The 72,089-nt window shown below is 43.8% G+C and overlaps 2 protein-coding genes across 2 annotated transcripts; both read left to right on the top strand.

Annotated features, from left to right (window-relative positions):
- The first annotated feature begins 13,688 nt into the window (after positions 1-13,688).
- On the top strand, positions 13,689-18,797 carry LOC121574328 (collagenase 3-like). Its single transcript, XM_041886944.2, has 10 exons — positions 13,689-13,802; positions 14,176-14,420; positions 14,797-14,945; positions 16,437-16,565; positions 16,837-16,998; positions 17,187-17,322; positions 17,486-17,619; positions 17,817-17,976; positions 18,103-18,206; positions 18,421-18,797. The coding sequence occupies exons 1-10, from the start codon at positions 13,701-13,703 to the stop codon at positions 18,519-18,521; spliced, it is 1,422 nt and encodes a 473-aa protein (XP_041742878.1). The 5' UTR covers positions 13,689-13,700; the 3' UTR covers positions 18,522-18,797.
- Positions 18,798-30,773: 11,976 nt separating this feature from the next.
- LOC121574329 (collagenase 3-like) lies at positions 30,774-35,920 on the top strand. The gene is made up of 10 exons (XM_041886945.2): positions 30,774-30,887; positions 31,273-31,517; positions 31,894-32,042; positions 33,560-33,688; positions 33,960-34,121; positions 34,310-34,445; positions 34,609-34,742; positions 34,940-35,099; positions 35,226-35,329; positions 35,544-35,920. Exons 1-10 carry the CDS (start codon positions 30,786-30,788, stop codon positions 35,642-35,644), a joined length of 1,422 nt encoding a protein of 473 aa, XP_041742879.2. The 5' UTR covers positions 30,774-30,785; the 3' UTR covers positions 35,645-35,920.
- The last annotated feature ends 36,169 nt before the right edge of the window (positions 35,921-72,089 follow it).

Below are 72,089 nucleotides of genomic sequence, written 5' to 3' on the forward strand. Positions count from 1 at the left end.
CATCCAGTATGTTAGAGGGTGTATGCAAATTTACTGTACTCCGCATCAGGACGTCAGAAGCTAGCCATACAGTATAATGGTAATGCATCCTTAGTCTTGCCTGTCTGGGCATGAGCAAACATTTGTAGGGAAACCTCTCTCCCCTCTGGCTATTCTTGTACTTTAGCCTGTCCTTCAAAGCATACTTAAACTACTTTAGATTGACACTCGTGCATATCACAGGGCTCTTGTTTAGGAGTGGGTGTCAGATTGAATACACGTCATTTGGGGATTCCAGATTTTCCCCACAGTTTTCCAATCCAGATCTAACAACTGACTCACGTATTTCCTGGCCAATGTTGTTGTCCAGCACCCCCTCTCTCACAGCACTACAGTACTTTCCTAATGGCAATAGCCAGCTAAAACACACCAACCTAACTTGTGTTTATTTGTTTGATCACAGAGTGAAGTAAAGTTCTTCATACTCGATTTGAGGTTTTTAACCCTAACCAAATTTGGTATGCATCTGACTTTGGTATACATCATTTACACTCGTCGTTTTGGTTTGTGTTGTAGGTAGGCGTTGATCAATGCTAATGTTAAATTCAAATCTTCTTACCATCACATCTTCTTAACATCACATCTAAGCCAATATGACACCATTTTTGATGAAACTGTGATGGAGATAGGGCCTTCCTCTGACACCGCCTGGTATAGAGGTCCTGGATGACAGGAAGCTTTGCCCCAGTGATGTACTGGGCCATATGCACTACCCTCTGTAGTGCCTTGCGGTCGGAGGCCGAGCAGTTGCCAAACTGGATCTGAAGCCAAATCTTTTCAGTCTCCTGAGGGGGAATAGGCATTGTCGTGCCCTCTTCACGACTGTCTTGGTGTGTTTGGACCATGATAGTTTGTTGGTGATACCGCACGCCTGAGGAGCCCTCGTGTTGAGGATCAGCGTGGCAGATGTGTTGTTGCCTACCCTTACCACCTGGGGGAGGCCTGTCAGGAAGTCCAGGATCCAGTTGCAGAGGGAGGTGTTTAGTCCCAGGGTCCTTAGCTTAGTGATGAGCTTTGAGGGCACTATGGTGTTGAACGCTGAGCTGTAGTCAATGAACAACATTCTCACATAGGTGTTCCTTTTGTCCAGCTGGGAAAGGGCAGTGTGGAGTGCAATAAAGATTGCGTCATCTGTGGATCTGTTGGGGCAGTATGCGAATTGGAGTGGGTCTAGTGTTTCTGGGATGATGGTGTTGATGTGAGCCATGACCAGCCTTAAAAAGCACTTCATGGCTACAGACGTGAGTGCTACAGGTCGGTAGTCATTTAGGCAGGTTACCTTGGCATTCTTGGGCACAGAGACTATGGTGGTCTGCTTGAAAAATGTAGGTATTACAGACATGCTGGTAGAAATGAGGTAAAACGGATTTAAGTTTTCCTGCATTAAAGTCCCCAGCCACTAGGAGCCCCGCCTCTGGATGAACATTTTCTTGTTTGCTTATGGCCTTATACAGCTCGTTGAGTGCGGTTTTGGTGCCAGCATCGGTTTGTGGTGGTAAATAGACAGCTACAAAAAATACAGATGAAAACTCTCTTAGTAATAGTGTGGTCTACAGCTTATCATGAGGTACTCTACCTCAGGCGAGCGAAACCTCAAGACTTCTTTAATATTAGATTTTGCGCACCAGCTGTTATTAACAAATATACACAGACCACCACCCCTCGTCTTACCGGAGGTAGCTGGTCTGTCTTCCGATGCACGGAAAACCCAGCCAACTGTATATTATCCATGTCGTCCATGACGACTCTGTGAAACATAAGATATTACAGTTTTTAATGTCCTGTTGGTAGGATAGTGTCGAACAGAACTCATCCAGTTTATTCTCCAATGATTGCACGTTGGCCAATAGGACAGATGGTAGAGGCGGGTTACCCACTCGCCGATGAATTCTCACAAGGCACCCGGATCGGCGTCTCTTTTTCATGCGAATGACGGGGATTTGTGCCTGGTCAGATAGCATTAGTAAATCCTACGCGTCCCACTCGTTAAAGAAAAACTCTTTGTCCAGTTCGAGGTGAGTAATCGCTGTTCTGATATCCAAAAGCTATTTTCGGTCATAAGAGACGGTGGCAGAAACATTATGTACAAACTAAGTTACAGACAAAGCAAAAAACACATAAAATAGCTCAATTGGTTAGGAGCCCATAAAAACGGCAGCCATCCCCTCCGGCGACATTCTTCCAGTTACCAGTTCCCAGCCTACATCAGACAACCAATAGGATTGTGTTCGTGACTTTCAGTTGGGGAAGGTTTAGTTTGTGACTGGATCATGTGGATCTGCCACTAACATGTCCTCTCGTCTGAGGAGGCAGCTATTGCTTTAAATCCTGGGATTTTGCAATCTTCTGGGAAAGGATCTGCAGAGGTGGGTGCGGCGTGACTCCAAGGATTGCAAGCCCAGTTCATTGTATGCAGATTTGTGGGACGTGTAGGTGGGGGCCATGATGATTTTGTTTGCATGCCTTTTTATCTTTTCAAGTAGGTTATGTTGGGGGGCTGTGAGACCAGGGTGCCACACCGGAGTGGCATAATCGAGCACTGGACGGACAAAGCAGACGTCGACTGTCAGAGGGTCGGGGGGTGGGTTGCATGTGAAGATGGTTGCATGTCCCATTTTAGATTGCCTTGGAATGTCACGTTGAACGCTTTGGCGCTGGATACTACCTCAAGTGGAGCGGTAGCCTCGAGGTTAGGAAGGTGGGCTGGTAATTGGAGAGTTGCTGGTTCGAATTCAAAAGCCGCCTGCAGGGAATTCTGCAGGGAGTGAGCGAAAGGGCTTCAATATCCTGTAACCTACATAATGCTTTTGTGCCCTTAAGCAAGGCACTTTACTCCTAAGTGCTCCAGGGGCGCTGCTCGGCAGCATAAAGAATATCTGGGCAAATCGACCAATAAAGCAAGTATTGTATTGTATAGACAGCATTTGGCTGCAATTTTGTTCTTTTCCATTTTGCTCTACTTGACTTCTACTTAAAGGGCAACTCCCCCATTCTGCCACTTTTCAAACACATGTTCATTATCTCCAGCACCAAACCAGTGTACATATGTGAAAACAGAGCGTTTCTATGATCTGTGGTTAAAAAGATAAGAAGAAAGGTACAACAAAAATGTTTTTCTGTGACATAGAATTAAAAGGAAGAAAAACTGTTATTTTCAAAACCAGCAACGAATAATGAGTTGAAAAGTGGGGGAGTTGCCCTTTAACTTTTATTTGAGCATAAAACAAGGTTATTTTTGCCTCAGTATGTTTTGCTTGGGTTGCAATGGGAAGCTGTGTACAGGTACTTACTGAGAACCACCACAACTTCAAACTTAAAGTCAAACTGCCATTCATAAATTACCATCTCCAAATGCTGTAGTAGAATTTAGTTTAATATGGTATAGAGATTGCACAAAAGTAAAGCACAAAACTAGCACACATAAGTGTTTCTGAATTTGCAAGACATGCATAAATTTACTACAAGGTACCTTCCCAAACCTTGTCTTCAGAAAAGGTCAGGTATGTTTATGAGTCTTGCAAGACAAAGGAGATTGTGTAGATTGACATAATATGTTGGTTGACATCCCAGAGATAAAATTAATTGGGTTGCTGATAGATACTGCTGTGCTGACAGACACCCCATAACAACTCAAAGCAATGTTTTGTCAGATTTATGTGGCATAGGTATCCTCACTTTGATGAGACAGGCATCACCCAGATCTCCAGCCTGTGGTCAGATATACAGTGCCTCCTTACATTGACGCTGCCTATGAAAACAATGAGATGAACAACATGCTGTTTTTCAAAGGTACTTTAGCACTGCACAGGAATAATTTAGCAACAAATTAACTGGTCCAGACAACAGGTGCTTTGATGGGTCAATAAATATCCTGCTGTTGCAACTCAATAATAGGAGAGTGACAGTAATTGACAAGAGCGTTGTGTGTATGTACTTTATAATGTGATGAATTAACACATGACATGTTTGTTTTATGTAGTGAATGGTAATTACTTTTGTATCTTTCATGCTCCCAGTACTGGGCAGTGAAGCAGCTAAATCTTCTAGAGGGCTACCCCAGAAACATCTCAGACTTTGGCTTCCCCTCCAGGATGAAGGCTATAGATGCTGCACTTCACTTTCACATTGCCTGCCTCACAGTGTTCTTCACTGGGCACGAGTACTGGAGGTACTCCTTAGACCTATCTAAGACTTGCCATAGACTGACTCCTTTAAGACTGGCTCCCTTTAGACTGACTTTACTTTGGCTCCCATGAGAGACATCCCCTTAGACTTCCTCTTTATCTGCCCACTAACAATGTCACATATACTGATTCAACATATGTGGGTAACGTGGTAATGTCCAATATAGTCACAACATATAATAACAATTCTATTGCATCATCTGGAACAATGGATCAAGAAACTCTTTACTCACAGAATACGTCAGTTTATTGTGTTCGACGAGGGAACCATTTTAGTTTCAACCAGAATGGATATTAGGCTACATGTACTATGTATCATAACCTGGGGGCAGTTCTGATTCTGAATGATATTCAGGTACGATGAGGAGCAGAGAAGGATAAAAGAGGGCTCTCCCTAACCTACTGCCCAACAGTGGCCAGGCATACATACACCCCTGGATGCAGCCATTGTATATGAAGGTAGCTATTGTATATAAATTGCATTCATGAAAATCAGATTCATTTCTAAGTCCTTCCCGAACCCATAAATACATACCATAGAACTTGAGTTCTGCCTGATTTTGAATGTCATCACACTCCACATACTGAACTACCTTTTCTATTTCCAACAGATTTCATCTACTTCTTCAAGGGGAACGTTCAGTATAAATATGACCCCAAATGCATACATGTCACTGCCACGGGGCCTGCCAATGAGTTGCTGGACTGTACAGGACAAGTTAATGACAACACACTAAAGAGGGGAGATGGCTGATCCATCTTCTGCTCAAAGCCTTACACTCTACCTGGCTTCACCCCAGAGACTGTTATCCAAATTAGGGAACACTCAATAGAGGAACGTAGTCATACGCATGAAATAGATGTGTCATTCTGTTCTGGTGAAAATCACAACAAGTTGGTTTACATCACAGGAAACTTATACCATTCACAGGGTTCTCATTAAATAGACTCGGCAATGTCTTTTTACAGATTCCCACAGCTGTCAGCGATTAAACACTTGATTTGAAATCCTGGGTTGAATTGACGGGGTGCTGTCTGATGAAAGGTGTTGCATGATTATGTGTCATACTGTAATGACGGGATTGCTTGTGTCTGTGTCACTGACCCACCCCCCCCAAACACTTTAGGGAACCATTTAACCATCGATATTGATTTGATCAATCTCAGTCAGTCACTCAAATACTGGAAGAGTTATGACTTGCATCATTATTGCATTGGAGCATACAATACAAATAATGTCTATAAGGTTGACTGATGCTATTGCCTGTCACCATCACCTGCTGAGACCATTGAGACATATGTGGGAAGGATAGTTCCTCTCGTTGCCCGAAGATTGCAGATGCTTACTGAAACATAAGTGTACTTTCCCACAGCTAGATTGTATACCAGCTAACAATGAATGAAAGCCAACAGCGTAAAAATGAAATGAGGTGTTGACAGCCTACTCAGAAAACTGGATGTCTTGAGGTCATTTGGGTGACGTTCCCATTAGGTCCCTTAAGGGTATTAGAGCGACGATTATCCCACTGATGTTCTGAGAACTTTCTAAGAACGTTGCATGATTTAACTGACTTATTTCAGCCATTTGAGTTTGGGTTTTCAGTATAGTTGTCTAATGTTAGTGGTGCATATTATTCTATTTTAATGTTACTCCTGAATCATTATCATAAATACAATCATTTGTCTTCAATGTATTTTTAACAGAGCTGAGATTTACTTTGAAGTGCAAAGTGTAGGAATAGGCCTACAGGTGAAATCAGTCATTGATACAGACATGGTGGCGTAGGAGGAAGACCGGAATGCCGTGAACCAAGAGGTTGTGAGTTAAAATCCCAGGTGAGGACATGTTAAATAATAATTACTGTATGAATAAATGATAGAAGCATTATGATTATGACTCAAATTGTTAACCCCATTACTGATGATGACTGTGTGAACTGTGTTAGAGTTATCATTATAAACCCACTAACAGAGGGGGTGAGTTAGAAACTGCTGAGACAAACATTCCAGGATGAAGGGGACTGAGAAACTGGTTAAAGGCCTCCTAAAGGTGGGCGGAGCAAAGTGCCTTTGTGTGTGAAGTGGTATAAAAGCTGTATATGTGTTTTTTGGCGGCAGAGCTCTCCATGATTAAACATACAGATCATTCTTGCCGGTTGTGGACCTTTGTTTAATTCATGATTAAACCAGAGCCTTACACCCTCTAGGAATTATTCAGAGCATTCAGTTTGATTAATTAGAGATAGACATTCTCGTGACAATAAACATACATAATGTAATCATGTATGTAAAAGTGTCAAAAATCTAAGTTGAAAACACTATGTTAAAAGCACTGTTTGTGTGGGTGTCTCTAGCATTGCCAAAAGACAAAGAAGATGGCGCCGACAGACAAGGCAGCTCTGCTTCTAGCTCCTAAGCAACTTTGCCGTATTTAGTTTTGTTGTGTTATTTCTTACATTATTAGTCCAGAACGTTTTTTTGTGTTATTACATACAGCCTCAAATAACTTTTGGATATGAGAGCGGCACCAGTGTTATGACCAGAAATACGACTTTCCCGAATTGGATCCTTTGTTCGTACCCCCCAGGGCAATTTAACTTATCCCAGAGGCTGCTTCAAGATGCCGCCGGCGGAGAAGAGGTATTCGGAGTGGACTTCTAGTCCGACTCAGAAGGCGTGCACACCATCCACCGCTTCCGAGTATTTTACTCACTAATGTTCAGTCCTTGGACAATAAAGTAGACAAGCTCAGGGCGAGGATCTCCTTCCAGAGAGACATCAGGGACTGTAACATACTCTGTTTCATGGAATCATGGCTCTCTCCGGATATACTGTCCCCATCCATACAGCCAGCTGGGTTCTCAGTACATCGCGCAGACAGGAATAAAAAACTCTCTGGGGAGAAGAAAGGCGTTGGTGTATGTTTCATGATTAACTACTCATGGTGTGATTGTGATAACGTACAGGAAGTCAAGTCCTTTTCTTCATACTGACATAGAATGTCTCACAATCAAATATCGACCGTATTACCTCCCAAGAGAATTCTCTTCGGTTATAGTAACAGCCGTGTATATCCCCCCTCAAGCCGATACCACGACGGCCGTAAAGGAACTACACTGGACTTTATGCAAACTGGAAACCACATATCCTGAGGCCACATTTATTGTAGCTGGGGATTTTAACAAAGCAAATTTGAGGAAAACGCTACCGAAGTTCTATCAACACATTGCCTGTAGTACTCACGATACAAAAACTCTCGAACATTGCTACTCCCCCTTCTGGGATGGCTACAAGGCCCTCCCCGGCTCTCCCTTCGGCAAATCAGATCACGACTCCATTTTGCTCCTCCCTTAATATAGGCAGAAACTCAAACAGGAAGTACCCGTGCTAAGGTCATTTCAACACTGGTCTGGCCAATCAGAATCCTTGCTTCAAGACTGTTTTGATCACACGGACTGGGATATTTTCCGGGTTGCCTATGAGAATAACATTGACATATACACGGCCACGGGGGATGTTGTTCCTACTGTGACTATTAAAAGCTACCCAAACCAGCAACCGTGGATAGATGGCAACATTCACGCAAAACTGAAAGCACAAACCACCGCATTTAACCACGGCAAGGTGACTGGGAATATGGTCAAATACAAACAGTGTAATTATTCCTTTCGTAAGGCAATCAAACAGGCAAAACATCAGTACAGAGACAAAGTGGAGTCGCAATTCAACGACACAAGACGTATGTGGCAGGGTCTACAGACAGTCACGGATTACAAAGGGAAAACAAGCCACGTCGCGGACACCGACGTCTTACTCCCAGACAAGCTAAATACCTTCTTCGTCCGCTTTGAGGATAACACAGTGCCACCGACGCGGCCCGCTCCCAAGGACTGTGGGCTCTTTCTTGTGGCTGACGTGAGTAAGACATTTAAGAGTGTTAACCCTAACAAGGCTGCCGGCCCAGACCGCATACCTAGACGCGTCCTCAGAGCATGCACAGACCAGCTGGCTGGAGTGTTTACGGACATATTCAATCTCTCCTTATCCAAGTCTGCTGTCCCCACTTGCTTCCATTGTTCCTGTACCCAGGAAAGCAAAGGTAACTGAACTAAATGACTATCGCCCCGTAGCACTCCCTTCTGTCATCATGAAGTGCTTTGAGAGGCTAGTTAAGGATCATATCACCTCAACCTTACCTGACACCCTAGACCAGGGGTGTCAAACGTACGGCCTGCGGGCCAAATCAGGCCCGCAAACGGGTTTAATCCGGCCCGCGAGATGATTAAAAAATAAATACAAATAATAATAATAACTTTTTTTTTTTTTAAGTATAAAAATGCGCTGCAATTTTTCAATAAAATAAACTGCTGTTCCAATTGCGTCCACTGGATGGCGAAATAGCAATTGTGTTAAGCAAGCAAACTGTTTATACCGGGGCAGAGCAAGTAGGTCAAGCACGTGCAGCCAATGAGCTACTTTGTTTTGCCCGCGATATTTATTACGGCTTCTACTTTTAACATTATGTGCTTTGGCACCCTCATTGCCCCAATATGTCTCTGTCAAAAAAGAGAAAAGTGGACGCAGAGTGCAGAGTGTTCCAAGAAAAATGGTCATCCTATTTAATCACGGAATTGAATGGGAAAGCTGTATGTTTGGTGTGTTCAGAGCATGTTGCAGTACTGAAAGAATATAACCTTCGCCGCCACTATGTGAGTCTTCATGCCGACAAATATGACAACTTTCAAGGACAGCGGAGATGAGAGAAGGTGAATGAACTGTTGGCGGGTCTGAAGAAACAGCAGTCTGTGTTTACTCACAGCCGAGACATCAGTGACGCTGCAGTGAAAGCTAGCTACCTCATTGCTAATGAAATCGCAGTGGCTTCAAAACCATTTAGTGAGGGTGAATTTGTAAAAACATGCATGATGAAGGCAGCGGAGATTGTGTGCCCTGAAAAGCGGCAGGCTTTTGCAAATATCACAGTTGCAGACAGGATTTCCGATCTTTCAGTGGATTTGGACAGCCAGTTGAAGCAAAAAGTAAAGTCATTTATTGCGTTTTCGGTTGCAATTGATGAAAGCACAGACATTACAGATGTTGCACAACTGGCCATTTTTTCATCCGCGGAGTTGATGACACATTGACCGTCACGAGGAGTTCGTGGAGTTGGTGCCGATGACAGATACAACGACAGCAGCTGATATTTTTACCGCACTTGTCGGCGCGCTGGACAGGGTCGGAGTGGACTGGTCCCGCGCTGTCAGCCTGGCTACAGATGGTGCGCCCTCAATGATCGGGAAAAAAGCAGGCGTTGTGACAAAGTTCAGAGAGAAAGTGCAATCTGCAAATGGAGGATGTGATTTTTTGACTTTTCACTGTATTTTGCACCAGGAGGCTTTGTGTTGCAAGTCATTAAAGATGGATAACGTCATGAAGGTGGTCATCCAAACTGTTAATTTCATCCGATCCAGAAGCCTGAATCACTGTCAGTTTGACAGCCTTCTCAGAGAGAAAGACCACATCTATGGCCTGCCATACCACACTGAGGTAAGATGGTTAAGCCGAGGTGCTGTGCTGAGGCGTTTCTTTGATTTACGAGAAGAAATTGAACAGTTCATGGAAGAAAAGGGCAAACCAGTGTTAGAATTTCATTCCGCAGAATGGATGCCGGACCTTGCATTTATGGTGGATGTTACATAGCACCTGAATAAATTGAACAAACAGCTGCAAGGGCGCAACAAAGTTGTCACGCAGTATTATGACAGCATACGTTCTTTCAAGTTGAAGCTGTCATTGTGGGAGATGCAACTTGCCGGTGGTGATGCAGCTCACTTCCCCTGTCTGAAAAATGTGTGCGCGACCCAACATGTGGCAGACAAGAGCGTTGTACCAGTAACCGAAAGGTCGCTGGTTCTAATCCCCGCCGACTAGGTGAAAAATCTGTCGATGTGCCCTTGAGCAAGGCACTTAACCCTAATTGCTCCTGTAAGTCGCTCTGGATAAGAGCGTCTGCTAAATGACCAATTTATGTATTTATTTATTTATAAAATAACTGGACTGTTACGGGAGTTTGAGCAACGCTTTCAGATTTATGTTTATATGTTTTTATGTTGATGTGCTTTGTGTGTTCTTTGTCCTCAGAACTTTCAAATAACTTGAGGTGTTTTATGATTAATAGTGATGTTGTGCTTTTGGACACTGTCCTCAGGCTCCAGCTTTATGTTTATATGTTTTTATGTTGATGTGCTATTGTTTTTAATTGATTTTATTTTATTTGTATATTTAACCTATTCTTGACTCTGTGGTTCTTGCACTTGTTTGGGGGAACAGGATTTCATTATTTTTATCTACATTTCTGCCTGAGAAATGACACCCTGATATAGTTCTGTGATCTGTGAAACAGTTCTGTTAATCACTGAGGCAATGTGTGTTTGTGTGTTCTTTTTCTTTCGAATTTTCAAATAAACTTGACGTGTTTTATGATTAATAGTGATGTTGTGCTTGTACTATTTTGGACACACTGTCCTCAGGCTCCAGCTTTATGTTGTATGTTGATCGTATTAAAACAAAGAAAACAATCTGAAGTTGTTGTTTTTAAGTTATATATACCATGATTTTTCCGGTCCGGCCCACTTGGGAATAGATTTTCCTCCATGTGGCCCCTGAGCTAAAATGAGTTTGACACCCCTGCCCTAGACCCACTTCAATTTGCATTCCGCCCCAATAGAGCCGGTCACACCCTGGCTCTGGGACTCATTATGTTGAGCCAGGGTGTGTTCATTTCTGTGTGTGTATTTCTGTGTTGGTGTTCATTCTAGTTTGTTGTATTCTATGTTTGCCTGAGTGACTCCCAATCAGAGGCAACGAGTGTCAGCTGTTGGCTGGTTGTCTCTGATTGGGAGCCATATTTAACTGTATGTTTTCCCTTTGTGGTTGTGGGTTTTTGTTCCGTGTTCGGTCATTGATACCGTGGACGTCACGAGTCGTGTTTTGTTTTGTATTTTGATGCTTTAACTAATTAAAGTATGTTTGTTCATCACGCTGCGCCTTGGTCTACTCCTTACCTCGACCTTGACAGAGCCACAGATGATGGAATCGCCATTGCACTGCACACTGCCCTATCCCATCTGGACAAGAGGAATATCCATGTAAGAATGCTGTTCATTGACTATAGCTCAGATTTCAACACCATAGTACCCTCCAAGCTCATCATTAAGCTCGGGGCCCTGACGGGCCACCCCCCGGTGGTGAAGGTAGGAAACAACACCTCCACTACGCTGATCCTCAACACAGGGGCCCCACAAGGGTACGTGCTCAGCCCCCTCCTGTAGTCCCTGTTCACCCATGACTGTGTGGCCACGCACGCCGCCAACTCAATCATCAAGTTTGCAGACGACACAACAGTGGTAGGCCTGATTAACAACAATGACGAGACAGCCTACAGGGAGAAGGTGAGGGCCCTGGCGGAGTGGTGCCAGGAAAATAACCTCTCCCTCAACAAAACGAAGGAGCTGATCGTGGACTTCAGGAGACAACAGTGAGAGCACGCACCAATTCACATCGACAGGTCGCAGTGGAGAAGATGAAAAGCTTCAAGTTCCTCGGCGTACACATCACTGACAATCTAAAATGGTCCACCCACACAGACAGTGTGGTGAAGAAGGCGCAACAGCGCCTCTACAACCTCAGGAGGCTGAAGAAATTTGTCTTGGCCCCCTAAGACCCTCACAAACTTTTACAGATGTACAATTGAGAGCATCCTGTCGGGATGAATCACTGCCTGGTACGGCAACTGCAGCCCGCAACCGCAGGGCTCTCCAGAGGGTGGTGCGGTCTGCCCAATGTATCACCAGGGGCACACTGCCTGCCCTCCAGGACACCTACAACACCTGATGTCACAGGAAGGCCAAAAAGATAATCAAGGACATCAACCACCAGAGCCATGGCCTGTTCACCCCGCTATCATCCAGAAGGTGAGGTCAGTGCAGGTGCATCAAAGCTGGGACCGAGAGACTGAAAAACAGCTTCTATCTCAAGGCCATCAGATTGTTAAATAGCCATCACCAGCCGGCTACCACCCGGTTGCTCAACCCAGCACCTTAGAGGCTGCTGCCCTATATACATAGACATGGAATCACTGGTCACTTTAAATGGAATACTAGTCACTTTAATAATGTTTACATACTGTTTTACTCATTTCCTATGTATATACTGTAGTCTACTGTATTTTAGTCAATACCACCCAGACATTATAATATATTATAATATATATTTCTTAATTCCATTATTTTACTTTTAAATTTGTGTGTATTGTTGTGAATTGTTAGATACTACTGCACTGTTGGAGCTAGGAACACAAGCATTTCGCTACACCCGCAACAACATCTGCTAAATATATGTGTGTGACCAATACAATTTGATTTGATATGATTTGAAGAGCTGTGACTGGATCAGTGGTTCACCAATCAGGGCCTTAATGGGCTTTGCAACAGTAACAAGGGGTAATGTGTTACTAAACTAGGATGGGGTTGGGGGGGGGGCATTTCTTTGCGACCATCAGGTGACGTCCTCCGGACAAACCGAGAACTAGACAAAAAACTCCAGGGAACTATGACACAAAGTCCCAAGAACTTCCTACAACGTCCCCGGGGACATCCCTGGGACCAACAGGGAACTAGACAAAACCTCCAGGGGACCATGACACAACGTCCTGATGACTTTAGGCGACCATTTCGTGACATCCTAACGACTCATTGTTGTTTGCAGGGGAGATACTACGAAGGAGCAGAGACCTTAACGCCAAGACTAATGTATTGCATGTATTGTAATCTTTTCTAATAAATGATTAAACAAATATGTGTCATTTCCTGTCTGAACTTTAGATGATCGAAATAATCCTTCTTTCTTATACATGCAATAACACACCTTTCTGAGGGAGTGATGCATTCCGGTACAACAACAAAAATTCACACACACTTGGTGATAATGTAGAATGTGAAATATCAAATACTGTAGATTGGTATGTCAGCATATTTAAAGCTTGTTAAAGCATTATTTAAAGCTTTTTTTGTGTCTGAATACATTTTTGGCAGTATTCTTTCTTCCAACTTATAGTACATAATGATCAGTTAGATCTAGATAAAAAAAAGTACATATTTCCATTGGGACATAAATGATTAACATAACGATCAATCAATGACTTGATTATGTGACAAATAACAAATATGACAATGTGTAAATACAGTAGATTAAGGCAGTGTTTTTGTCTTTGTCATAATTCCTTTGTTATGGAAAATGTGTTTGCTGATCTGTCATCACCTTTTACATTACCTTGATTTCCTTCCTCTTGTTTGATGATGAGGGTTTTGACAGTGATTACTCACTGAGACATTACCCAACTCCCCAGGCTTTAAGCCTATATAAGACAACCCCTGGCCACACACCACACAAACAAGACGCTCTCAAGGAAGAAGCATCATGAAGACTTTAAATCTGTGCTTACTACTAGTCAGCCTGGCAATAGTGGTTTACTCTTTGCCAGTATCGCCACCTACTGAAGAAGATGAAGCCCTAGCAGAGGTATGCTTTTTGTCAAATATTTTGGAAGGAGGGTCTTTATGGGTTTCACAACTGAAAATATTATGATGGAACAGATGTGTTCATGTTACTTCATATGGATCAGTCAGGTCGAATGTGTTCTCAATGACTTACCTGGTTAAATAAAGGAAAACAAAAAATATATATATTATAATTGGTTGTGTTGAAGAGCAAGAACTATTGAAATCCTTGCTTAGTTAGTTGCTATACTCATAACACAATAAAGTCATTCTGTAATTGAATTCTTGCTGTGTGAGCCTTGTACACATACCAGAGGAGATTATATTCATAACTGTAGTAAATGGCACTATAATGTACTATCATTATAACTTCATGCTTGCTGTGTTTTCTGTAGACGTACCTAAAGAGGTTCTTTAACCTGACGGAGGAGACAGGTCCGATGTTCAGACGGGGGCTCAGCCAGCGGAGCAGGAAAGTCAGCGAGATGCAGAGGTTCTTTGGCCTCAAGGTGACAGGAACCTTGGACGCTGAGACCGTGACGATGATGAAGAAGCCACGCTGCGGGGTACCTGACGTCCAACTCAGCCGATTCACCACCTTCGATAACCTTAAGTGGCAGACAAACCAGCTTACTTACAGGTGAGAAGAGTGAGAAAAACAAGTTGACCATGGTGAATTGATACTTAGCAAAAGTAGGGTTTGTAATGATAACATTTAGTTAGTTGCAATACCAATTAGGTGGTCTTTACATTTTGAGAAAAACACTCAACTACACCAAACTGTTTGTTGCACTCACCACTGTAAGTCGCTCTGGATAAGAGTGTCTGCTAAATGACTAAAATTAAAAAAAATTAAATGTGTCAATCAAAGGTTTTGTATTGGCAAACATCAAATTATACACAGAGACACTATGAGTGATAGGCCAAAGTCAGGGTTTGCTGAACAAACCAAAAAACATTTTCTACATTGAGAAATATTTTTCTAATGTTGACTGTTGGTCTATTGTCTTCTTCAGAATTGAGAACTACACTCCTGACATGTCTGTGGCTGAGGTGGACAACTCCATAGAGAGAGCAATACAGGTGTGGGCCAAGGTCTCCCCCCTGAGGTTCACCCGTATCTACAGCGGCACCGCTGACATCATGATCTCCTTCGGCAACAGAAGTAAGAAACTTGTATCTTACCTAACACAATGTTAATGTGACCTACTGAAACAGAATTCCTTAAATATTTAGAAAGTGTAACATGGAAGTACTTGGATGGGTTACTGAATATGTTTGTCAAAGCTACTAATAAGCTATTATAACAATAATATTGGTACAAGACCATAGGTCTGATGCACCAACATGTCATACTGTACATGTACACTAAGAATGCACACATTTAAAGATCCACTCCATGTACATATATATATATTAATTTCTCTGTTGGAAAAACATAATTCCAAGTATAAAAAGTACAGTAAAGTACACACACTTAAGGGTGAAAAAATATGTTTTGAGCAAAATAGTGTTTTTTTAGACAATTGCTAAATTCAACGAGTTGGCAATTAAATGAGCTGGTTTGATCGGTGCACTCTGATATCATCGGCCTCCCCCCTTGCCTGGATGGATGGGTTCAGTAACCCATCCATCCAGGCTCTGCTGTAGCCGGCCGCAACCGGGAGACCAATGGGGCGGCGCACAATTGGCCCAGCGTCGTCCAGGGTAGGGGAGGGAATGGCCGGCAGGGAGGTAGCTCAGTTGGTAGAGCATGGCGGAAAAAAATAAAAAAATAAATAAATAAAATATTCTAAAAATAATAATGCATGCACTAACTGTAAGTCGCTCTGGATAAGAGCGTCTGCTAAATGACGTAAATGTAAATGTAAAAGAGGAAAGGCCCACCCCCCAACTTGTGCCATTTCATTAGGAGCCCTGCACCAGCTACTAAAATGCACCTTTTGTGAGGTAAATCAGGTGATAAATGAGGTGCTAGGGAGGCTGGAGTTGGTCTTCAAAACTGAAAAATGAAAGACAGACAGACACTTAAAAGGCTCTCAGGATGTTTGAGTAGCAGGGTTAGAAAGGGAGGGAGGGAGATACCTGTGGAGGATCCACTTTACATTCCTCCTGTCAGAGCACAGTGCAGATATATTCAGACATTATGACAGTATTCCCTGGCTAAAAGCCATTGAACAGAGGGGCACCCTCCGCCCCATACCACTTACATAACCAACATCAACACCACTCATAAACAAACACATCCACAATGGCATCAGTATCATAACTCTGCTTGTCCCCCTCACTGTAATCTGTCTTTACACAGTTTGATGAGTTGAAAGGGTGTTATTAGAGTCATTTTGCTTTATGTCACCCTCTGGGGTGTTACATTGGGCCCATGTAAGTGCATCGGTTTGAGAAACAAACATAAATAATTCATTTTGTTATATACATTATGCATTTGTCCTCATAATAATAATAATAATATGCCATTTAGCAGACGCTTTTATCCAAAGCGACTTACAGTCATGCGTGCATAAATTTTTTGTGTATGGGTGGTCCCGGGGATCGAACCCACTACCTTGGCGTTACAAGCGCCGTGCTCTACCAGTTGAGCTACAGAGGACCACCTCATCTCTGATGGCTCATACTATTATTTCTCCTGTCTGTGTAGATCATGGTGATTTCTACCCCTTCGATGGCCCTGAAGGCACCCTGGCCCATGCCTTCGCCCCCGGCGCTGACATTGGAGGAGATGCTCATTTTGACGATGACGAGTACTTCACCTTCAGCTCAACCAGAGGTGAGACCCTCTATCACAACAATAAATGTGGAACATGACTTAATTTACTACATTTACCCTGTTTCAATTGTAGGACAATCTTGGGTGAAGTGTCAGGTAGCCTAGCGGTTAAGAGCGTTGGGCCAGTAACCGAAAGGTTGCTGATTTGAATCCACAAGCCGACTTGGTGAAAAATATATTGATGTGCCCTTGTTAAAAGCGTCTGCTAAAATGTAAATGTCATGAAAATTGCCACAAAATAGTAGAAGAATGATGTATTTTCATCATATAGGGTACAACCTGTTCTTGGTGGCTGCCCATGAGTTTGGCCATTCCCTGGGTCTCAGCCACTCCGACGACCCTGGAGCGCTGATGTTCCCAGTGTACAGCTACACAGAGCCCAGAACCTTCTCTCTGCCTCGTGATGACGTCAACGGCATCCAGTACATATACGGTCAGTATTGAATTATCTTTTCTCTTTCTGCCCTGTTTGGTTTAGCTTTATATTGCTGTATTCCACTTCTTTTGACTGACTAACAAAAAGGCTCATGCAAAATACGTTATATTATTGATCTCCAAGTAACTCATTTATGAGACTGTCCAATATTGGAATTGGAACTAATGAGTATCTGTGTCCTCCAGGCCCAAACCCAGATGTTAACCCTAACCCAGATAAGCCCGACCCTACACCCGCTTCCACCCCTGATGCCTGTGACCCCACCCTGGTCCTGGATGCTGTCACCACTCTGCGTGGGGAGAAGATGTTCTTCAAGGGCAGGTACAGTACATCATATAGCCTAGATCAGATGTTCAGTGACTTATGGTAACCTACAGCTCAGACACAGCCAATGAATGACACTGTTTCCCAGAGAAACAAAATGGTTGCCGTGTAATCTGTGATCCAGAGCTCTAACGTCCTGATGTCCTCCCTCCATCTTCAGGTTCTTCTGGCGTATTTACCCTCAGAGCAGCAAACCACAGCAGAACCTCATCAAGACTTTCTGGCCCGAACTCCCCAACAACATCAATGCAGCTTATGAGAGCATGCTATCTGACAGAGTGTTCCTCTTTAAAGGTATTACAGAGTCACCAATTGCCTCAAACTAGCCCTTGTATGGCTGTAGTCTCCACATGGTGTCTAGACAACAACTGTGGAGGCTAGAACCATATCAGCACTAGCCTCCCTATATGCCTGTAATGAATACTGTGTGAATACATTAACCTGTTTAATTGGAGTCATATCTCAGTAATACTCTGTCACTGTCCCTGCAGATCGTCAGGTCTGGGCTCTCTATGGCTATGACATCGTCCCCGGGTATCCCAGAAACCTGAAGAGCTTGGGTCTGCCCAGGACTGTGAAGAAAGTTGACGCCGCACTGTACGATGAAGATTCTCGCAAGACCTTGTTCTTCGTTGGCGACTACTACTACAGGTTAGTGGAGTCTAGTTTATCATTACAAGCTATAGAATTTATTGTCACTTTTCTATGTACTGTATGTTGCCATTAGATATTGATGTCAAGAGCATCACAATCTCACTAATATTTATTTTATCATAGTTATGATGAGGAAATGAAAAGCATGGACAGAGGTTTCCCCAAGCGTGTGGATGAACAGTTCCCAGGCATGACAAGCAAAGTGACTGCAGCCTTCCAAGTCCGAGGTGAGCGTGATACAGCATCTAAGCACACAACTGTGCATTACAAGCCAAGGAGACGTAAATATAAAAAATATTATTTTCTACCTTCTAAAGTTTTCATTGAATATAAGAAAATCCCCTGAATAGTCCTATTAAGTCCTATTTTAGATTTTCTTGAGCATTGATAGGTTCTCAGTGTGGCATGTCGCTAACCTCTCTACCCTATATGGTTTTACAGGCTTCACCTACCTCTATAGTGGCCCCTACGTGTTTGAATACAACATGGGGACCAGAAGACAGCTCCGTGTGCTAGGAAACAGCTACTTCCTGCCTTGTTAGACCATCGACCATAATGAGACGTTTAAGCAGCAGCTGTGAACAATGATTAATTTAGGCAAATGACAAAGTTGTTTCTAACATGAAGTTGTTGTATTTTTGTGAGATTTTATTAGTTTTCTAGGAACTAATATTGCCACATATCTATTTAAATATCTATTTATGTATCTAAATTATTTTATATTTTTCTTGACTAAATTGTAACCTAAATAAGCTGAAAAAATGAATGTATTGAATGTAGGCCAAACATATTTGTACACTTTGCATATTCAAATAAATTCCAAGTTTTAGTGATTTCTTTGTTTTGGCTTTTACTATGGTGGACTTATGGTGGAAACATTATGAAACAGAGATGTTAATTTGAACCCATTTCTGATGAAACCTCAGACGACATTACCAAACAATTCACTTAAACAAATACACAACCAACAGACACATTACATGGCCAAAAGTATGTGGACACCCCTTCAAATTAGTGGATTCTGCTATTTCAGTTACACCCGTTGCTGACAAGTGTATACAATTGATCACACAGCTATTCAATCTCCACAGACAAACATTTGCAGTAGAATGTGTATCTATATTAAGGTACATGAAAGCATAACAAATGGAATGGCTAATATAATAAGATAGATAGAGAATAACAATGAAGAAATCCTGTGGCACACCCATTTCAATCACCTACATGCAGCACACTGATTTAGCATACCACAAGGTATAACTAAACTAATTATTTAAGAACATGATATGGTGTGTGACATTGATCTGGTCTGCCTAGACTGCTAGGTCTTTTATTATTTTCACACTACAATTTCTATGAGAAAACTCAGAACTGCTATGGCCATATCACACAATGTCCCTCTTGTAATAAAATACAAAGGCCAATGAGTATGAGCAGTGGAAAGAAACCATGAACTTGCGTGACAGTCCCCAGGCTAGAGAAAACTATTTTCTAGATATGAATCAGCCACCCCATGCACTGCTTTGCTTGGTCTAACCACCATTATAGTCAAGTGACAGAGGAGAAAATCAGAGGTAAATGTTGCACAGATACCAATTATATGTTACGAAACGTTAGAAACAGGTTATGAGTTGTCACATCAGTATAAGGCATTCTGACGATGCAGGTGCAAGGTAATGGAGCAAAGATCCTGCCTTATAAGAAATATCCTCTTGTCAATTAAGTTTTTAGAATTGCGTAATCCCCTGTTTCCGCTCTTTGAACTCAAAAGAAACACACTGTACTCATCTGGGAAGTTACTTATAGTAGGTTAAGATCAGTTTAACAAGTTTCTCCCACAAGAAAATATTCCACAGTGATTTATCCAGATTTTGGAATACTTCTGAATGCTTGCTTGGATTTAATTAATCCGCAACTTTAATTAATAAGCGAACAATATAATCATTTTCTTCTCACTCCTTTTCCAATGTTTATACATGTTGTGTACATTTCAGTGTGCATCCAGTATGTTAGAGGCTGTATGCAAATTTACTGTACTCCGCATCAGGACGTCAGAAGCTAGCCATACAGTATAATGGTAATGCATCCTTAGTCTTGCCTGTCTGGGCATGAGCAAACATTTGTAGGGAAACTTCTCTCCCCTCTGGCTATTCTTGTACTTTAGCCTGTCCTTCAAAGCATACTTAAACTACTTTAGATTGACACTCGTGCATATCACAGGGCTCTTGTTTAGGAGTGGGTGTCAGATTGAATACACGTCATTTGGGGGATTCCAGATTTTCCCCACAGTTTTCCAATCCAGATCTAACAACTGACTCACGTATTTCCTGGCCAATGTTGTTGTCCAGCACCCCCTCTCTCACAGCACTACAGTACTTTCCTAATGGCAATAGCCAGCTAAAACACACCAACCTAACTTGTGTTTATTTGTTTGATCACAGAGTGAAGTAAAGTTCTTCATACTCGATTTGAGGTTTTTAACCCTAACCAAATTTGGTATGCATCCGACTTTGGTATACATCATTTACACTCGTCGTTTTGGTTTGTGTTGTAGGTAGGCATTGATCAATGCTAATGTTAAATTCAAATCTTCTTACCATCACATCTTCTTAACATCACATCTAAGCCAATATGACACCATTTTTGATGAAACTGTGATGGAGATAAGGCCTTCCTCTGACACCGCCTGGTATAGAGGTCCTGGATGGCAGGAAGCTTTGCCCCAGTGATGTACTGGGCCGTATGCACTACCCTCTGTAGTGCCTTGCGGTCGGAGGCCGAGCAGTTGCCAAACTGGATCTGAAGCCAAATATTTTCAGTCTCCTGAGGGGGAATAGGCATTGTCGTGCCCTCTTCACGACTGTCTTGGTGTGTTTGGACCATGATAGTTTGTTGGTGATACCGCACGCCTGAGGAGCCCTCGTGTTGAGGATCAGCGTGGCAGATGTGTTGTTGCCTACCCTTACCACCTGGGGGAGGCCTGTCAGGAAGTCCAGGATCCAGTTGCAGAGGGAGGTGTTTAGTCCCAGGGTCCTTAGCTTAGTGATGAGCTTTGAGGTCACTATGGTGTTGAACGCTGAGCTGTAGTCAATGAACAACATTCTCACATAGGTGTTCCTTTTGTCCAGCTGGGAAAGGGCAGTGTGGAGTGCAATAAAGATTGCGTCATCTGTGGATCTTTTGGGGCAGTATGCGAATTGGAGTGGGTCTAGGGTTTCTGGGATGATGGTGTTGATGTGAGCCATGACCAGCCTTAAAAAGCACTTCATGGCTACAGACGTGAGTGCTACAGTTCGGTAGTCATTTAGGCAGGTTACCTTGGCATTCTTGGGCACAGGGACTATGGTGGTCTGCTTGAAAAATGTAGGTATTACAGACATGCTGGTAGAAATGAGGTAAAACGGATTTAAGTTTTCCTGCATTAAAGTCCCCAGCCACTAGGAGCCCCGCCTCTGGATGAACATTTTCTTGTTTGCTTATGGCCTTATACAGCTCGTTGAGTGCAGTTTTGGTGCCAGCATCGGTTTGTGGTGGTAAATAGACAGCTACAAAAAATACAGATGAAAACTCTCTTAGTAATAGTGTGGTCTACAGCTTATCATGAGGTACTCTGCCTCAGGCGAGCGAAACCTCAAGACTTCTTTAATATTAGATTTTGCGCACCAGCTGTTATTAACAAATATACACAGACCACCACCCCTCGTCTTACCGGAGGTAGCTGGTCTGTCTTCCGATGCACGGAAAACCCAGCCAACTGTATATTATCCATGTCGTCCATGACGACTCTGTGAAACATAAGATATTACAGTTTTTAATGTCCTGTTGGTAGGATAGTGTCGAACAGAACTCATCCAGTTTATTCTCCAATGATTGCACGTTGGCCAATAGGACAGATGGTAGAGGCGGGTTACCCACTCGCCGATGAATTCTCACAAGGCACCCGGATCGGCGTCTCTTTTTCATGCGAATGACGGGGATTTGTGCCTGGTCAGATAGCATTAGTAAATCCTACGCGTCCCACTCGTTAAAGAAAAACTCTTTGTCCAGTTCGAGGTGAGTAATCGCTGTTCTGATATCCAAAAGCTATTTTCGGTCATAAGAGACGGTGGCAGAAACATTATGTACAAACTAAGTTACAGACAAAGCAAAAAACACATAAAATAGCTCAATTGGTTAGGAGCCCATAAAACGGCAGCCATCCCCTCCGGCGATATTCTTCCAGTTACCAGTTCCCAGCCTACATCAGACAACCAATAGAATTGTGTTCGTGACTTTCAGTTGGGGAAGGTTTAGTTTGTGACTGGATCATGTGGATCTGCCACTAACATGTCCTCTCGTCTGAGGAGGCAGCTATTGCTTTAAATCCTGGGATTTTGCAATCTTCTGGGAAAGGATCTGCAGAGGTGGGTGCGGCGTGACTCCAAGGATTGCAAGCCCAGTTCATTGTATGCAGATTTGTGGGACGTGTAGGTGGGGGGCCATGATGATTTTGTTTGCATGCCTTTTTATCTTTTCAAGTAGGTTATGTTGGGGGCTGTGAGACCAGGGTGCCACACCGGAGTGGCATAATCGAGCACTGGACGGACAAAGCAGACGTCGACTGTCAGAGGGTCGGGGGGTGGGTTGCATGTGAAGATGGTTGCATGTCCCATTTTAGATTGCCTTGGAATGTCACGTTGAACGCTTTGGCGCTGGATACTACCTCAAGTGGAGCAGTAGCCTCGAGGTTAGGAAGGTGGGCTGGTAATTGGAGAGTTGCTGGTTCGAATTCAAAAGCCGCCTGCAGGGAAATCTGCAGGGAGTGAGCGAAAGGGCTTCAATATCCTGTAACCTACATAATGCTTTTGTGCCCTTAAGCAAGGCACTTTACTCCTAAGTGCTCCAGGGGCGCTGCTCGGCAGCATAAAGAATATCTGGGCAAATCGACCAATAAAGCAAGTATTGTATTGTATAGACAGCATTTGGCTGCAATTTTGTTCTTTTCCATTTTGCTCTACTTGACTTCTACTTAAAGGGCAACTCCCCCATTCTGCCACTTTTCAAACACATGTTCATTATCTCCAGCACCAAACCAGTGTACATATGTGAAAACAGAGCGTTTCTATGATCTGTGGTTAAAAAGATAAGAAGGTACAAAAAATTTTTTTTCTGTGACATAGAATTAAAAGGAAGAAAAAATGTTATTTTCAAAACCAGCAACGAATAATGAGTTGAAAAGTGGGGGAGTTGCCCTTTAACTTTTATTTGAGCATAAAACAAGGTTATTTTTGCCTCAGTATGTTTTGCTTGGGTTGCAATGGGAAGCTGTGTACAGGTACTTACTGAGAACCACCACAACTTAAAGTCAAACTGCCAGACCATTCATAAATTACCATCTGAAGCAACTCCAAATGCTGTAGTAGAATTTAGTTTAATATGGTATAGAGATTGCACAAAAGTAAAGCACAAAACTAGCACACATAAGTGTTTCTGAATTTGGTACCTTCCCAAACCTTGTCTTCAGAAAAGGTCAGGTATGTTTATGAGTCTTGCAAGACAAAGGAGATTGTGTAGATTGACATAATATGTTGGTTGACATCCCAGAGATAAAATTAATTGGGTTGCTGATAGATACTGCTGTGCTGGCAGACACCCCATAACAACTCAAAGCAATGTTTTGTCAGATTTATGTGGCATAGGTATCCTCACTTTGATGAGACAGGCATCACCCAGATCACCAGCCTGTGGTCAGATATACAGTGCCTCCTTACATTGACGCTGCCTATGAAAACACTGAGATGAACAACATGCTGTTTTTCAAAGGTACTTTAGCACTGCACAGGAATAATTTAGCAACAAATTAACTGGTCCAGACAACAGGTGCTTTGATGGGTCAATAAATATCCTGCTGTTGCAACTCAATAATAGGAGAGTGACAGTAATTGACAAGAGCGTTGTGTGTATGTACTTTATAATGTGATAAATTAATACATGACATGTTTGTTTTATGTAGTGAATGGTCATTACTTTTGTATCTTTCATGCTCCCAGTACTGGGCAGTGAAGCAGCTAAATCTCCTAGAGGGCTACCCCAGAAACATCTCAGACTTTGGCTTCCCCTCCAGGATGAAGGCTATAGATGCTGCACTTCACTTTCACATTGCCTGCCTCACAGTGTTCTTCACTGGGCACGAGTGCTGGAGGTACTCCTTAGACCTATCTAAGACTTGCCATAGACTGACTCCTTTAAGACTGGCTCCCTTTAGACTGACTTTACTTTGGCTCCCATGAGAGACATCCCCTTAGACTTCCTCTTTATCTGCCCACTAACAATGTCACATATACTGATTCAACATATGTGGGTAACGTGGTAATGTCCAATATAGTCACAACATATAATAACAATTCTATTGCATCATCTGGAACAATGGATCAAGAAACTCTTTACTCACAGAATACGTCAGTTTATTGTGTTCGACGAGGGAACCATGTTGGTTTCAACCATAATGGATATTAGGCTACATGTACTATGTATCATAACCTGGGGGCAGTTCTGATTCTGAATGATATTCAGGTACGATGAGGAGCAGAGAAGGATAAAAGAGGGCTCTCCCTAACCTACTGCCCAACAGTGGCCAGGCATACATACACTCCTGGATACAGCCATTGTATATGAAGGTAGCTATTGTATATAAATTGCATCCCTTGCAAGTCCTTCCCGAACCCATAAATACATACCATAGAACTTGAGTTCTGCCTGATTTTGAATGTCATCACACTCCACATACTGAACTACCTTTTCTATTTCCAACAGATTTCATCTACTTCTTCAAGGGGAACGTTCAGTATAAATATGACCCCAAATGCATACATGTCACTGCCACGGGGCCTGCCAATGAGTTGCTGGACTGTACAGGACAAGTTAATGACAACACACTAAAGAGGGGAGATGGCTGATCCATCTTCTGCTCAAAGCCTTACACTCTACCTGGCTTCACCCCAGAGACTGTTATCCAAATTAGGGAACACTCAATAGAGGAACGTAGTCATACGCATGAAATAGATGTGTCATTCTGTTCTGGTGAAAATCACAACAAGTTGGTTTACATCACAGGAAACTTATACCATTCACAGGGTTCTCATTAAATAGACGCAGCAATGTCTTTTTACAGATTCCCACAGCTGTCAGCGATTAAACACTTGATTTGAAATCCTGGGTTGAATTGACGGGGTGCTGTCTGATGAAAGGTGTTGCATGATTATGTGTCATACTGTAATGACGGGATTGCTTGTGTCTGTGTCACTGACCCACCCCCCCAAACACTTTAGGGAACCATTTAACCATCGATATTGATTTGATCAATCTCAGTCAGTCACTCAAATACTGGAAGAGTTATGACTTGCATCATTATTGCATTGGAGCATACAATACAAATAATGTCTATAAGGTTGACTGATGCTATTGCCTGTCACCATCACCTGCTGAGACCATTGAGACATATGTGGGAAGGATAGTTCCTCTCGTTGCCCGAAGATTGCAGATGCTTACTGAAACATAAGTGTACTTTCCCACAGCTAGATTGTATACCAGCTAACAATGAATGAAAGCCAACAGCGTAAAAATGAAATGAGGTGTTGACAGCCTACTCAGAAAACTGGAGGTCATTTGGGTGACGTTCCCATTAGGTCCCTTAAGGGTATTAGAGCGACGATTATCCCACTGATGTTCTGAGAACTTTCTAAGAACGTTGCATGATTTAACTGACTTATTTCAGCCATTTGAGATTGGGTTTTCAGTATAGTTGTCTAATGTTAGTGGTGCATATTATTCTATTTTAATGTTACTCCTGAATCATTATCATAAATACAATCATTTGTCTTCAGTGTATTTTTAACAGAGCTGAGATTTACTTTGAAGTGCAAAGTGTAGGAATAGGCCTACAGGTGAAATCAGTCATTGATACAGACATGGTGGCGTAGGAGGAAGACCGGAATGCCGTGAACCAAGAGGTTGTGAGTTAAAATCCTTTGTTCGTACCCCCCAGGGCAATTTAACTTATCCCAGAGGCTGCTTCAAGATGCCGCCGGCGGAGAAGAGGTATTCGGAGTGGACTTCTAGTCCGACTCAGGAGGCGTGCACACCATCCACCGCTTCCGAGTATTTTACTCACTAATGTTCAGTCCTTGGACAATAAAGTAGACAAGCTCATGGCGAGGATCTCCTTCCAGAGAGACATCAGGGACTGTAACATACTCTGTTTCATGGAATCATGGCTCTCTCCGGATATACTGTCCCCATCCATACAGCCAGCTGGGTTCTCAGTACATCGCGCAGACAGGAATAAAAAACTCTCTGGGGAGAAGAAAGGCGTTGGTGTATGTTTCATGATTAACTACTCATGGTGTGATTGTGATAACGTACAGGAACTCAAGTCCTTTTCTTCATACTGACATAGAATGTCTCACAATCAAATATCGACCGTATTACCTCCCAAGAGAATTCTCTTCGGTTATAGTAACAGCCGTGTATATCCCCCCTCAAGCCGATACCACGACGGCCGTAAAGGAACTACACTGGACTTTATGCAAACTGGAAACCACATATCCTGAGGCCGCATTTATTGTAGCTGGGGATTTTAACAAAGCAAATTTGAGGAAAACGCTACCGAAGTTCTATCAACACATTGCCTGTAGTACTCACGATACAAAAACTCTCGAACGTTGCTACTCCCCCTTCTGGGATGGCTACAAGGCCCTCCCCGGCTCTCCCTTCGGCAAATCAGATCACGACTCCATTTTGCTCCTCCCTTAATATAGGCAGAAACTCAAACAGGAAGTACCCGTGCTAAGGTCATTTCAACACTGGTCTGGCCAATCAGAATCCTTGCTTCAAGACTGTTTTGATCACGCGGACTGGGATATTTTCCGGGTTGCCTATGAGAATAACATTGACGTATACACGGCCACGGGGGATGTTGTTCCTACTGTGACTATTAAAAGCTACCCAAACCAGCAACCGTGGATAGATGGCAACATTCACGCAAAACTGAAAGCACAAACCACCGCATTTAACCACGGCAAGGTGACTGGGAATATGGTCAAATACAAACAGTGTAATTATTCCTTTCGTAAGGCAATCAAACAGGCAAAACATCAGTACAGAGACAAAGTGGAGTCGCAATTCAACGACACAAGACGTATGTGGCAGGGTCTACAGACAGTCACGGATTACAAAGGGAAAACAAGCCACGTCGCGGACACCGACGTCTTGCTCCCAGACAAGCTAAATACCTTCTTCGTCCGCTTTGAGGATAACACAGTGCCACCGACGCGGCCCGCTCCCAAGGACTGTGGGCTTTTTCTTGTGGCTGACGTGAGTAAGACATTTAAGAGTGTTAACCCTAACAAGGCTGCCGGCCCAGACCGCATACCTAGACGCGTCCTCAGAGCATGCACAGACCAGCTGGCTGGAGTGTTTACGGACATATTCAATCTCTCCTTATCCAAGTCTGCTGTCCCCACTTGCTTCCATTGTTCCTGTACCCAGGAAAGCAAAGGTAACTGAACTAAATGACTATCGCCCCGTAGCACTCCCTTCTGTCATCATGAAGTGCTTTGAGAGGCTAGTTATGGATCATATCACCTCAACCTTACCTGACACCCTAGACCCACTTCAATTTGCATTCCGCCCCAATAGAGCCACAGATGATGGAATCGCCATTGCACTGCACACTGCCCTATCCCATCTGGACAAGAGGAATATCCATGTAAGAATGCTGTTCATTGACTATAGCTCAGATTTCAACACCATAGTACCCTCCAAGCTCATCATTAAGCTCGGGACCCTGACGGGCCACCCCCAGGTGGTGAAGGTAGGAAACAACACCTCCACTACGCTGATCCTCAACAGAGGGGCCCCACAAGGGTACGTGCTCAGCCCCCTCCTGTAGTCCCTGTTCACCCATGACTGTGTGGCCACGCACGCCGCCAACTCAATCATCAAGTTTGCAGACGACACAACAGTGGTAGGCCTGATTAACAACAATGACGAGACAGCCTACATTTGACATTTTAGTCATTTAGCAGACGCTCTTATCCAGAGCGACTTACTGTAAGTGAGTGCATACATTTTCATACTGGCCCCCCGTGGGAAACGAACCCACAACCCTGGCATTGCAAGCGCCATGCTCTACCAACTGAGCTACACGGGGCATTCCAGGTGAATTGAAATGCATTCCAGGTGACTCCCTCATGAAGCTGGTTGAGAGAATGCAAAGAGTGTGCAAAGCTGTCATCAAGGCAAAGGGTGGCTATTTGAAGAATCTCAAATATAAATGAGTAGGTGTGTCCAAACTTTTGACTGGTAGTGTATATCGTTAGTCAATGTTGTCAGCTAGCAAACCATCTATCGTTAGCAAGCCAGCTAGCTAAGTAACTCTGCTAGCAAGGACACAATCAGATAGCAAACTAGCCAACTTAACTGCATTTACCATCATTTAGCTAGCTAGCAAGGGTCAAGTTCATGTTTCTAGCTAGCTAACTAATGTTAGCAAGCTAGCCAAGAAACGTTAACTAGCTAGTTAGGCTAGCGAGCTGGCTAGCATTATTGTACTCATTGACATTAACATTACACAAGTAAAACTACTCACAAATGAAGGAAAGCAGTAACGTTACTTATTTGAGTTAACAAACTTTGCATTCCAATCTGGTGTATGAACAGATGCGAACACTAAAAACTAGAAAATAATGTAAGCGCGTTGTTCGAAAAATACAAAAAACTAGCTAGCTAACGAGGTCTATTGTCTCCTGCAAATTATCCACTCCATGCATGATTCAAAATCCAAGCTAGCGAATTGGTGCTCTATCTATATATCGACTGAATTAGTGTCTTATTGTTCGGTATTTCCAAACGTTCGGTGGTGATAAATAAAAACAATTAAACTGTTCTTTAGTTCCAAAAGCCTGTGGCATTTTATTTCCCAAAAGCTACTGGCTAAGTATGAAAGACAGGTTTAAAAACTTGATGGAGGATGGTAACAAAGAACTTCCTGTTGAGGCTTTTCGGCTTCTTCTGTGGGGTTTTAAGAGGGGCCACCACCTACTGTATGTAGTGATTAACACTTTTCATCAAGTCGCTGAGGCGGTTTAGGGAGTGGCATTTTTTGCTAGAAAGGAACCGTTTGTATTACCTCAAATAAATAGTAGCCTATATAAAATTAATGGCAAAAATGTAGGCTGTTTTTGGGCATAATCAATATAACATGAATCTACTTAAACTGTAAATTATTAGGTGTATCACTTTTTGTGTCATCCTCAATGATTGTAAGTGCATTATGTCCACGTGCATTGTATTGTGTTTTTAAATTGGCAAATAAATGAAATCATATTAAAATCCAAACAAATGTAAGGTATTTATAGAAACAACCAAAACAGCTTGCAGCCCCTGGCTGGCTGTGGTTAGTGGAAGGTGGCAGGATGAATTTGAGATTAGAGAAATTCCTTGCTATTGTCTTTCAAATTAAGGCATGGCTAGATGGCTTGCCTAGGGTTTTACTCATTTCCTATGTATATACTGTAGTCTACTGTATTTTAGTCAATACCACCCAGACATTATAATATATTATAATATATATTTCTTAATTCCATTATTTTACTTTTAAATTTGTGTGTATTGTTGTGAATTGTTAGATACTACTGCACTGTTGGAGCTAGGAACACAAGCATTTCGCTACACCCGCAACAACATCTGCTAAATATATGTGTGTGACCAATACAATTTGATTTGATATGATTTGAAGAGCTGTGACTGGATCAGTGGTTCACCAATCAGGGCCTTGATGGGCTTTGCAACAGTAACAAGGGGTAATGTGTTACTAAACTAGGATGGGGTTGGGGGGGGGGGCATTTCTTTGCGACCATCAGGTGATGTCCTCCGGACAAACCGAGAACTAGACAAAAAACTCCAGGGAACTATGACACAAAGTCCCAAGAACTTCCTACAACGTCCCCGGGGACATCCCTGGGACCAACAGGGAACTAGACAAAACCTCCAGGGGACCATGACACAACGTCCTGATGACTTTAGGTGACCATTTCGTGACATCCTAACGACTCATTGTTGTTTGCAGGGGAGATACTACGAAGGAGCAGAGACCTTAACGCCAAGACTAATGTATTGTAATCTTTTCTAATAAATGATTAAACAAATATGTGTCATTTCCTGTCTGAACTTTAGATGATCGAAATAATCCTTCTTTCTTATACATGCAATAACACACCTTTCTGAGGGAGTGATACATTCCAGTACAACAACAAAAATTCACACACACTTGGTGATAATGTAGAATGTGAAATATCAAATACTGTAGATTGGTATGTCAGCATATTTAAAGCTTGTTAAAGCATTATTTAAAGCTTTTTTTGTGTCTGAATACATTTTTGGCAGTATTCTTTCTTCCAACTTATAGTACATAATGATCAGTTAGATCTAGATAAAAAAGTACATATTTCCATTGGGACATAAATGATTAACATAACGATCAATCAGTGACTTGATTATGTGACAAATAACAAATATGACAATGTGTAAATACAGTAGATTAAGGCAGTGTTTTTGTCTTTGTCATAATTCCTTTGTTATGGAAAATGTGTTTGCTGATCTGTCATCACCTTTTACATTATCTTGATTTCCTTCCCCTTGTTTGATGATGAGGGTTTTGACAGTGATTACTCACTGAGACATTACCCAACTCCCCAGGCTTTAAGCCTATATAAGACAACCCCTGGCCACACACCACACAAACAAGACGCTCTCAAGGAAGAAGCATCATGAAGACTTTAAATCTGTGCTTACTACTAGTCAGCCTGGCAATAGTGGTTTACTCTTTGCCAGTATCGCCACCTACTGAAGAAGATGAAGCCCTAGCAGAGGTATGCTTTTTGTCAAATATTTTGGAAGGAGGGTCTTTATGGGTTTCACAACTGAACATATTATGATGGAACAGATGTGTTCATGTTACTTCATATGGATCAGTCAGGTCGAATGTGTTCTCAATGACTTACCTGGTTAAATAAAGGGAAAAAATATATATATATATATATATATATATTATAATTGGTTGTGTTGAAGAGCAAGAACTATTGAAATCCTTGCTTAGTTAGTTGCTATACTCATAACACAATAAAGTCATTCTGTAATTGAATTCTTGCTGTGTGAGCCTTGTACACATACCAGAGGAGATTATATTCATAACTGTAGTAAATGGCACTATAATGTACTATCATTATAACTTCATGCTTGCTGTGTTTTCTGTAGACGTACCTAAAGAGGTTCTTTAACCTGACGGAGGAGACGGGTCCGATGTTCAGACGGGGGCCCAGCCAGCGGAGCAGGAAAGTCAGCGAGATGCAGAGGTTCTTTGGCCTCAAGGTGACAGGAACCTTGGACGCTGAGACCGTGACGATGATGAAGAAGCCACGCTGCGGGGTACCTGATGTCCAACTCAGCCGATTCACCACCTTCGATAACCTTAAGTGGCAGACAAACCAGCTTACTTACAGGTGAGAAGAGTGAGAAAAACAAGTTGACCATGGTGAATTGATACTTAGCAAAAGTAGGGTTTGTAATGTTAACATTTAGTTAGTTGCAATACCAATTAGGTGGTCTTTACATTTTGAGAAAAACACTCAACTACACCAAACTGTTTGTTGCACTCACCACTGTAAGTCGCTCTGGATAAGAGTGTCTGCTAAATGACTAAAATTAAAATAAAAAAAATGTGTCAATCAAAGGTTTTGTATTGGCAAACATCAAATTATACACAGAGACACTATGAGTGATAGGCCAAAGTCAGGGTTTGCTGAACAAACCAAAAAACATTTTCTACATTGAGAAATATTTTTCTAATGTTGACTGTTGGTCTCTTGTCTTCTTCAGAATTGAGAACTACACTCCTGACATGTCTGTGGCTGAGGTGGACAACTCCATAGAGAGAGCACTACAGGTGTGGGCCAAGGTCTCCCCCCTGAGGTTCACCCGTATCTACAGCGGCACCGCTGACATCATGATCTCCTTCGGCAACAGAAGTAAGAAACTTGTATCTTACCTAACACAATGTTAATGTGACCTACTGAAACAGAATTCCTTAAATATTTAGAAAGTGTAACATGGAAGTACTTGGATGGGTTACTGAACATGTTTGTCAAAGCTACTAATAAGCTATTATAACAATAATATTGGTACAACACCATAGGTCTGATGCACCAACATGTCATACTGTACATGTACACTAAGAATGCACACATTTAAAGATCCACTCCATGTATATATATATATATATATATATATATATATATATATATATATATTTAATTTCTCTGTTGGAAAAACATAATTCCAAGTATAAAAAGTACAGTAAAGTACACACACTTAAGGGTGAAAAAATATGTTTTGAGCAAAATAGTGTTTTTTTAGACAATTGCTAAATTCAACGAGTTGGCAATTAAATGAGCTGGTTTGATCGGTGCACTCTGATATCATCGGCCTCCCCCCTTGCCTGGATGGATGGGTTCAGTAACCCATCCATCCAGGCTCTGCTGTAGCCGGCCGCAACCGGGAGACCAATGGGGCGGCGCACAATTGGCCCAGCGTCGTCCAGGGTAGGGGAGGGAATGGCCGGCAGGGAGGTAGCTCAGTTGGTAGAGCATGGCGGAAAAAAATAAATAAATAAATAAATAAAATATTCTAAAAATAATAATGTATGCACTAACTGTAAGTCGCTCTGGATAAGAGCGTCTGCTAAATGACGTAAATGTAAATGTAAAAGAGGAAAGGCCCACCCCCAACTTGTGCCATTTCATTAGGAGCCCTGCACCAGCTACTAAAATGCACCTTTTGTGAGGTAAATCAGGTGATAAATGAGGTGCTAGGGAGGCTGGAGTTGGTCTTCAAAACTGAAAAATGAAAGACAGACAGACACTTAAAAGGCTCTCAGGATGTTTGAGTAGCAGGGTTAGAAAGGGAGGGAGGGAGATACCTGTGGAGGATCCACTCTTTACATTCCTCCTGTCAGAGCACAGTGCAGATATATTCAGACATTATGACAGTATTCCCTGGCTAAAAGCCATTGAACAGAGGGGCACCCTCCGCCCCATACCACTTACATAACCAACATCAACACCACTCATAAACAAACACATCCACAATGGCATCAGTATCATAACACTGCTTGTCCCCCTCACTGTAATCTGTCTTTACACAGTTTGATGAGTTGAAAGGGTGTTATTAGAGTCATTTTGCCTTATGTCACCCTCTGGGGTGTTACATTGGGCCCATGTAAGTGCATCGGTTTGAGAAACAAACATAAATAATTCATTTTGTTATATACATTATGCATTTGTCCTCATAATAATAATATGCCATTTAGCAGACGCTTTTATCCAAAGCGATTTACAGTCATGCGTGCATACATTTTTTGTGTATGGGTGGTCCCGGGGATCGAACCCACTACCTTGGCGTTACAAGCGCCGTGCTCTACCAGTTGAGCTACAGAGGACCACCTCATCTCTGATGGCTCATACTATTATTTCTCCTGTCTGTGTAGATCATGGTGATTTCTACCCCTTCGATGGCCCTGAAGGCACCCTGGCCCATGCCTTCGCCCCCGGCGCTGACATTGGAGGAGATGCTCATTTTGACGATGACGAGTACTTCACCTTCAGCTCAACCAGAGGTGAGACCCTCTATCACAACAATAAATGTGGAACATGACTTAATTTACTACATTTACCCTGTTTCAATTGTAGGACAATCTTGGGTGAAGTGTCAGGTAGCCTAGCGGTTAAGAGCGTTGGGCCAGTAACCGAAAGGTTGCTGATTTGAATCCACAAGCCGACTTGGTGAAAAATATATCGATGTGCCCTTGTTAAAAGCGTCTGCTAAAATGTAAATGTCATGAAAATTGCCACAAAATAGTAGAAGAATGATGTATTTTCATCATATAGGGTACAACCTGTTCTTGGTGGCTGCCCATGAGTTTGGCCATTCCCTGGGTCTCAGCCACTCCGACGACCCTGGAGCGCTGATGTTCCCAGTGTACAGCTACACAGAGCCCAGAACCTTCTCTCTGCCTCGTGATGACGTCAACGGCATCCAGTACATATACGGTCAGTATTGAATTATCTTTTCTCTTTCTGCCCTGTTTGGTTTAGCTTTATATTGCTGTATTCCACTTCTTTTGACTGACTAACAAAAAGGCTCATGCAAAATACGTTATATTATTGATCTCCAAGTAACTCATTTATGAGACTGTCCAATATTGGAATTGGAACTAATGAGTATCTGTGTCCTCCAGGCCCAAACCCAGATGTTAACCCTAACCCAGATAAGCCCGACCCTACACCCGCTTCCACCCCTGATGCCTGTGACCCCACCCTGGTCCTGGATGCTGTCACCACTCTGCGTGGGGAGAAGATGTTCTTCAAGGGCAGGTACAGTACATCATATAGCCTAGATCAGATGTTCAGTGACTTATGGTAACCTACAGCTCAGACACAGCCAATGAATGACACTGTTTCCCAGAGAAACAAAATGGTTGCCGTGTAATCTGTGATCCAGAGTTCTAACATCCTGATGTCCTCCCTCCATCTTCAGGTTCTTCTGGCGTATTTACCCTCAGAGCAGCAAACCACAGCAGAACCTCATCAAGACTTTCTGGCCCGAACTCCCCAACAACATCAATGCAGCTTATGAGAGCATGCTATCTGACAGAGTGTTTCTCTTTAAAGGTATTGCAGAGTCACCAATTGCCTCAAATTAGCCCTTGTATGGCTGTAGTCTCCACATGGTGTCTAGACAACAACTGTGGAGGCTAGAACCATATCAGCACTAGCCTCCCTATATGCCTGTAATGAATACTGTGTGAATACATTAACCTGTTTAATTGGAGTCATATCTCAGTAATACTCTGTCACTGTCCCTGCAGATCGTCAGGTCTGGGCTCTCTATGGCTATGACATCGTCCCCGGGTATCCCAGAAACCTGAAGAGCTTGGGTCTGCCCAGGACTGTGAAGAAAATTGACGCCGCACTGTACGATGAAGATTCTCGCAAGACCTTGTTCTTCGTTGGCGACTACTACTACAGGTTAGTGGAGACTAGTTTATCATTACAAGCTATATAATTTATTGTCACTTTTCTATGTACTGTATGTTGCCATTAGATATTGATGTCAAGAGCATCACAATCTCACTAATATTTATTTTATCATAGTTATGATGAGGAAATGAAAAGCATGGACAGAGGTTTCCCCAAGCGTGTGGATGAACAGTTCCCAGGCATGACAAGCAAAGTGACTGCAGCCTTCCAAGTCCGAGGTGAGCGTGATACAGCATCTAAGCACACAACTGTGCATTACAAGCCAAGGAGACGTAAATATAAAAAATATTATTTTCTACCTTCTAAAGTTTTCATTGAATATAAGAAAATCCCCTGAATAGTCCTATTAAGTCCTATTTTAGATTTTCTTGAGCATTGATAGGTTCTCAGTGTGGCATGTTGCTAACCTCTCTACCCTATATGGTTTTACAGGCTTCACCTACCTCTATAGTGGCCCCTACGTGTTTGAATACAACATGGGGACCAGAAGACAGCTCCGTGTGCTAGGAAACAGCTACTTCCTGCCTTGTTAGACCATCGACCATAATGAGACGTTTAAGCAGCAGCTGTGAACAATGATTAATTTAGGCAAATGACAAAGTTGTTTCTAACATGAAGTTGTTGTATTTTTGTGAGATTTTATTAGTTTTCTAGGAACTAATATTGCCACATATCTATTTAAATATCTATATATGTATCTAAATTATTTTATATTTTTCTTGACTAAATTGTAACCTAAATAAGCTGAAAAAATGAATGTATTGAATGTAGGCCAAACATATTTGTACACTTTGCATATTCAAATAAATTCCAAGTTTTAGTGATTTCTTTGTTTTGGCTTTTACTATGGTGGACTTATGGTGGAAACATTATGAAACAGAGATGTTAATTTGAACCCATTTCTGATGAAACCTCAGACGACATTACCAAACAATTCACTTAAACAAATACACAACCAACAGACACATTACATGGCCAAAAGTATGTGGACACCCCTTCAAATTAGTGGATTCTGCTATTTCAGTTACACCCGTTGCTGACAAGTGTATACAATTGATCACACAGCTATTCAATCTCCACAGACAAACATTTGCAGTAGAATGTGTATCTATATTAAGGTACATGAAAGCATAACAAATGGAATGGCTAATATAATAAGATAGATAGAGAATAACAATGAAGAAATCCTGTGGCACACCCATTTCAATCTCCTACATGCAGCACACTGATTTAGCATACCACAAGGTATAACTAAACTAATTATTTAAGGACATTATATGGTGTGTGACATTGATCTGGTCTGCCTAGACTGCTAGGTCTTTTATTATTTTCACGCTACAATTTCTATGAGAAAACTCAGAACTGCTATGGCCATATCACACAATGTCCCTCTTGTAATAAAATACAAAGGCCAATGAGTATGAGCAGTGGAAAGAAACCATGAACTTGCGTGACAGTCCCCAGGCTAGAGAAAACTATTTTCTAGATATGAATCAGCCACCCCATGCACTGCTTTGCTTGGTCTAACCACCATTATAGTCAAGTGACACAGGAGAAAATCAGAGGTAAATGTTGCACAGATACCAATTATATGTTACGAAACGTTAGAAACAGGTTATCAGTTGTCACATCAGTATAAGGCATTCTGACGATGCAGGTGCAAGGTAATGGAGCAAAGATCCTGCCTTATAAGAAATATCCTCTTGTCAATTAAGTTTTTAGAATTGCGTAATCCCCTGTTTCCGCTCTTTGAACTCAAAAGAAACACACTGTACTCATCTGGGAAGTTACTTATAGTAGGTTAAGATCAGTTTAACAAGTTTCTCCCACAAGAAAATATTCCACAGTGATTTATCCAGATTTTGGAATACTTCTGAATGCTTGCTTGGATTTAATTAATCCGCAACTTTAATTCATAAGCGAACAATATAATCATTTTCTTCTCACTCCTTTTCCAATGTTTATACATGTTGTGTACATTTCAGTGTGCATCCAGTATGTTAGAGGCTGTATGCAAATTTACTGTACTCCGCATCAGGACGTCAGAAGCTAGCCATACAGTATAATGGTAATGCATCCTTAGTCTTGCCTGTCTGGGCATGAGCAAACATTTGTAGGGAAACTTCTCTCCCCTCTGGCTATTCTTGTACTTTAGCCTGTCCCTCAAAGCATACTTAAACTACTTTAGATTGACACTCGTGCATATCACAGGGCTCTTGTTTAGGAGTGGGTGTCAGATTGAATACACGTCATTTGGGGGATTCCAGATTTTCCCCACAGTTTTCCAATCCAGATCTAACAACTGACTCACGTATTTCCTGGCCAATGTTGTTGTCCAGCACCCCCTCTCTCACAGCACTACAGTACTTTCCTAATGGCAATAGCCAGCTAAAACACACCAATCTAACTTGTGTTTATTTGTTTGATCACAGAGTGAAGTAAAGTTCTTCATACTCGATTTGAGGTTTTTAACCCTAACCAAATTTGGTATGCATCTGACTTTGGTATACATCATTTACACTCGTCGTTTTGGTTTGTGTTGTAGGTAGGCGTTGATCAATGCTAATGTTAAATTCAAATCTTCTTACCATCACATCTTCTTAACATCACATCTAAGCCAATATGACACCATTTTTGATGAAACTGTGATGGAGATAAGGCCTTCCTCTGACACCGCCTGGTATAGAGGTCCTGGATGGCAGGAAGCTTTGCCCCAGTGATGTACTGGGCCGTATGCACTACCCTCTGTAGTGCCTTGCGGTCGGAGGCCGAGCAGTTGCCAAACTGGATCTGAAGCCAAATCTTTTCAGTCTCCTGAGGGGGAATAGGCATTGTCGTGCCCTCTTCACGACTGTCTTGGTGTGTTTGGACCATGATAGTTTGTTGGTGATACCGCACGCCTGAGGAGCCCTCGTGTTGAGGATCAGCGTGGCAGATGTGTTGTTGCCTACCCTTACCACCTGGGGAGGCCTGTCAGGAAGTCCAGGATCCAGTTGCAGAGGGAGGTGTTTAGTCCCAGGGTCCTTAGCTTAGTGATGAGCTTTGAGGGCACTATGGTGTTGAACGCTGAGCTGTAGTCAATGAACAACATTCTCACATAGGTGTTCCTTTTTATCCAGCTGGGAAAGGGCAGTGTGGAGTGCAATAAAGATTGCGTCATCTGTGGATCTGTTGGGGCAGTATGCGAATTGGAGTGGGTCTAGGGTTTCTGGGATGATGGTGTTGATGTGAGCCATGACCAGCCTTAAAAAGCACTTCATGGCTACAGACGTGAGTGCTACAGGTCGGTAGTCATTTAGGCAGGTTACCTTGGCATTATTGGGCACAGGGACTATGGTGGTCTGCTTGAAAAATGTAGGTATTACAGACATGCTGGTAGAAATGAGGTAAAACTGATTTAAGTTTTCCTGCATTAAAGTCCCCAGCCACTAGGAGCCCCGCCTCTGGATGAACATTTTCTTGTTTGCTTATGGCCTTATACAGCTCGTTGAGTGCGGTTTTGGTGCCAGCATCGGTTTGTGGTGGTAAATAGACAGCTACAAAAAATACAGATGAAAACTCTCTTAGTAATAGTGTGGTCTACAGCTTATCATGAGGTACTCTACCTCAGGCGAGCGAAACCTCAAGACTTCTTTAATATTAGATTTTGCGCACCAGCTGTTATTAACAAATATACACAGACCACCACCCCTCGTCTTACCGGAGGTAGCTGGTCTGTCTTCCGATGCACGGAAAACCCAGCCAACTGTATATTATCCATGTCGTCCATGACGACTCTGTGAAACATAAGATATTACAGTTTTTAATGTCCTGTTGGTAGGATAGTGTCGAACAGAACTCATCCAGTTTATTCTCCAATGATTGCACGTTGGCCAATAGGACAGATGGTAGAGGCGGGTTACCCACTCGCCGATGAATTCTCACAAGGCACCCGGATCGGCGTCTCTTTTTCATGCGAATGACGGGGATTTGTGCCTGGTCAGATAGCATTAGTAAATCCTACGCGTCCCACTCGTTAAACAAAAACTCTTTGTCCAGTTCGAGGTGAGTAATCGCTGTTCTGATATCCAAAAGCTATTTTCGGTCATAAGAGACGGTGGCAGAAACATTATGTACAAACTAAGTTACAGACAAAGCAAAAAACACATAAAATAGCTCAATTGGTTAGGAGCCCATAAAACGGCAGCCATCCCCTCCGGCGACATTCTTCCAGTTACCAGTTCCCAGCCTACATCAGACAACCAATAGGATTGTGTTCGTGACTTTCAGTTGGGGAAGGTTTAGTTTGTGACTGGATCATGTGGATCTGCCACTAACATGTCCTCTCGTCTGAGGAGGCAGCTATTGCTTTAAATCCTGGGATTTTGCAATCTTCTGGGAAAGGATCTGCAGAGGTGGGTGCGGCGTGACTCCAAGGATTGCAAGCCCAGTTCATTGTATGCAGATTTGTGGGACGTGTAGGTGGGGGCCATGATGATTTTGTTTGCATGCCTTTTTATCTTTTCAAGTAGGTTATGTTGGGGGGCTGTGAGACCAGGGTGCCACACCGGAGTGGCATAATCGAGCACTGGACGGACAAAGCAGACGTCGACTGTCAGAGGGTCGGGGGGTGGGTTGCATGTGAAGATGGTTGCATGTCCCATTTTAGATTGCCTTGGAATGTCACGTTGAACGCTTTGGCGCTGGATACTACCTCAAGTGGAGCGGTAGCCTCGAGGTTAGGAAGGTGGGCTGGTAATTGGAGAGTTGCTGGTTCGAATTCAAAAGCCGGGAGTGAGCGAAAGGGCTTCAATATCCTGTAACCTACATAATGCTTTTGTGCCCTTAAGCAAGGCACTTTACTCCTAAGTGCTCCAGGGGCGCTGCTCGGCAGCATAAAGAATATCTGGGCAAATCGACCAATAAAGCAAGTATTGTATTGTATAGACAGCATTTGGCTGCAATTTTGTTCTTTTCCATTTTGCTCTACTTGACTTCTACTTAAAGGGCAACTCCCCCATTCTGCCACTTTTCAAACACATGTTCATTATCTCCAGCACCAAACCAGTGTACATATGTGAAAACAGAGCGTTTCTATGATCTGTGGTTAAAAAGATAAGAAGGTACAAAAAAATGTTTTTCTGTGACATAGAATTAAAAGGAAGAAAAACGGTTATTTTCAAAACCAGCAACGAATAATGAGTTGAAAAGTGGGGGAGTTGCCCTTTAACTTTTATTTGAGCATAAAACAAGGTTATTTTTGCCTCAGTATGTTTTGCTTCGGTTGCAATGGGAAGCTGTGTACAGGTACTTACTGAGAACCACCACAACTTAAAGTCAAACTGCCAGACCATTCATAAATTACCATCTGAAGCAACTCCAAATGCTGTAGTAAAATTTAGTTTAATATGGTATAGAGATTGCACAAAAGTAAAGCACAAAACTAGCACACATTAGTGTTTCTGAATTTGCAAGACATGCATACATTTACTACAAGGTACCTTCCCAAACCTTGTCTTCAGAAAAGGTCAGGTATGTTTATGAGTCTTGCAAGACAAAGGAGATTGTGTAGATTGACATAATATGTTGGTTGACATCCCAGAGATAAAATTAATTGGGTTGCTGATAGATACTGCTGTGCTGGCAGACACCCCATAACAACTCAAAGCAATGTTTTGTCAGATTTATGTGGCATAGGTATCCTCACTTTGATGAGACAGGCATCACCCAGATCACCAGCCTGTGGTCAGATATACAGTGCCTCCTTACATTGACGCTGCCTATGAAAACAATGAGATGAACAACATGCTGTTTTTCAAAGGTACTTTAGCACTGCACAGGAATAATTTAGCAACAAATTAACTGGTCCAGACAACAGGTGCTTTGATGGGTCAATAAATATCCTGCTGTTGCAACTCAATAATAGGAGAGTGACAGTAATTGACAAGAGCGTTGTGTGTATGTACTTTATAATGTGATGAATTAACACATTACATTACATTTTTACATTTTAGTCATTTAGCAGACGCTCTTATCCAGAGCGACTTACAGGAGCAATTAGGGTTAAGTGCCTTGCTCAAGGGCACATTTACGTCATTTAGCAGACGCTCTAGTCCAGAGCGACTCACAAATTGATGCATTCACCCTATAGCCAGTGGGATAACCACTTTACAAATTTTTTTTTGGGGGGTAGAAGGATTACTTTATCCTATCCCAGGTATTCCTTAACGAGGTGGGGTTTCAAATGTCTCCGGAAGGTGGTGAGTGACTCCGCTGTGGGGGGGGTAGAAGGATTACTTTATCCTATCCCAGGTATTCCTTAACGAGGTGGGGTTTCAAATGTCTCCGGAAGGTGGTGAGTGACTCCGCTGTGGGGGGGTAGAAGGATTACTTTATCCTATCCCAGGTATTCCTTAAAGAGGTGGAGTTTCAAATGTCTCCGGAAGGTGGTGAGCGACTCCGCTGTGTGTGTGGGGGGGGAGAAGGATTGCTTTATCCTATCCCAGGTATTCCTTAAAGAGGTGGGGTTTCAAATGTCTCCGGAAGGTGGTGAGTGACTCCGCTGTCCTGGCGTCGTGAGGGAGCTTGTTCCACCATTGGGGGTGCCAGAGCAGCGAACAGTTTTGACTGGGCTGAGCGGGAACTATGCTTCCGCAGAGGAAGGGGAGCCAGCAGGCCAGAGGTGGATGAACGCAATGCCCTCGTTTGGGTGTAGGGACTGATCAGAGCCCGAAGGTACAGAGGTGCCATTCCCCTCGCTGCTCCAAAGGCAAGCACCATGGTCTTGTAACGGATGCGAGCTTCAACTGGAAGCCAGTGGAGTGTGCGGAGGAGGGGGGTGACGTGAGAGAACTTGGGAAGGTTGAACACCAGACGGGCTGCGGCATTCTGGATGAGTTGTAGGGGTTTAATGGCACATGCAGGGGAGGCCAGCCAACAGCGAGTTGCAGTAATCCAGACGGGAGATGACAAGTGCCTGGATTAGGACCTGTGCCGCTTCCTGTGTAAGGCAGGGTCGTACTCTCCGAATGTTGTAGAGCATGAACCTGCAGGAGCGGGTCACCGCCTTGATGTTAGCGGAGAACGACAGGGTGTTGTCCAGGGTCACGCCAAGGCTCTTCGCACTCTGGGAGGAGGACACAACGGAGTTGTCAACCGTGATGGTGAGATCATGGAACGGGCAGTCCTTCCCGGGAGGAAGAGCAGCTCCGTCTTGCCAGGGTTCAGCTTGAGGTGGTGATCCGTCATCCATACTGATATGTCTGCCAGACATGCAGAGATGCGATTCGCCACCTGGTTATCAGAAGGGGGAAAGGAGAAGATTAGTTGTGTATCGTCAGCGTAGCAATGATAGGAGAGGCCGTGTGAGGATATGACAGAGCCAAGTGACTTGGTGTATAGGGAGAAAAGGAGAGGGCCTAGAACTGAGCCCTGGGGGACACCAGTGGTGAGAGCACGTGGTGCGGAGACAGCTTCTCGCCACGCCACTTGGTAGGAGCGACCGGTCAGGTAGGACGCAATCCAGGAGTGAGCCGCGCCGGAGATGCCCAGCTCGGAGAGGGTGGAGAGGAGGATCTGATGGTTCACAGTATCAAAGGCAGCAGACAGGTCTAGAAGGACAAGAGCAGAGGAGAGAGAGTTAGCTTTAGCAGTGCGGAGAGCCTCCGTGACACAGAGAAGAGCAGTCTCAGTTGAATGACCAGTCCTGAAACCTGATTGGTTTGGATCAAGAAGGTCATTCTGAGAGAGATAGCAAGAGAGTTGGCTAAAGACGGCACGCTCAATAGTTTTGGAAAGAAAAGAAAGAAGGGATACTGGTCTGTAGTTGTTGACATCAGTGGGGTCGAGTGTTGGTTTTTTGAGAAGGGGAGCAACTCTCGCTCTCTTGAAGACGGAAGGGACATGGCCAGCGGTCAAGGATGAGTTGATCAGCGAGGTGAGGTAGGGGAGAAGGTCACCGGAGATGGTCTGGAGAAGAGAGGAGGGGATGGGGTCAAGCGGGCAGGTTGTTGGGCGGCCTGCAGTCACAAGTCGCAGGATTTTATCTGGAGAGAGAGGGGAGAAAGAAGTCAAAGCATAGGGTAGGGCAGTGTGAGCAGGACCAGCAGTGTCATTAGACTTAACAAACGAGGATCGGATGTCGTCAACCTTCTTTTCAAAGTGGTTGACGAAGTCATCCACAGAGAGAGAGGAGGGGGGAGGATTCAGGAGGGAGGAAAATGTGGCAAAAGAGCTTCCTAGGGTTAGAGGCAGATGCTTGGAATTTAGAGTGGTAGAAGGTGGCCTTAGCAGCAGAAACAGATGAAGAAAATGTAGAGAGGAGGGAGTGAAAAGATGCCAGGTCGGCAGGGAGTTTAGTTTTCTTCCATTTCCGCTCCGCTGCCCGGAGCTCTGTTCTGTGAGCTCGCAATGAGTCATCAAGCCACGGAGCTGGAGGGGAGGACCGAGCCGGCCGGGAGGATAGGGGACACAGAGAGTCAAAGGATGCAGAAAGGGAGGAGAGGAGGGTTGAGGAGGCAGAATCAGGAGATTGGAGGGAGAAGGATTGAGCAGAGGGAAGAGATGATAGGATGGAAGAGGAGAGAGTAGTGGGAGAGAGAGAGCGAAGGTTGCGGCGGCGCATTACCATCTGTGTAGGGGCAGAGTGAGTAGTGTGGGAGGAGAGCGAGAGAGAAAAGGAAACAAAGTAGTGGTCGGAGACATGGAGGGAGTTGCAGTGAGATTAGTAGAGGAGCAGCATCTAGTGAAGATGAGGTCAAGCGTATTGCCTGCCTTGTGAGTAGGGGGACGGTGAGAGGGTGAGGTCAAAAGAGGAGAGGAGTGGAAAGAAGGAGGCAGAGAGAAATGAGTCAAATGTGGACATAGGGAGGTTGAAATCCCCCAAAACTGTGAGGGGTGAGCCATCCTCAGGAAAGGAACTTATCAAGGCGTCAAGCTCATTGATGAACTCTCCAAGGGAACCTGGACAAGATGACAAGGATATTAAGCTTAAATGGGCTAGTGACTGTGACAGCATGGAATTCAAATGAGGAGATAGACAGATGGGTTAGGGGAAAAATTGAGAATGTCCACTTGGGAGAGATGAGGATTCCTGTACCACCACCCCTCTGACCAGATGCTCTCGGGGTATGCGAGAACACATGGTCAGACGAGGAGAGAGCAGTAGGAGTAGCAGTGTTTTCAGTGGTAATCCATGTTTCCGTCAGCGCCAGGAAGTCGAGGGACTGGAGGTTGGCATAGGCTGGGATGAAGTCAGCTTTGTTGGCAGCAGAACGGCAGTTCCAGAGGCTGCCTGAGACCTGGAACTCCAGGTGTGGGGTGCGTGCAGGGACCACCAGGTTAGAGAGGCAGCAGCCACGCGGTGTGGTGCGTTTGTGTAGCCTGTGCAGAGAGGAGAGAACAGGGATAGGCAGAGGCATAGTTGACAGGCTGTAGCAAATGGCTACAAAAATGCAGAGGAGATCGGAATTAAATGAGCTAAGCATCTGGGAGAGGAGAGAGCAGGGCCTCCCTCACCAAAAACTTCTACCTCAGAAACTAAAATTGTTTCACTGAACCACCCGAACAAAAACTCTCCCAACTTCCACCTTTAGAAATCAGAATTGTTGTGAACCACAGCAGTTCAATGTTTAAAGGAATAGACTCAACCCACTTTATTCAGCTAGCTAACTATGACACCATAGCTAACTAGCATGCTAGCATCCAATAACAATAACACACAGTTTAGCACCAACACTTGGTCACAACAAACCACCAATAGTGTGTTAACTAGCTAACTAGCATGCTAGCATCCAGTAACACACAGTTTAGCACCAACACTTGGTCACAACAAACCACCAATAGTGTGTTAACACACTAAACAGATCATTCGTGTCTGTGTCAAGTTCCTTTCATGACACAATAATGATTAAACGTTGGCTAGCTAGGACAAGTATATTGTATTTAGCTACTACAGTACAGTTAGCTGGTCGTGTTGGGTAGCTAGCAATGGCCACTGTGTTGACTTTGTTTGAAGAACGGCTAGCTAGCTAGCTTCGTGCTACACCCGGCACACAATGGCTACTGTGTTGACTCTGACTCTGTTCGAAAAACGGCTAGTTAGCTCGCTTCGTGCTACAGCCGGCACGGCCGAAGACACTGCCAACCTACAGTAACTACCCACAACAACCCACGATGCCTAGCTATGACGCCATAGCTAACTAGCATGCTAGCATCCATTAACAAAACGGCTAGTTAGCTCGCTTCGTGCTACAGCCGGCACGGCCGAAGACACTGCCAACCTACAGTAACTACCCACAACAACCCACGATGCCTAGCTATGACGCCATAGCTAACTAGCATGCTAGCATCCATTAACACACAGTTTAGCACCAATACTTGGTTACAACAAACTGCCAAGAGTGTGTTAACACACTAAACAGATAATTAATGTCCGTGTCTAGTTCCTTTCATAACGCATAACGCAGAAAAAATTAAACGTTGGCTAGCAGCACATTAACATTGGAAACAGCTCTCCACCGTTGCTAAACGTTACCAGTAGCTACCCGCTAGCTAGCTAGCCTCGTGCTTCGATACTAACCTACAATAATTACCTACGGAAACCTACAATAACAACAATACTAACCTACAATAACTACAATACCTAACTACAACTAACTACCTACCTACGATCTAATACATGGTTTAAGCTTTACTCAACACCATATGAGAAGCTTACCTCCTGCTAGAGAAAAACACAACCTCATTTATTTACACCAAACATTACATGTTTGTTTTATGTAGTGAATGGTAATTACTTTAGTATCTTTCATGCTCCCAGTACTGGGCAGTGAAGCAGCTAAATCTCCTAGAGGGCTACCCCAGAAACATCTCAGACTTTGGCTTCCCCTCCAGGATGAAGGCTATAGATGCTGCACTTCACTTTCACATTGCCTGCCTCACAGTGTTCTTCACTGGGCACGAGTGCTGGAGGTACTCCTTAGACCTATCTAAGACTTGCCATAGACTTGACTCCTTTAAGACTGGCTCCCTTTAGACTGACTTTACTTTGGCTCCCATGAGAGACATCCCCTTAGACTTCCTCTTTATCTGCCCACTAACAATGTCACATATACTGATTCAACATATGTGGGTAATGTGGTAATGTCCAATATAGTCAAAACATATAATAACAATACTATTGCATCACCTGGAACAATGGATCAAGAAACTCTTTTGCTCACAGAATACGTCAGTTTATTGTGTTCGACGAGGGAACCATGTTGGTTTCAACCAGAATAGATTTTAGGCTACATGTACTTTGTATCATAACCTGAGGGCAGTTCTGATTCTGAATGATCTTCAGGTACGATGAGGAGCAGAGAAGGATAAAAGAGGGCTCTCCCTGCCCAACAGTGTCCAGGCATACATACACCCATTGTATATGAAGGTAGCTATTGTATATAAATTGCATCCATGAAAATCAGATTCATTTCTAAGTCTTTCTCAAACCCATAAATACATACCATAGAACTTGAGTTCTGCCTGATTTTGAATGTCATCACACTCCACATACTGAACTACCTTTTCTATTTCCAACAGATTTCATCTACTTCTTCAAGGTTCAGTATAAATATGACCCCAAATGCAAACATGTGACTGCCACGGGGCCTGCCAATGAGTTGCTGGACTGTACAGGACAAGTTAATGACAACACACTAAAGAGGGGAGATGGCTTATCCATCTTCTGCTCAAAGCCTTACACTCTACCTGGCTTCACCCCAGAGACTGTTATCCAAATTAGGGAACACTCAATAGAGGAACGTAGTCATACGCATGAAATAGATTTGTGTCATTCTGTTCTGGTGAAAACCACAACAAGTTGGTTTACATCACAGGAAACGTATGCTATTCACAGGGTTCTCATTAAATAGACTCGGCAATGTCTTTTTACAGATTCCCACAGCTGTCAGCGATTAAACACTTGATTTGAAATCCTGGGTTGAATTGACGGGGTGCTGTCTGATGAAAGGTGTTGCATGATTATGTGTCATACTGTAATGACGGGATTGCTTGTGTCTGTGTCACTGACCCCCCCAAACACTTTAGGGAACCATTTAACCATCGATATTGATTTGATCAATCTCAGTCAGTCACTCAAATACTGGAAGAGTTATGACTTGCATCATTATTGCATTGGAGCATACAATACAAATAATGTCTATAAGGTTGACTGATGCTATTGCCTGTCACCATCACCTGCTGAGACCATTGAGACATATGTGGGAAGGATAGTTCCTCTCGTTGCCCGAAGATTGCAGATGCTTACTGAAACATAAGTGTACTTTCCCACAGCTAGATTGTATACCAGCTAACAATGAATGAAAGCAAACAGCGTAAAAATGAAATGAGGTGTTGACAGCCTACTCAGAAAACTGGATGTCTTGAGGTCATTTGGGTGATGTTCCCATTAGGTCCCTTAAGGGTATTAGAGCGACGATTATCCCACTGACGTTCTGAGAACTTGCATGATTTAACTGACTTATTTCAGCCATTTGAGTTTGGGTTTTCAGTATAGTTGTCTAATGTTAGTGGTGCATATTATTCTATTTTAATGTTACTCCTGAATCATTATCATAAATACAATCATTTGTCTTCAGTGTATTTTTAACAGAGCTGAGATTTACTTTGAAGTGCAAAGTGTAGGAATAGGCCTACAGGTGAAATCAGTCATTGATACAGACATGGTGGCGTAGGAGGAAGACCGGAATGCCGTGAACCAAGAGGTTGTGAGTTAAAATCCCAGGTGAGGACATGTTAAATAATAATTACTGTATGAATAAACATACACAATGTAATCATGTATTTCAAAGTGTCAAATATCTAAGTTGAAAACACTATGTTAAAAGCACTGTTTGTGTGGGTGTCTCTAGCATTGCCAAAAGACAAAGAAGATGGCGCCGACAGACATGGCAGCTCTGCTTTTAGCTCCTAAGCAACTTTGCAGTATTTCATTTTTTTTGTGTGTTATTTCTTACATTATTAGCCCAGAACTTTTTTTGTTATTACATACAGCTGGAAATAACTTTTGGATATCAGAGCGGCGGTAACTCACCAGCGTTACGACCAGAGATACGACTTTCCCGAATTGGATCCTTTGTTCGTATCCCCCAGGGCAATTGAACTTATCCCAGAGGCTGCTCCAAGATGCCGTTTTTTTTGTTACTACATACAGCTAGAAATAACTTTTGGATATCAGAGCGGCGGTAACTCACCAGTGTTACGACCAGAGATACGACTTTCCCGAATTGGATCCTTTGTTCGTACCCCCCAGGGCAATTGAACTTATCCCAGAAGCTGCTCCAAGATGCCGCTGGCGGAGAAGAGGTATTCGGAGTGGACTTCTAGTCTGACTCAGGAGGCGTGAACACCATCCACCGCTACGGAGTATTTTACTTGCTAATGTTCAGTCCTTGGACAATAAAAGTAGACGAGCTCCGGGCGAGGATCTCCTTCCAGATAGACATCAGGGACTTTAACATACTCTGTTTCACGGAATCATGGCTCTCTCTGGATATACTGTCCCCGTCCATACAGCCAGCTGTGTTCTCAGTACATCTCGTAGACAAGAATAAAGAACTCTCCGGGAAGAAGAAAGGCGGTGGTGTATGTTTCATGATTAACTACTCATGGTGTGATTGTGATAACGTACAGGAACTCTAGTCCTTTTGTTCACCCGACCTAGAATGTCTCACAATCAAATGTCGACCGTATTACCTCCCAAGATAATTATCTTCGGTTATAGTTACAGCCGTGTATATTCCCCCTCAAGCCGATACAACGAAGGCCCTAAAGCAGGGGTGTCAAACGTCCAGCCCGCGGGCCGGATCAGGCCCGCAAACGGGTTTAATCCGGCCCGCGAGATGATTTTTTAAAGTATAAAAATGAGCTGCAATTTTTCAATAAAAGAAACTGCTGTTCCAATTGTGTCCACTGGATGGCGCAATAGCAATTGTGTTAAGCAAGCAAACTGTTTATACCGGGGCAGAGCAAATAGGTCAAGCAAGTGCAGCCAGTCCGGATGAGCTACTTTGTTTTGCCCGCGATATTTATTACGGCTTCTACTTTTAACATTATGTGCTTTAGCACCCTCATTGCCCCAATATGTCTCTGTCAAAAAAGAGAAAAGTGGACGCAGAGTGCAGAGTGTTCCAAGAAAAATTGTCATCCTTCTATTTATTCACGGAATTGAATGGGAAAGCTGTATGTTTGGTGTGTTCACAGCATGTTGCAGTGCTGAAAGAATATAACCTTCGTCGCCACTATGTGAGTCTTCATGCCGACAAATATGACAACTTTCAAGGACAGCGGAGAAGAGAGAAGGTGAATGAACTGTTGGCGGGTCTGAAGAAACAGCAGTCTGTGTTTACTCACAGCCGAGACATCAGTGACGCTGCAGTGAAAGCTATCTACCTCATTGCTAATGAAATCGCAGTGGCTTCAAAACCATTTAGTGAGGGTGAATTTGTAAAAACATGCATGATGAAGGCAGCGGAGATTGTGTGCCCTGAAAAGCACCAGGCTTTTGCAAATATCAGCCTGACAAGAAACACAGTTGCAGACAGGATTTGGACAGCCAGTTGAAGCAAAAAGTAAAGTAATTTATTGCGTTTTCGGTTGCAATTGATGAAAGCACGGACATTACAGATGTTGCACAACTGGCCATTTTCATCCGCAGAGTTGATGACACATTGACCGTCACCAAGGAGTTCGTGGAGTTGGTGCCGATGACAGATACAACGACAGCAGCTGATATTTTCACTGCACTCGTCAGCGCGCTGGACAGGGTCGGAGTGGACTGGTCCCGCGCTGTCAGCCTGGCTACAGATGGTGCGCCCTCAATGATCGGGAAAAAAGCAGGCGTTGTGACAAAGTTCAGAGAGAAAGTGCAATCTGCAAATGGAGGACGTGATTTTTGGACTTTTCACTGTATTTTGCACCAGGAGGCTTTGTGTTGCAAGTCATTAAAGATGGATAACGTCATGAAGGGGGTTATTATTTTTATTATATTATTATTATATTATTATATTATTATTATATTATTATTATATTATCCAAACTGTTAATTTCATCCGATCCAGAAGCCTGAATCAACGTCAGTTTGACAGCCGTCTCAGAGAGAAAGACCACATCTATGGCCTGCCATACCACACTGAGGTAAGATGGTTAAGCCGAGGTGCTGTGCTGAGGCGTTTCTTTGATTTACGAGAAGAAATTGAACAGTTCATGGAAGAAAAGGGCAAACCAGTGTTAGAATTTCATTCCGCAGAATTGATGCAGGACCTTGCATTTATGGTGGATGTTACAGAGCACCTGAATAACTTGAACAAACAGCTGCAAGGGTGCAACAAAGTTGCCACGCAGTATTATGACAGCATACGTTCTTTCAAGTTGAAGCTGTCATTGTGGGAGACGCAACTCGCCGGTGGTGATGCAGCTGACTTCCCCTGTCTGAAAAATGTGTGCGCGACCCAACATGTGGCAGACATGAAGCGGTTCAAATATAAAATAACGGGACTGTTAAGGGAGTTTGAGCAACGCTTTCAGATTTTTGGTGAACTGGAGAAAGACTTCAACGTTTTTTGTTCGCCATTAACTGTGAATCCCTCTGATCTGCCCGTCAGCATCCAACTTGAAATAATATACTTGCAGTGTGACTCGGATTTGAAGGGCAAATTTGCCGCAGCTGGCTTGGACACATTTTATCAGAATCTCTTGCCAGGTTACCCCAACTTGACAGCCCTCGCTGCAAAACTGTTGTGCATGTTTGGAACCACATATCTTTGTGAGCAAGTTCTCTGTAATGAGCATAAATAAAACAAAGCTGCGCTCAAGGCTCACGCACAAGCACTTGAATCACATCCTGAAGTTGGCTGCCACTCAGGATGTGACGCCTGATATTGATGCGCTGGTGAAAGCTAAAAAAGATGCCAGGTATCAGGAGTCAAATAAACTATGCAACCCCACTTAAAGTGCTGCATGAGACACCCTGATATAGTTCTGTGATCTGTGATATACTTATGTGAATCACTGAGGCATTGTGTGTTTGTGTGTTGTTTGTCCTCAGAATTTCAAATAGCTTGAGGTGTTTTATGATTAATAGTGATGTTGTGCTTTTGGACACACTGTCCTCAGGCTCCAGCTTTATGTTTATATGTTTTTATGTTGATGTGCTATTGTTTTTAATTGATTTTATTTTATTTGTATATTTAACCTATTCTTGACTCTGTGGTTCTTGCACTTGTTTGGGGAACAGGATTTCATTATTTGTATCTACATTTCTGCCTGAGAAATGACACCCTGATATAGTTCTGTGATCTGTGAAACAGTTCTGTGAATCACTGAGGCAGTGTGTTTGTGTGTTCTTTTTCTTTAGAATTTTCAAATAAACTTGAGGTGTTTTATGATTAATAGTGATGTTGTGCTTGTACTATTTTGGACACACTGTCCTCAGGCTCCAGCTTTATGTTTTATGTTGATAGTATTAAAACAAAGAAAACAATCTGAAGTTGTTGTTTTTAAGTTATATATACCATGATTTTTCCGGTCCGGCCCACTTGGGAATAGATTTTCCTCCATGTGGCCCCTGAGCTAAAATGAGTTTGACACCCCTGCCCTAAAGGAACTACACCGGAGAAGAAACAATTTAGGGGGTAGATCAGCTTAAATATTGCAGATAGATTGTAACTTCCATCAATGTAATAGTCTGCATCACTTCCAATCCCCCATTTTTCTTGCAAATATATACAGTTAAAGTTGGAAGTTTACATACACTTAGGTTGGAGTCATTAAAACTAGTTTTTCAACCACTCCGCAAATTTCTTGTTAACAAACTATAGTTTTGGCAAGTTGGTTAGGACATCTACTTTGTGCATGACACAAGTAATTTTTCCAACAATTGTTTATAGACAGATTATTTCACTGTATCACAATTCCAGTGGGTCAGAAGATTACATACACTAAGTTGACTGTGACTTTAAACAGCTTAGAAAATTCCAGAAAATGATGTCATGGCTTTAGAAGCTTCTGATAGGCTAATTGACATCATTTGAGTCAACTGGAGGTGTACCTGTGGATGTATTTCAAGGCCTACCTTCAAACTCAGTGCCTCTTTGCTTAACATCATGGGAAAATCAAAAGAAATCAGCCAAGACCTCAGGAAAAAGATTGTAGACCACAAGTCTGGTTCATCCTTGGGAGCAATTTCCAAATGCCTGAAGGTACCATGTTCATCTGTACAAACAATAGTACGCAAGTATAAACACCATGGGACCAAGCAGCCGTCATACCGCTCAGGAAGGAGACGCATTCTGTCTCCTAGAGATGAACGTACTTTGGTGCAAAAAGTGCAAATCAATCCTAGAACAACAGCAAAGGACCTTGTGAAGATGCTGGAGGAAACAGGTACAAAAGTATCTATATCCACAGTAAAACGAGTCCTATATCGACATAACCTGAAAGGCTGCTCAGCAAGGCAGAAGCCACTGCTTCAAAACCGCCATAAAAAAGCCAGACTATGGTTTGCAACTGCACATGGGGACAAAGATCGTACTTTTTGGAGAAATGTCCTCTGGTCTGAGGAAACAAAAATAGAACTGTTTAGCCATAATGACCATCGTTATGTTTGGAGGAAAAAGGGGAATGCTTGCAAGCCGAAGAACACCATTCCAAATGTGAACACCATCCCAACCGTGAAGCACGGGGGTGGCAGCATCATGCTGTGGGGGTGCTTTGCTGCAGGAGGGACTGGTACACTTCACAAAATAGACGGCATTATGAGGTAGGGAAATTATGTGGATATATTGAAGCAACATCAAGACATCAGTCAGGAAGTTAAAGCTTGTTCGCAAATGGGTCTTCCAAATGGACAATGACCCCAAGCATACTTCCAAAGTTGTGGCAAAATGACTTGAGGACAACAAAGTCAAGGTATTGGAGTTGCCATCACAAAGCCCTGACCTCAATCCTATAGAAAATGTGTGGGCAGAACTGAAAAAGCTGTGCGAGCAAGGAGGCCTACAAACCTGACTCAGTTACACCAGCTCTGTCAGGAAGAATGGGCCAAAATTCACCCAACCTATTGTGGGAAGCTTGTGGAAGGCTACCCGAAACATTTGACCCAAGTTAAACAATTTAAAGGCAATGCCACCAAATACTAATTGAGTGTATGTAAAATTCTGATCCACTGGGAATGTGATGAAATAAATAAAAGTTGAAATAAATCATTCTCTCTACTATTATTCTGACATTTCACATTCTTAAAATAAAGTGGTGATCCTAACTGACCTAAAACAGGGAATTTTTAAATGTAAGGAATTGTGAAAAACTGAGTTTAAATGTATTTGGCTAAGGTGTATGTAAACTTCCGACTTCAACTGTATATATACAGTGGGGAGAACAAGTATTTGATACACTGCCGATTTTGCAGGTTTTCCTACTTACAAAGCATGTAGAGGTTTGTAATTTTTATCATAGGTACACTTCAACTGTGAGAGACGGAATCAAAAAATTCCAGAAAATCACATTGTATGATTTTTAAGTAATTCATTTGCATTTTATTGCATGACATAATTATTTGATACATCAGAAAAGCAGAACTTAATATTTGGTACAGAAACCTTTGTTTGCAATTACAGAGATCATACGTTTCCTGTAGGTCTTGACCAGGTTTGCACACACTGCAGCAGGGATTTTGGCACATTCCTCCATACAGACCTTCTCCAGATCCTTTAGGTTTCGGGGCTGTCGCTGGGCAATACGGACTTTCAGCTCCCTCCAAATATTTTCTATTGGGTTCAGGTCTGGAGACTGGCTAGGCCACTCCAGGACCTTGAGATGCTTCTTACGGAGCCACTCCTTAGTTGCCCTGGCTGTGTGTTTCGGGTCGTTGTCATGCTGGAAGACCCAGCCACGACCCATCTTCAATGCTCTTACTGAGGGAAGGAGGTTGTTGGCCAAGATCTCGCGATACATGGCCCCATCCATCCTCCCCTCAATACGGTGCAGTCGTCCTGTCCCCGTTGCAGAAAAGCATCCCCAAAGAATGATGTTTCCACCTCCATGCTTCACGGTTGGGATGGTGTTCTTGGGGTTGTACTCATCCTTCTTCTTCCTCCAAACACAGCGAGTGGAGTTTAGACCAAAAAGCTCTATTTTTGTCTCATCAGACCACATGACCTTCTCCCATTCCTCCTCTGGATCATCCAGATGGTCATTGGCAGACTTCAGACGGGCCTGGACATGCGCTGGCTTGAGCAGGGGGACCTTGCGTGCGCTGCAGGATTTTAATCCATGACGGTGTAGTGTGTTACTAATGGTTTTCTTTGAGACTGTGGTCCCAGCTCTCTTCAGGTCATTGACCAGGTCCTGCCGTGTAGTTCTGGGCTGATCCCTCACCTTCCTCATGATCATTGATGCCCCACGAGGTGAGATCTTGCAAGGAGCCCCAGACCAAGGGTGATTGACCGTCATCTTGATCTTCTTCCATTTTCTAATAATTGCGCCAACAGTTGTTGCCTTCTCACCAAGCTGCTTGCCTATTGTCCTGTAGCCCATCCCAGCCTTGTGCAGGTCTACAATTTTATCCCTGATGTCCTTACACAGCTCTCTGGTCTTGGCCATTGTGGAGAGGTTGGAGTCTGTTTGATTGAGTGTGTGGACAGGTGTCTTTTATACAGGTAACAAGTTCAAACAGGTGCAGTTAATAAAGGTAATGAGTGGAGAACATGAGTGCTTCTTAAAGAAAAACTAACAGGTCTGTGAGAGCCAGAATTCTTACTGGTTGGTAGGTGATCAAATACTTATGTCATGCAATAAAATGCAGATTAATTACTTAAAAATCATACAATGTGATTTTCTGGATTTTTTTTAGATTCCGTCTCTCACAGTTGAAGTGTACCTATGATAAAAATAACAGACCTCTACATGCTTTGTAAGTAGGAAAACCTGCAAAATCGGCAGTGTATCAAATACTTGTTCTCCCCACTGTATATACATATACATACATATAAATACATATCCTTTAAAAAAATATATTTCCCTTTATTACTTTCCAACCACACCACCCCTTCCCCAATTGGAGTAAACTAGTGAACAACAATGCTTAGGCCTCTACTTCCAGCTTATACATACTATATCAATTTTATGGACACAGTCAATTTTACAATAATTCTATTTTGTTTGTTGTTACTCCTTTACCCTCAACCTCTCCGATCATTTTCATGATGTCCATCCGGTTTGCTTCTATATGCCATATCTTTCTAACTGTGCTCTTTCACAAAAGCTCTCAACCTATAACCTATATACTTATTATGGACACAGTATGCTTTACATGAGTTATCTTGTTGTTATTAGTTGTTGTTAGTTGATATTAGTCCCATCCTTCAACTCCATTCAACACCACCCATCTATCTCTTAACACCATCCATATTGGATTTATATTTGCCATATATTTTTCAACTGTACTGTGATGTTTTACAAAAGTTCTGAACCCTTCTATTCTCCTTGTTTCTACAGATTGTAAATTGAAAATAAACATTTTTGCTAAAAGTATTACTAAATTATTGATAAATTGACTATGACTTTTCAGATCACCCAGTAGTGCTATCTGCAGGGTTAGCTCCAGGTAAATATTGCAATCCTTTAGCCATTCCTGGATATGTGTCCAAAAACAAGCTACAAATGGACAGTACCAAAACAAATGATCTAATGATTCTGTCTCTTCGCAGCAAAATCTGCAGAGCTGGGAAGATTGTATCCCCCATATAAATAACATTCTATTGATAGCAAGAATTTTATATAATAATTTAAATTGAAAAATTATACGTTTTGAATCCGGCGTCATTTTGCGCATCAGTACATAAACACTATGCCATGGAATCGGTACGTCAAAAATCTCTTCCCAACTATTTTGCAATCTATATGGGACAGCTGTCAATCATTTGGTCCTTAAATGAAACTGGTATACTTTTTTATTTATCACAATTTTCTTTAACCAATTATGTTCTTTAATGCGGTTCCTTACTTTTTCCCCCTTCCAATTTCCTCTTCCATTTTTGCAGTAATGCTGCAATTTTTTGGTTGTAATTTTGGGTAGAGCAGACATTTCCATATGTTTTTGTTAGCTGCATGTGTGACATAACTCCACTAGTCCTACCTATGATATATCATTTACAAAGATTATACCTTTTTTAAGGTATTAGTATATTTGAGTTTAACCACAATATTTGTTGCATTATTTGTTCTGTCGTTTCTGGAGGATTAAATTGAAATTGCAGCCAACTTTCTATGGCTTGTTTTAGAAATAGTGATATTTGGGAGATGATTTCCTTTTCAAATAACTGAAAGTGAGAGGTTGTAATCTGAATAAAGCGAAAAAGGCCATTCTTGAACATTGGGTGAGACAATCTTACTAATTTGCTAGAGAACCAGTTCGGATTTAAGTATAACTTTTGTATGACTGAAGCTTTTAGTGATAGGTCTAATGCTTTAATATTTAATAATTTCTGTCCTCCAAATTCATATTCATTATATAAATAGGCCAGTTTAATTTTGTCTGGCTTGCCGTTCCAAATAAAATGGAATATTTTTTTCTCATATAATTAAAAAAACTGTTTGCTAGGCGTAGGCAAGACCATAAGCAAATAGGTAAACTGGGATAATACTACAGAGTTAATCACGGTGATTTTCCCACAAATTTACAGGTATTTACCTTTCCATGGTAGCAAGATCTTATCTATTTTTGCTAACTTTCTATTAAAATGTATTGGAGTGAGATCATTTATTTCATTTGGGATATGTATTCCGAATACATCCACATCACCATCAGACCATTTTATTGGTAAACTACACGGTAATGTAAAATTGTATTTTTTAGTGATCCAATGGGTAATATAGTACATTCATCATAATTTGGTTGTAATCCAGAGAGATACACTGGACTTTGTGCAAACTGGAAACCACATATCCTGAGGCCGCATTTGTTGTAGCTGGGGATTTTAACAAAGCAAATTTGAGGAAAACGCTACCGAAGTTCTATAAACACATTGCCTGTAGTACTTGCGCTACAAAAACTCTCAACCATTGTTACTCCCCTTTCCGGGATGGCTACAAGGCCCTCCCCCGCTCTCCCTTTGGCAAATCAGATCACGACTCCATTTTGCTCCTCCCTTCCTATAGGCAGAAACTCAAAAGGAAGTATCCGTGCTAAGATCTATTCAACGCTGGTCTGACCAATCAGAAGCCATGCTTCAAGTTTGTTTTGATCACGCGGACTGGGATTGTTCCGGGTTGCCTCTGAGAATAGCATTGACGTATACACAGACACTATGACTGAGTTCATCAGGAAGTGTATTGGGGATGTTGTTCCCACTGTGACTATTAAAACCTACCCAAACCAAAAACCGTGGATAGATGGTAGCATTCGCGCAAAACTGAAAGCTCAAACACACCGCATTTACCCACACCAAGGTGACTGGGAATATGGTTGAATACAAACAGTGTAATTATTCCCTCCGTAAGGCAATCAAACAGGCAAAACGTCAGTCCAGAGACAAAGTGGAGTCACAATTCAATGACACAAGACGTATGTAGCAGGGTCTACAGACAATCACAGATTACAAAGGGAAAACCAGCCACGTCGCGGACACCGACGTCTTACTCCCAGACAAGCTGAACACCTTCTTCGCCCGCTTAGAGGATAACACAGTGCCACCGACGCGGCCCGCTACCAAGGACTGTGGGCAGTCTGCTGTCCCCACTTGCTTCCATTGTTCCTGTACCCAAGAAAGCAAAGGTAACTGAACTAAATGACTATCGCCCCGTAGCACTCACTCATGTCATTATGAAGTGCTTTGAGAGGCTAGTTATAAGAAATAACAAAAATGCCCCTCTTTCCGCTCTTTGAACTCAAAAGAAACACACTGTACTCTGGGAAGTTACTTACAGTAGGTTAAGATCAGTTTAACAAGTTTCTCCCACATGAAAATATTCCACAGTGAATTATCCAGATTTTGGAATACTTCTGAATGCTTGCTTGGATTTAACCTCTTAAGGACCGGACCCTTTTTTTAAATTTTCGCAAAAAATGACATACCCAAATCTAACTGCCTGTAGCTCAGGACCTGAAGCAAGGATAAGCCCAAATGTCTGCCCAAATGTGCCGAATTAGTCAATTGATACATTTTCAAGTACATAACTATAGAGACCATGCAAAAATGATATGGTAATACAAAATGTAAGTTTACACACTCCCAGGAATGTCATACACGATGGATCATTAGCTTATACACTAACTTTCACACATCTAGATGGCCGGGCAGGGTGTGTGTGGAGCCAGAGACAGCATGGGTTCAAACTGTAGAACCCAGTTCCTACATTTGAATGTAAAAATGGAATTTATCAAACAGAACTATGCTACATTTAATCTCTGGGACCCTTAGGATGACAAATCAGAGCAAGATTACTGAATGTAAGTACATTATTTACCTTCAGAGGTGAATGCATCAAACCAGTTGCCGTGATACGTTTTTTGTTGTTGTGCACTCTCCTCAAACAATAGCATGGTATTCACTGTAATAGCTACTGTAAATTGGACAGTGCTGTTGGATTAACAAGCATTTAAGCTTTCTGCCCATATAAGACATGTCTATGTCCTGGAAAGTTTGCTGTTACTTACAACAGTCATGCTAATCACATTAGCGCACGTTAGCTCAACCATCCCGTATACGGGACACCAATCCCATAGAGGTTAATTAATCCGCAACTTTAATTAATAAATGAAAAATAGAATCCTTTTCTTCTCATTCCTTTTCCAATGTTTTTACATGTCGTGTACATTTCAGTGTGCATCCAGTATGTTAAAGGCTGTATGCAAATGTTCTGTATTCCGCATCAGGACGTCAGAAGCTAGCCATACAGTATAATAATATAATAATAATAATATGCCATTTAGCAGACGCTTTTATCCAAAGCGACTTACAGTCATGCGTGCATACATTTTTTTTGTGTATGGGTGGTCCCGGGGATCGAACCCACTACCTTGGCGTTACAAGCGCCGTGCTCTACCAGCTGAGCTACAGAGGACCACTAGTATAATGGTAATGCATCCTTAGTCTTGCATGTCTGGGCATGAGTAAACATTTGTAGGGAAACTCTCTCTTGTACTTTTGCCTGTCCTTCAAAGCATACTTAAAGTACTTTAGATTGACATATCACAGGGCTTTTGGTGTAGGAGTGGGTGTCAGATTAGCTACACGTCATTTGGGGGATTCCAGATTTTCCCCAAAATTTTCCAATCCAGATATAACAGCTGACTCACATATTCCCTGGCCAATGTTGTTGCCCAGCACCCCCTCTCTCACAGCACTACAGTACTTCCCTAATGGCAATAGCCAGCTAAAACACACCAACCTATCTTGTTTTTATTTGTTTGATCACAGAGTGAAGTAAAGTTCTTCATACTTGATTTGAGGTTTTTAACCCTAACCAAATTTGGTATGCATCCGACTTTGGTATACATCATTTGCACTCGTCGTTGTGGTTTGTGTTGTAAGTAGGCATTGATCAGTGCTAAATGTTAAATTCAAATCTTCTTACCATCACATCTAAGCCAAAATGACACAATTTTCGAATGAAACTGATGGACGTAGGCTACACAACACACGCCCGCCTTCCGTCATGTTCCATTCATGTCTGGTCTAGGTTATTGGCAAACAGTTCATTCTCATAAACGCCATTCCACCATCTGCTGACCAAGAATGATATAGCTTTTAATTGTTCACAGATAAAGTAATGACAAGAGGCAACGCATGCAACATATTATAGCAGTTATAGCACAGCTGTAACCTGTGTATTATGAAGTGAAATGGTTGATTACGCAATGTAAGCAATTAGATCATTAGAAGCGATGAGTCTATCACACATCAGTCATAATAACTGTATATCAGTGAGCCAAGAATGATGCTTCACGTGAGTAAAGCACCAAGGAGCAATTGCCAAATTGATGAGTGCAGAGATGTCATCAATGTTCTAGCCAAAGCTTCAAAGGTTCTTGTGGAATTGTTTTGTCTGTAATACATTTCCAACCTCCAGCTCTGGAAGGATCACTGCTGTCAAACAGCTTCTGTTGTGAAGGGGAAATTAAACAAAGACATTTATACAACGGGTCAGTCTAATCCTGGATGCTGATTCCAGCTGGTGTCTATTCCACAAATTGCCACCGAGTAAATCTATGACGTTGAAATGACTATTTACTCTGTTCCATCTGACTGCACAATCCACTTTCTCATCAGCTCAGTCAGGCAATTTATATACTAGATCTACACTCTAAAAACAATCTAGACATTATTTCCCATTTCTTTTAGACTAGCATTTGGTTTTCAACAGTGGAGATTTGTAATTTGGGAGTCGGGGCGAGACAGACAGACAGGCTGGCAGCTTTTCTCAGCCAGTCGAAATCATGAATCGCCATCATTTTTATTGATATATACAAAGAGATGTCAATAGAAAAACACGAAATGTCATTCCAGCTTCAGTTTGAAGTGACTGTGTTAGCTGTGTAGTTGGCTATCTCTTCTGAACAGTGGCCTGGCAAGATAGCACATTTTCTATACCAGGTGAAATCGCACATCATTAGCTCATTGTCATGGATGTATCCTCAAAAAATCACTAGAAAACAGCAAACAAACGCAAATGCATGTCATGAGCCCTCTCACTCCACCGGGTTACCACCTTAATGTGTTTCCACTATCTTCCACTCTGCTCATCTCTCTCTCTCTACTCAGCCTAACGAGCTCCACCTGTCCCTGCTCTGCTCGGCTCTAATTACTCTGCCAGCTGCGCTGCATTACCCACTAACCTCTCCCAGTATTTAAAGTCCCGTCTTTCAGCTCTCCTTTGTCAGATCGTCTGCAAAGCTCACACCCGGAACCTGTTTGCTCGCGCTTCTGGCTCACCCTGGTTTTGTGACCCCGGACCTGCCTGTTTTTTGGATACTCTTCTGCCTCAGGAGATCCAGACCTGCTTCTGCCATTACGACTCCTGACTACTCTTCAATCCCGGTAACTCTGACCAGCCTTCTGCCTTGCTACTACGTATTTTGGATTTCCCTTGAACTGTACTGCTGCCTGGTTTCATTCCGCCCTGTTGTGTCTGTGTCTCCCCCCAGGACTTCTGGACCACCCACCACCGGCTTCATAGGACGCATCGCTGCCACTGGGGGGCACAGACCCAGCGCATTGGACGGGATCCCTGTTACCCTGGAGCCTTCATTCCTCCCTACTTCCCTTTTTCCCTTAAGTTTAATAAACTTTCTGGTGTGACGCAATTGTGGTCCTCTGGTCGTCTGTCTGAATCGTGACAGTACGATCTGACCATCATGGACTCAGCGCACACTTCCCCCGACATGGAAGCCGAAGAACCTGAGCAACCCACCGCCATGCTACGCCTGGAACACACTGAGAGAGAGCTAAGCCGCATGAGCGGCGACGTCACCTCTCTGCTTCAGGTCGGCCACCAACAGCATCAGCAGTTCCAGCAGCACCAGCAGCAGTCCCAGCAGCAGCAACAACAACTCGCCGGGATCATCCAACTCCTCACCAACCTTACCCCAGCCAGTCTGCCCACCAGCCCTGCCTCCGAGTTACCTGCCCCGGTCATAGCAGCCGCTACCCCCGGAACCCAAGATTGGAAACCCCGAGCGGTTCAACGGCGATTCTACCCAGGTCCGGCCATTCCTGACTAGCTGCCGACTTCAGTTCTCCTTGCAGCCAAGGACCTTCGCCACGGAGGGGCTAGGGTCGGGTATGCCATCACTCACCTGACGGGCCGAGCTCGACTCTGGGGAACAGCAGAGTTCGAACGTCAAACCCCCGCATGTGCAACCTTCGACCTGTTTGCTGAGGAGATGCTGAAGGTGTTTGACCTGGATTCACCAACCGCAGAGGCGTCTCGTGAACTGTTCAGTATTCGACAAGGCAGACGTACAGTCGCAGACCATTCCATCGACTTCCGAACCCTGGCAAGACGAAGTTCTTGGAACACACCCTCGTTGGTGGACGCGTTCTTCCATAGCTTGGCTGACTATATCAAGGACGAGTTGGTCTCCCATGAACTGCCTTCCACTCTTGATGAAGCCATCGCACTGACTGTCCGGATCGACAGAAGGAGACAGACCCGTCGTCGTGAGAGGGGGCGCCAAGGTCCACCAACTACCGGCATTCGGAGAGATCCGACTGGGCTCCTGTCAGCTACTGCCACTCACCCAAGTCAGCTTGATCAGTCTGAGCCTATGGAGATTGGGCGAGCCTCTCTCACTCCTGCAGAGCGCCAGCGCCGCTTCACCTCAAACCTCTGCCTCTATTGTGGAGGTGATGGACATCGTGTGGTAACCTGCCCTTTAAAAGGCCGAAGCTCACCGGGCATAGGGGGAGTCCGGTTGAGCTCAATGACCACCCAGTCCTCCGACCGCAAACCCTTGCTGCAAGTTCACCTCCGCCTCTCTGACTCAACTCACACCCTGGCTGCTCTGGTGGATTCGGGCGCCGAAGCCAACATAATGGACATCAAGCTGGCACGCCAACTGGGACTGGAGAACCTCCGTTTGACACCTCCTATTCCTGCCCGGGCACTGGACGGACACTTACTCGGATCGGTCACTCATGTCACGGCCCCCGGTCTTGATGGGTCTGTCCGGAAACCATCAAGAAACTATCCAGTTTCACCTGCTCCCCTCTCCAGGCCAACCCCTCATCCTGGGTTACCCATGGCTCCGCCCGGCACAACCCTCAGCTCGACTGGGTGACCGGGGTGATCAGGGAGTGGGGGAGAGGACTGCCACCGAACCTGCCTGCTTGCTGCCGCACTACCCCCTCGGCCAGTACCTACTAACTCCGCTCCTGACCTCTCCCATGTCCCAGAATGCTACCATGGTCTCAGAGAAGTGTTTAACAAAGCTAGAGCCACATCTCTGCCCCCCTCACCGACCGTACGACTGTGCCATCGACCTCCTCCCTGGAACAGCCCCTCCAAGGGGCCATCTTTATTCGTTGTCTGCTCCTGAAAGAAGGTCCATGGAGGACTACATCAATGGCTCTCTGTCCACAGGATTGATCCGTTCATCTTCATCTCCGGCTGGTGCTGGCTTCTTCTTTGTGGGGAAGAGGAACGGATCTCTTCGCCCCTGCATCGACTACAGGGGACTCAACGACATCACAGTGAAAAACCGTTACCCTCTCCCTCTGCTCACCTCTGCTTTTGAGTTGCTCCAGGGAGCCACTGTTTTTACCAAGTTGGATCTCAGAAACGCTTACCACCTAGTGCGGATCCGGGAGGGAGATGAATGGAAGACCGCATTCAATACACCAACAGGCCACTACGAGTATCTGGTTATGCCTTTTGGCCTCACCAATGCTCCTGCTGTGTTCCAGGCTCTAGTGAATGATGTACTGCGGGACATGTTAAACAAGTTTGTCTTCGTTTACCTGGATGACATCTTAATCTACTCCAGAAACCTGTCTGAACACACCCGCCATGTCCAGCAAGTCCTTCATCGTCTTCTGGAGAATTCCCTCTACGCCAAGGCAGAGAAATGTGAGTTTCACGTCAAGACAGTGGCCTTCCTGGGGTACATAGTGGCAGAGGGAAGTATCCAAATGGATCCTGCCAAAGTATCAGCAGTCACTTCATGGCCAGTTCGGGAGAACAGAAAGAAGCTGCAACAGTTTCTGGGGTTTGCTAACTTCTATAGAAAGTTTATCCGGAACTACAGTACCGTTGCTGCCCCTCTCACTGCTCTAACCAGCACCAAGCAACCCTTCACCTGGACCCCAGCAGCCGACAAGGCCTTCAGTACCCTCAAGGTAAGGTTCACCTCCGCTCCCATCCTCCAGATGCCTGACGTGGACCGGCAATTCATTGTGGAGGTGGACGCCTCGGATGTGGGAGTTGGTGCTGTGATTTCTCAGTGGGCTGCGGAGGATAGGAAGCTCCATCCCTGTGCCTTTTTCTCACGTCGGTTGTCCCCCTCTGAGTGCAATTACGACATAGGGAACCGAGAGCTGCTGGCTGTGAAGCTTGCCTTGGAGGAGTGGCGTCACTGGCTGGAGGGGTCCACCATTCCATTTCTCGTTTGGACCGATCATAAGAACTTGGAGTACATCCGCACGGCCAAACGGTTGAACTCCAGGCAGTCCCGCTGGGCCCTGTTCTTCACCAGGTTTAATTTCACTCTGTCATACCGGCCTGGGTCACGCAACACCAAGCCAGACGCCCTCTCCCGTCAATTCCAGAAGGATGACAACCCCTCCAAGGATCCTGTGTCGATTCTGCCAAGTCCCTGCATCGTAGCAGCTCTGACCTGGGCTGTTGAGGAACAGGTGCTGGAAGCTCTCCGTAACCAGCCCGGTCCCAGCACTTGCCCAGCTGACCGCCTTTTTGTCCCCGAAAACCTAAGGTCCCAGGTCGTTCAGTGGGGACATGACTCCCGCCTAGCTTGTCACCCTGGCTCCACCCGCACCACAACCTGCTCGCCCAGAGGTTCTGGTGGCCCGCTCTGAGAAAGGATGTACGGGGAATTCGTCCAAGCCTGCCCCATCTGCAACCAACACAAGTCGTCCTGCCAGCCCCCAGCCGGATTGCTGCAGCCCCTGCCTGTGCCCAGACGTCCCTGGTCTCACATCGCCCTTGACTTTGTCACGGGGCTGCCCCCCTTCAAGGGGCAAGACCGTCATTCTCACCATAGTTGACCGATTCAGCAAGATGGCACACTTCATTCCCCTCCCCAAGCTCCCAACCGCCAAGGAGACCGCCCAGGTGGTCCTGGAACACGTCTTCCCGGATCCACGGACTGCCAAAGGATGTTGTTTCTGACCGTGGTCCACAATTCTCCTCCGCTTTTTGGAAGGAGTTCTGTCACCTGCTGGGAGCCACAGTCAGTCTGACTTCCGGATTCCATCCCCAATCCAATGGGCAGTCAGAGCGGGCAAATCAGGAGCTCGAGAAGGCACTGCGATGCATGACTTCACGCAACCCCCACTCCTGGTCGCAGCAATTGACATGGGTGGAGTACGCACACAATTCTCTGACCTGCTCTGCCATCGGTATGTCCCCTTTCCAATGTGTTTATGGATACCAGCCTCCTCTATTTGCCAGTCAGGAAGGGGAGGTTACTTGCCCATCTGCACTTGCGTTTGCCCGTCGATGTCGCCGCACCTGGTCACAGGCCCGAGCCACACTTCTCAGATCCGTTGCCAGCTACACTACCGGGGCCAACCGTCGGAGAATCCCTGCTCCCACCTACCATGTTGGTCAAAGGGGTGTGGTTGTCGTCAAGGAACCTGCCACTCAGGGTGGAGTCGCAGAAGTTGGCACCTCGGTTCATTGGCCCATTCCCTATCATAAGAGTGATTAGCCCAACTGCTGTCCGGCTCCAACTGCCTAATTCCATGAGGGTGCACCCCACTTTCCATGTGTCTAAGATTAAGCCCGTTCATGAGAGTCCGCTGGTCCCTGCTGCGCCTTGTCCTCCTCCTCCACGGCTCGTCGATGGTGGTCTGGTTTACACCGTCCGCCGCCTGCTTCGGTCCAGACAGAGGGGTAGGGGTCTCCAGTACCTCATTGACTGGGAGGGCTATGGACCTGAGGAAAGGACCTGGGTGCCAGCTAGTCGGATTGTGGATAGGACTCTCATCACCGCCTTCCACCAACGGCATCCTGATCAACCTGCAATCCGTAGGGGCCGCCCCAGAGGGATCCCTAACCGTCCTGCCCGCTCGGCTTCCTGTCCTGTGCCTGATCCTGTCTCGGGACCTGTCCCATCTCCCGACCACGGCCCTCCGGCTTCCTCCGAGGATGAGGGCGTTCGCTCGGACCGTTCGGAGGAGTTCTAGCCCTCCTCCGGCTCCCCTCCTCCCGCCCGGCGTGGTGTTGCTCTTGGGACTTCTGGGGCCGTCCCCTTGGGGGGTTCTGTCATGAGCCCTCTCACTCCACCGGGTTACCACCTTAATGTGTTTCCACTATCTTCCACTCTGCTCATCTCTCTCTCTCTACTCAGCCTAACGAGCTCCACCTGTCCCTGCTCTGCTCGGCTCTAATTACTCTGCCAGCTGCGCTGCATTACCCACTAACCTCTCCCAGTATTTAAAGTCCCGTCTTTCAGCTCTCCTTTGTCAGATCGTCTGCAAAGCTCACACCCGGAACCTGTTTGCTCGCGCTTCTGGCTCACCCTGGTTTTGTGACCCCGGACCTGCCTGTTTTTTGGATACTCTTCTGCCTCAGGAGATCCAGACCTGCTTCTGCCATTACGACTCCTGACTACTCTTCAATCCCGGTAACTCTGACCAGCCTTCTGCCTTGCTACTACGTATTTTGGATTTCCCTTGAACTGTACTGCTGCCTGGTTTCATTCCGCCCTGTTGTGTCTGTGTCTCCCCCCCCCCAGGACTTCTGGACCACCCACCACCGGCTTCATAGGACGCATCGCTGCCACTGGGGGGGGCACAGACCCAGCGCATTGGACGGGATCCCTGTTACCCCTGGAGCCTTCATTCACTCCCTACTTCCCTTTTCCCTTAAGTTTAATAAACTTTCTGGTGTGACGCAATTGTGGTCCTCTGGTCGTCTGTCTGAATCGTGACAATGCAGCTACTTTGCTGTTATTCTGGCTGCACTATTTGGCTAGCTAGCAAGCAAGGGATAATAACGTTCCCAGCCATCATGGCAATGGAACATTTAGACCAACACATTACAGTTTTTTTGGATTGCTTACACACTAAAATTAAAAGTAGTACACTATTAGCAAAACCTTACACTCAAGAAGCAAAACATCAGCCCATATTTGCACAACTATAAGCACATTGTCAACCTTACACTTGTTGCAAAACTCTACACACAGTGATTTGCAAAACACTAAACACAGTTAACATACATTACACACAAAAATCTATCATGAAGTCACGTCCTTGCAATACCAAAGCACTGACTGTCAAATTACCACACCGTCCAACCAATTGGTTCAACACAGTCATCAGGTGTGCAAACACTCGTTTGCTTAATTGTAGACACACCAATCAGGTGTATAAGCACTATAAAAAGCAGCAGGTGAGTTCATCGGTCTTCAAGCACAATGGAAAGAGTCAGAGAAAGAGTAAGACGAGGAGGAGGAGGAGGAGGAGGACGACGAGGAGAACGAGGAGGAGGACGAGGAGAACGAGGAGGACGAGGAGAACGAGGAGGACGAGGAGAACGAGGAGGACGAGGAGGAGGACGAGGAGAACGAGGAGGACGAGGAGGACGAGGAGAACGAGGAGGACGAGGAGAATGAGGAGGACGAGAAGAACGAGGAGGACGAGGAGGAGAACGAGGAGAACGAGGAGGACGAGGAGGAGGACGAGGAGGAGGAGGAAGGGGAGGAAGAGGAAGAGGAAGAGGAAGAGGAAGAGGAAGAGGAAGAGTAAGACAAGAAGGTGCTCAAAGAGGACCGAATCTGACAAATGAGATCCGCGCAACACTGGTTGACCACATTGTCAACCACGGCCTGACGCTGAGGGAGGCTGGACTGCGAGTACAGCCAAATCTAAGCCGATATACAGTGGCAAGTGTGATGAGAACATTTCGACTGGAAAATAGGTATTGTAAAAATATCATCATATCAAAAACATCTGCACGGTTTCAGTAACTGCTTACAGTACTATATTCTATGCACTATCAGCACTTCTGTTACCTTTTCCTGTGAAATTACTGTACTATTGTATACTGTTTTTTTCTACATAGGATTGAGGGTCAGGGACGACAAGGGGGAAGGCCTCCTATGTTCACAGAACAGCAAGAGAGGGAGATAGTAAACATGGTTTTGGCCAACAATGCTATAACACTCAAGCAGCTCCAAGCTAACATTGTCAATAACCACGCCATTTTCAACGATATCCATCAGGTCTCAACATCAACACTGGCACGCATCCTAAAAAATAAACATATTCAAATGAAGCAAATTTATCGAGTGCCTTTCGAGCGCAATTCCGAAAGGGTGAAACGACTGCGGCATGATTATGCAGAGGTATGTATTCACTTTAGCAGTGTGATCTTGCATACTGTCTCATAATCTTTTACTGTACTGTAATATGTATACTAGATCTACACTGAACTACACAATTTTGCCTGACACTGTTTTTCAGAGAGTTTTACGAATGGATGGAGAGGAGATCCAGCATGAGTTCATTTACGTAGATGAGGCTGGGTTCAACCTGACGAGAACACGAAGGAGGGGAAGAAACATCATTGGCCACAGGGCTATAGTCAATGTCCCAGGGCAACGTGGGGGTAATATAACACTCTGTGCAGCCATTACACAGAATGGGGTCCTCCACCGCCATGCCCATATGGGCCCTTACAACACAGCACTCATACTTACATTCTTGGACCAATTGCACAACATAACAGCAGCAAATCAAATCGATCATATGCAATACATTGTTGTCTGGGACAATGTGTCTTTCCACCGCTCTGCTCTGGTTCAGAACTGGTTTCAGCAACATCCACATTTCACCGTCCTATATCTTCCACCATACTCTCCATTCCTCAACCCTATAGAAGAGTTTTTCTCGGCATGGCGGTGGAAGGTATATGATCTCCGTCTCCAGGCTGAGGTACCCCTCATCCAAGCCATGGAGGAGGCCTGTGACCAGATGGAGGTAGCAGCAATGCAAGGATGGATTCGTCATTCAAGACGTTTCTTTCCAAGGTGTCTTGCTAATGACAACATTGCCTGCGATGTTGATGAAATTCTCTGGCCAGATCCAGCTAGGCGAAGAGACAATGTCTAGTTATTTAAAAAAAAAAAAATTGAACTTACAATACGTAAAGTGACGTTTGGTTACAGTATTATGAATCTCCATGTCAACATTTTGGGCGTGTTGAGAAATAAATGAGTTTCTTCAGTCTGCAACATTGGTCTTGTGTAGTGTTTGGTGAATTTACATTATATTTGTACTTTGTTGATAGTAGCCTACTCTAATCATAGGGAAGTAGAAGTGCTAAATGTGTTTTTGGTTTATCACAGCAGAGTGTAACTCGTGCAAACAGAGTATAGTAATGTGAAACGTGTGTGTTTCATATGGTAACAAAGTGTGGTTTTTAAAAAGAAGTGTATAGTTTTTACAAGAGTGTTTAATTTTGCAAAGGATCTGTAGTGTTTTGCTAATTGGGTGTGTGGTTGTGCTAATTGTGTGTAGTGTTTTGAAAACACGGGCCCTGTTTTGAAAATCGCGCTTAAGCAATCAAAAAAAAACTGTAATTTTTCTGACAACAATACAGTATACATATGAGATGAGTAATGCAAGATATGTAAACATTATTAAAGTGACTAGTGTTCCATTTATTAAAGTGGCCAGTGATTTCTAATCTATGTATTAAGGCAGCAGCCTCTAATGTGCTAGTGAAGGCTATTTAACAGTCTGATGGCCTTGAGATAGAAGCTGTTTTTCAGTCTCTCGGTCCCAGCTTTGATGCACCTGTACTGACCTCACCTTCTGGATGATAGCGGGGTGAACAGTCAGTGGCTTGGGTGGTTGTTGTCCTTGATGATCTTTTTGGCCTTCCTGTGACATCGGGTGCTGTAGGTGTCCTGGAGGGCTGGTAGTTTGACCCCGGTGATGTGTTGGGCAGACCGTTTTCCTGGCACCACACTCCCAGAGCCCTCACCTCCTCCCTGTAGGCTGTCTCGTCATTGTTGGTAATCAAGCCTACTACTGTTGTGTTGTCTGCAAACTTGATGATTGAGTTGGAGGCGTGCTTGGCCACGCAGTCATGGGTGAACAGGGAGCACAGGAGGGGGCTGAGCACGCACCCTTGTGGGGCCCCTCTGTTGAGGATCAGCGTAGTGGAGGTGTTGTTTCCTACCTTCACCACCTGGGGGCGGCCCGTCAGGAAGTCCAGGACCCAGTTGCACAGGGCGGGGTTCAGACCCAGGGCCATCGAGCTTAATGATGAGCTTGGAGGGTACTATGGTGTTGAATGCTGAGCTATAGTCAATGAACAGCATTCTTACATGGGTATTCCTCTTGTCCAGATGGGATAGGGCAGTGTGCAGTGTGATGGCAATTGCATCGTCTGTGGATCTATTGGGGCGGTAAGCAAATTTAAGTGGGTCTAGGGTGGCAGGTAAGGTAGAGGTGATATGATCCTTCACTAGTCTCTCAAAGCACGGGGGGCCAGTATGAAAAAAAATAAAATAATGTAAGCACTCACTAACTGTAAGTCGCTCTGGATAAGAGCGTCTGCTAAATTACTAAAATGTCAATGTAAAAGCACTTCATGATGACAAAAGTGAGTGCTACGGGGTGATAGTCATTTAGTTCAGTTACCTTTGCTTTCTTGGGTACAGGGACAATGGTGGCCATCTTGAAGCATGTGGGGACAGCAGACTGGGATAGGGAGAGATTGACTATGTCCGTAAACACGCCAGCCAGCTGGTCTGCGCATACTCTGAGGACGCAGCTAGGGATTTCATCTGGGCCGGCAGCCTTGCGAGGGTTAACACGCTTAAACGTCTTACTCAAGTCTGCCACGGAGAAGGAGAGCCCACAGTCCTTGGAAGCGGGCCGTGTTGGTGGCACTGTATTGTCCACAAAGCGGGCAAAGAACGTGTTTAGCTTGTCCGGAAGCAAGACGTCGGCTAGTTTTCCTTTTGTAGTCCGTGATTCAAGGGGTTTTCTTTATTTTTACTATTTTCTACAGTGTAGAATAATAGTGAAGACATCAAAACTATGAAATAACACATATGGAATCATGTAGTAACCAAAAAAGTGTTAAACAAATCAAAATATATTTTATATTTGAGATTCTTCAAATAGCCACCCTTTGCCTTGATGACAGCTTTGCACACTCTTGGCATTCTCTCAACCAGCTTCACCTAGAATGCTTTTCCAACAGTCTTGAAGGAGTTCCCACATTGGCTGAGCACTTGTTGGCTGCTTTTCCTTCACTCTGCCGTCCGACTTATCCTCGACCATGAAGGCCTGATTCACACAGTCCCCTCTGAGCAGTTGATGTTGAGATGTGTCTACTTGAACTCTGTGAAGCATTTATTTGGGCTGCAATTTCTGAGGTTGGTAGCTCTAATGGACTTATCCTCTGCAGCAGAGGTAACTCTGGGTCTTCTATTCCTGTGGCGGCCCTCATGAGAGCCAGTTTCATCATAGCGCCTGATGGTTTTTGCAACTGCACTTGAAGAAACTTTAAAAGTTCTTGAAATGTTCCGTATTGACTGACCTTCATGTCTTAAAGTAATGATGGACTGTCGTTTCTCTTTGCTTATTTGAGCAGTTTTTGCCATAATATGGACTTGGTCTTTTACCAAATAGGGCTATCTTCTGTATACCCCCCCTACCTTGTCACAACACAACTGATTGTCTCAAACGCATTAAGACTGAAATAAACCGTTTAACAAGGCACACCTGTTAATTGAAATGCATTCCAGGTGACTACCTCATGAAGCTGGTTGAAAGAATGCCAAGAGTGTGCAAAGCTGTCATCAAGGCAAAGGGTGGATGTTTGAAGAATCTCAAATATAAAATATATTTTGATTTGTTTAACACTTTTTTGGTTACTACATGATTCCATATGTGTTATTTCATATTTTGATGTCTTCACTATTATTCTACAATGTAAAAAACTGTAAAAATAAAGAAAAATCCTTGAATGAGTAGGTGTGTCCAAACTTTTGACTGGTAGTGTACGTGTCGTGTCTGAGCCGTTGAATTACGACTCCACTTTGTCCCTATACTGACGTTTTGTCTGTTTGATTGCCTTGCGGAAGGAATAACTACACTGTTTGTATTCTGCCATATTCCCAGTCACCTTGCCATGGTTAAATGCGATGGTGTGCGCTTTCAGTTTTGCGCAAATGCTGCCATCTATCCACGGTTTCTGGTTAGGGTAGGTTTTAATAGTCACAGTGGGTACAACATC

The sequence above is a fragment of the Coregonus clupeaformis genome, chromosome 9 (assembly GCF_020615455.1).
Source record: "Coregonus clupeaformis isolate EN_2021a chromosome 9, ASM2061545v1, whole genome shotgun sequence".
In the NCBI taxonomy this organism is placed as follows: Eukaryota; Metazoa; Chordata; class Actinopteri; order Salmoniformes; family Salmonidae; genus Coregonus; species Coregonus clupeaformis.

Bases quoted from the DNA above. Each gene is read 5' to 3' on its own strand.
- LOC121574328 (XM_041886944.2), top strand. From the start codon at position 13,701: ATGAAGACTTTAAATCTGTGCTTACTACTAGTCAGCCTGGCAATAGTG. The intron at 17,977-18,102 runs GTTAGTGGAGTC...ATTTTATCATAG, and splicing joins GTTGGCGACTACTACTACAG to TTATGATGAGGAAATGAAAA. The intron at 18,207-18,420 runs GTGAGCGTGATA...ATGGTTTTACAG, and splicing joins TGCAGCCTTCCAAGTCCGAG to GCTTCACCTACCTCTATAGT.
- LOC121574329 (XM_041886945.2), top strand. From the start codon at position 30,786: ATGAAGACTTTAAATCTGTGCTTACTACTAGTCAGCCTGGCAATAGTG. The intron at 35,100-35,225 runs GTTAGTGGAGAC...ATTTTATCATAG, and splicing joins GTTGGCGACTACTACTACAG to TTATGATGAGGAAATGAAAA. The intron at 35,330-35,543 runs GTGAGCGTGATA...ATGGTTTTACAG, and splicing joins TGCAGCCTTCCAAGTCCGAG to GCTTCACCTACCTCTATAGT.